The 72,089-nt window shown below is 42.8% G+C and overlaps 1 protein-coding gene across 1 annotated transcript; it reads right to left on the reverse strand.

Annotated features, from left to right (window-relative positions):
* Positions 1 to 20,067: 20,067 nt before the first annotated feature.
* EGLN3 (egl-9 family hypoxia inducible factor 3) lies at positions 20,068 to 47,881 on the reverse strand. The gene is made up of 5 exons (XM_029239297.1): positions 47,222 to 47,881; positions 25,587 to 25,706; positions 23,853 to 23,989; positions 22,007 to 22,080; positions 20,068 to 21,136 (listed from the first exon to the last, which is right to left on the reverse strand). Exons 1-5 carry the CDS (start codon positions 47,576 to 47,578, stop codon positions 21,105 to 21,107), a joined length of 720 nt encoding a protein of 239 aa, XP_029095130.1. The 5' UTR covers positions 47,579 to 47,881; the 3' UTR covers positions 20,068 to 21,104.
* Between the last annotated feature and the right edge of the window lie 24,208 nt (positions 47,882 to 72,089).

A 72,089-nucleotide genomic window follows, 5' to 3' on the forward strand; every position in this document is an offset into this window, starting at 1 on the left:
AAAGCTGGTAGGAAATAGGAAGTACAGATGTGAGATCAAGGGTATTCAGTTGGGGTCCCCAAGGAAGAAGAGAGTGGGATAAACATATTTGAAGAGATGGTGGCTGAGAATTTACCAAACCAATCCAGATTCAAGAAGTTCAATGAACTCCAATCGGAATAAGTAAAAATAAGTCCACACTTACACACATCATAGTAAAACTGCTGATAACCAAAGACAAGGAAGATAACCCTTAAATGAAGTCCAAGAAAAAGCAACAGATTTTCTTAAAAGGAGTGTCAAACTAACAGTAAGAAGAGAGAAAACAATAGAATGGTCTTTCCTCTTTGTATGTTGAAGATTGCTGTTAAGCTAGAATTCCATTTCCAGTTGAAATATTTCTAGAATGAAGGTGAAATAAAGACACTTTGAGAAAACAAAAACAGAATTTATCACCTAAATAAAGGAAAATCTAACAGATGCTCTTTAGGTAGCAAATATGACCCAAAGTGAAGATCAGAGATGTGAGAAGGATTTGTGAATTCATCTAAATAAACACTGAATGCATAAACTAGGTTGTGTGGGTTTTACATATAGAAAGGTCATTGCATTTTCCAGAGGACAGTAGTTACCAATTAACTTTAAACATTGATACGTGTTGTAACTTTTAGGATAAGATCTAAAAGGGATTTAAAAAAAGAATGTATAATGTCTAATCTCGTAGAGGAAAAATGTAATTATAAAATAATTTAAGAGATGCATGAAAGAAAAGAGTGTAACAAGATAGGGTAAGAACAAAGCACAAAATAAGATGTCAGATTTAAGCCCAAATAAACCAATTAAATTCATATTTTAATCGATTTGAAATGTAAGAATAAAGAAAATCCCTATGAGTTGACATAGGGTGATTTTTCAGGATATATTCTTAAGTGAAAAAGCAAGATGCGAAACTTATGCCACATTTTGTGTGAGAAAAAAATAAGAATACACACATTTATTATTACAAAATTAAACAGAAAGGACAAATGAGAAATAAAATCAGTGGCCTACAAGGGTGTGGAGGTTGGTATCCACAGGGTGGGAGGGATAGAGAAGGGAATGAGACTTTTAAGCAGACCTTTTAATAGAATTTTGACTTTTGAACCATGTTAATCTTTTATATATTCAAAAAATAAATTGAAACAAGAAATGAGGAAAACTCTAACATTGAAGGCAGATAGAAACAAAACCATATCACACTGATACGTAATTACCCAGAAGGAAAAAAAAATAATTTCTGACCACAGTACTCTGACAGTACACACCCAATGTAATATAGTTCAGTCTTAGAACAAAAAGAAATCTTAAACGTCAGTTTGTTGTTGATGAATCAATTATGAAATATTTTTAGTTTACTGCATGACTGAGTAAATATACTGTTGGGAACGCAGGTTCTCATTGTGGGAGGAGAGAAGTACAAACAGCCAGTGTGGGCAGGACAGAAGAAACCCTGTGGTGCTAGGATGAAAATGGAGACATTGTCAGTATAAACTTGAGATTTCTCAAGCTCTTTCCACGGAAAGGGCCTGGAAGCAGTCACATCTCTGTACCAAGGAGCTCACCTAGCATCCAGATCTTAGTTTTGAATACTATTCCCCACTACAAAGGAACAGCAGGATGTCTTGGAGAAATGCCTGACTTCAGGACGGAGACAGGGAAAGTAAAAAGGAAGCCTGGAAGATCTGGTAGCAGAGAGTTAAAAAGTGCTCAAAACTTATGGGAACTATCAAAAACACACAGGATCCCGTGACTCAGAAACTTAAAGAAGCTCACAATGGCCAAATATGGGAGAATTTAAACTTCAAAACAAATGGTGACAGGAATAGATTATAATGCTGAATAAAAATAATTCATAAATCCACACTGGTTCTAAAATCCCTTTCCTTTAAAAAGGATGGGGCGAGAGGAGCGAAGGGAAAGTTTTCCTTAGAGCAGGTACCAACTAACAGGTGTAGGAGGAATAAGAGAAATAGAAAATCATTATTTTACATTAGTAGAAATCACCAGTGGATGATAAAATATGGGGTAAGAGATTGTTAGGGAGCAGACTGTGGAGAAATTTGACAGACACCCACTTTAACCAAGTGTTCAAACTTAGTATTGTAATAATGGAACTGTGTCATGCACCCCTCACACACCACACTGAGGAAAACACGGCATGGGGCACCCCTAACAAAAAAAATGTTTACCTGGGCCTGATTGTGAGGAGAGGAAGAGTCAGACAGATGCAAATATGCAGAAGAATGTCCTGCAAAATAACTGAGGTGGATCCTTTAAAAAGGAGAAAAGAGAGAAGAAAAGGAAAAGGAAAGAGAAAAAAAAAGAAAAAACCCAAAAGGCTGGGGACCTGTTCTACCTACAGAGAAAACTAAGTGTGGTTCATGACCCTTAACTGGGTCCTGGATGGAAGAAAAATTGTTAAATACTTCAGTGAGACACCTGGGCATATCTGAATGTGGACTGTATATTAAATGATAATATTGCATTAATGTTAAAGTTTAGAGAGGATAATTATACTGTGGTAGGAGAATGTCCCTGTTCTTAAGAGATAAAGGCTCAACTCTCATCCAGTTAGAAGTACATGTGTGTGTGTATATATATATATATATATATATATATATATATATATATATACATACATGTAAAAATGAATGATATACATATGCATTTGTATATACACATATTCACAGAGTGTAGCAAAGTGTTAATAATTGGTGAATCGAATTGATGTTTATTATTCTTGTGAGTTTTCTGTAGACTTGAACTTTTTAAAAATAAAGGTTGGGGAAATTTTAACTAAGATTTATTTATCTAAAAGACAAATATTGTTATACTAGGTAAAGGGAGAAAATCCAACTAGTATATGCGGTGTAAAGCTACATTTAAACCTAAAGATACTAAAAGATTGAAAATAAAGGAGATTAAATAAAGAAAACTCAGGTGGCTCTATAAATATCAGATAAAGCCAATTTTAAACAAAAAGCATTACCAGAAAAAAAGAGTTGTCTCATAATGATTTTTCAAAAAGTTCAATTCACAAAGAAGTGATTTAAAAATCCCTAAAACGTTTACATTGAATGAGGTCTTCAATATATAAACCAAAATTGATACAACTACAAGAAGAAATAGAAAAATCTACATTCATAGTGAAAGACTTTAACCTAAATCTCTGTAATTGATAGACTAAGGGGCCAAAGTAGAATTCAAACGAGAGAGGAAAAAAATCCAGACATGCGAGGACCCAAAGTTTAGCAGCCACAAACACCTTCTGAAATACTAAAGGATATCTCTTGCTAAAGAAAAAAAAAAAAAGAATCCAAAAGGAAGACATGGAGTACAAAAAACAATGGCAATCAAGAAAGCAATTAAACAGATTGGTTCAAGATGGCAGACTAGAAGGATGTGCTCCCACTTCCTCTTGCAAGAGCACCAGAATCACAACTAACTGCTGAACAATCATTGACAGGAAGACACTGGAATTCACCAAAAAGGATACCCCACATCCAAAGACAAAGGAGAAGCCACAATGAGATGGTAGGAGGGGCGCAATCACAATAAAATCAAATCCCATAACCACTGGGTGGGTGACTCACGAACTGGAGAACACTTCTACCACAGAAGTCCACCCACTGGAGTGAAGGTTCTGAGCCCCACGTCAGGCTTCCCAACCTGGAAGTCCGGCAATGGGAGGAGGAATTCCTAGAGAATCAGACTTTGAAGGCTAGCGGGATTTGACTGTGGGACTTCAACAGGATTGGGGGAAACAGAGACTCCACTCTTGGAGGGCACACACCAAGTAGTGTGTGCATCAGGACCCAGGAAAAGGAGCAGTGACCTCAGGGAAGACTGAACCAGACCGACCTGTTAGTGTTGGAGGGTATCCTGCAGAGGCACGGGGTGGCTGTGTCTCACTGTGAGGACAAGGACACTGGAAGCAGAACTTCTGGGAAGTACTCCTTGGCGTGAGCCCTCCCAGAGTCGGCCATTGGCCCCACCAAAGAGCCCGGGTAGGCTCCAGTGTTGGGTCATCTCAGGCCAAACAACCAACAGGGAGGGAACCCAGCCCCACCCATCAGCAGACAAGTGGATTAAAGTCTTACTGAGCTCTGCCCACCAGAGCAACACCCAGCTCTACCCACCACCAGTCCCTCACATCAGGAAACTTGCTCAACCCTCTTAGACAGCCTCATCCACCAGACGGCAGACAGCAGAAGCAAGAAGAACTATAATCCTGCAGCCCGTGGAACAAAAACCACATTCACAGAAAGACAGACAAGATGAAAAGGCAGAGGGTTATGTACCAGATGAAGGAACAAGATAAAACCCCAGAAAAACAACCAAATGAAGTGGAGATATGCAACCTTCCAGAAAAAGAATTCAGAATAATGATAGTGAAGATGATCCAGGACCTCAGAAAAAGAATGGAGGCAAAGATCGAGAAGATGCAAGAAATGTTTAACAAAGACCTAGAAGAATGAAAGAACAAACAAACAGAGATGCAATACAATAACTGAAATGAAAAATACACCAGAAAGAATCAATAGCAGAATAACTGAGGCAGAAGAATGGATAAGTGACCTGGAGGACAGAATGGTGGAATTCACTGCTGCAGAACAGAATAAAGAACAAAGAATGAAAAGAAATGAAGACAGCCAAAGAGACCTCTGCGACAACATTAAATGCAACAACATTTGCATTATAGGGGTCCCAGAAGGAAAAGAGAGAGAGAAAGGACCTGAGAAGATATTTGAAGAGATCATAGTCGAAAACTTCCCTAACATGGGAAAGGAAATAGCCACCCAAGTCCAGGAAGCAGAGAGTCCCAGGCAGGATAAGCCCAAGGAGAAACATGCCGAGACACACAGTAATCAAACTGGTAAAAATTAAAGACAAAGAAGAATTATTGAACGCAGCAAGGGAAAAAAGACAACATACAAGGGAACTCCCATAAGGTTAACAGCTGATTTCTCAACACAAACTCTACAAGCCTACCTCAAGAAACAAGAAAAATCTCAAATAAACAATCTAAAGTTACACCTAAAGGAACTAGGAAAAGAAGAACAAACAAAACCCAAAGCTGGCAGAAGGAAAGAAATCATAAAGATCAGAGCAGAAATAAATGAAATAGAAACAAAGGAAACAATAGCAAAGATCAACAAAACTAAAAGCTGGTTCTTTGAGAAGATAAACAAAATTGATAAACCATTACCCAGACTCATCAAGAAAAAGAGGGAGAGAACTCAATAAAATTAGAAATGAAAAAGGAGAGGTTACAACGGACAGCGCAGAAATACAAAGCATCCCAAGAGACTACTACAAGCAACTCTATGCCAATAAAATGGACAACCTGGAAGAAATGGACAAATTCTTAGAAAGGTATAACCTTCCAAGACTGAACCAGGAAGAAATAGAAAATATGAACAGACCAGTCACAAGTAATGAAACTGAAACTGTGATTAAAAATCTTCCAACAAATAAAAGTCTAGGACCAGATGGCTTCACAGGGGAATTCTATCAAACATGTAGAGAAGTGCTGACACCCATCCTTCTCAAACACCTCCAAGAATTGCAGAGGAAGGAACACTCCCAAACTCATTCTATGAGGCCACCATCACCCTGATACCAAAACCAGACAAAAATACTACAGAAAAAGAAAATTACAGACCAATATCACTGATGAATAGAGATGCAAAAATCCTCAACAAAATACTAGCAAACAGAATCCAACAACACGTTAAAAGGATCATACACCATGATCAAGTGGGATTTATCCCAGGGATGCAAGGATTCTTCAATATATGCAAATCAATCAGTATGATACACCATATTAACAAACTGAAGAAAATCCATATGATCATCTCAATAGATGCAGAAAAAGCTTTTGACAAAATTCAACACCCATTTATGATAAAAACTCTCCAGAAAGTGGGCAAAGAGGGAACGTACCTCAACATAATAAAGGTCATATACGACAAACCCATAGCAAATATCATTCTGAATTGTGAAAAACTGAAAGCATTTCCTCTAAGATCAGGAACAAGACAAGGATGTCCACTCTCACCACAATTATTCAACATAGTTTTGGAAGTCCTAGGCACGGCAGTCAGAGAGGAAAAAAAATAAAAGGAATACAAATTGGAAAAGAAGAAGCAAAACTGTCACTCTTTGCAGATGACATGATACTATACATAGAGAGTCCTAAAGATGCCACCAGAAAACTACTAGAGCTAAGCAATGAATTTGGTAAAGTTGCAGGATACAAAATTAATGCACAGAAATCTCTTGCATTCCTATACACTAATGATGAAAAATCTGAAAGTGAAATTAAGGAAACACTCCCATTTACCACTGCAACAAAAAGAATAAAACCTAGGAATTAACCTACCTAGGGAGAGAAAAGACCTGTATGCAGAAAACCGTAAGACACTGATGAAAGAAATTAAAGATGATACAAATAGATAGAGAGATATACCATGTTCTTGGATTGGAAGAATCAACATTGTGAAAATGACTATACTACCCAAAGCAATCTACACATTCAATGAAATCCCTATTAAATTACCAATGCCATTTTTTTACAGAACTAGAACAAAAAGTCTTAAAATTTGTATGGAGAAACTAAAGACCCCAAATAGCCAAAGCAGTCTTGAGGGAAAAAAACGAAGCTGGAGGAATCAGACTCCCTGACTTCAGACGATACTACAAAGCCACAGTAATCAAGACATTATGGTACTGGCACAAAAACAGAGATATAGATCAATGGAACAGGATAGAAAGCCCAGAGATAAACCCACACACATATTGTCAACTAATCTATGACAAAGCAGGTAAGAATACACGATGGAGAAGAGACAGCCTCTTCAGTAAGTGGTGCTGGGAAAACTGAACAGCTACATGAAAAATAATGAAATTAGAACACTAACACCATACATAAAAATAAACTGAAAATGGATTAGACACCTAAATATAAGACCGGAGACTATAATAAAACTCTTGAGGAACACATAGGAAGAGCACTCTTTGACATAAATCACAGCAAGATCTTTTTTAATCCACCTCCTAGAGTAATGGAAATAAAAACAAAAATAAACAAATGGGACCTAATGAAACTTAAAAGCTTTTGCAAAGCAAAGGAAACTACAAACAAGATGAAAAGACAACCCTCAGAATGAGAGAAAATATTTGCAAACGAATCAACGGACAAAGGATTAATCTCCAAAATATATAAACAGCTCATGCAGCTCAATATCAAAAAAACAAACAACCCAATCCTAAAATGCGCAGAAGACCTTAGACATTTCTCCAAAGAAGACATACAGATGGCCAAGAAGCACATGAAAAGCTGCTCAACATCACTAGTTATTAGAGAAATGCAAATCAAAACTACAATGAGGTATCACCTCACACCAGTTAGAATGGGCATCATCAGAAAATCTACAAACAACAAATGCTGGAGAGGGTGTGCAGGAAAGGGAAGCCTCTTGCACTGTTGGTGGGAATGTAAGTTGATACAGCCACTATGGAGAACAGTATGGAGGTTCCTTAAAAAACTAAAAATAGAATTACCATATGACCCAGCAACCCCATTACTGGGCATATACCCAGAGAAAACCATAATTCAAAAGGACACATGCACCCCAATGTTCATTGCAGCACTATTTACCATAGCCAGGTCATGGAAGCAACCTAAATGCACATCGACAGACGAATGGATAAAGAAGATATGGTATATATATATACAATGGAATATTACTCAGCCATAAAAAAGAATGAAATTGGGTCATTTGTAGAGGCGTGGATGGAGCTAGAGAGTGTCACTGAAGTAAGTCAGAAAAACAAATATTGTATATTAATGCATATATGTGGAACCTAGAAAAATGGTACAGGTGAACCAGTTTGCAGGGCAGAAATTGAGACACAGATGTAGAGAACAAATGTATGGACACCAAGGGGGAAAAGCGGCAGGGGGCGTTGTGGTGGGGTGGTGCTGGGATGAATTGGGAGACTGGGATTGACATATATACACTAATATGTATAAAATGGATAACTAATAAGAACCTGCTGTATAAAAAAATAAAATAAAATTCAAAAAAAATCAATTAAACAAAAATGAAAAAGAAATTCTCCAGAAACTCTTTATTACAGGGAAAAATAATAACCCTAGAAATATTATGAGATTATCTTAATATGAGAGATAGATGGAATAGAGGAAGGAGGAAGCGAAAGCATGCAAACATTATCTTGGGCAAGAGGAAGCTATAGATTCGGGTTACCTCTAGAACGTAGAAAAATATTTATATACACATCAAAAATTTAAGGTTAGCTAGTAGAAAAACACTTTAGTTTCTAAACCACCAGAGTAAAAAACAAGAACAAAAGCAAACAAGAAATTGATCAAAAACAGGAAAGGAACAAAACAAACAAAAAACAAGAAGCATGGTAAAACAACGCGTCAATCCAACACATGACAGTAACAGATGCCTTGCATGAGGGGAAGCAAAGCTATGGCTCTGAGCTATTTACAAGAGATACTCCTAAAATAAAATGACAGCAAAAGATTGAACATAAAGGGATGAAAAAAACATATCAGAAAATGCTAACTAAAAGAAAATGTGTAGCATTGTATTAATCTGACAAAATAGCGTACAAGGAAACAATTGCTAAGAGACAACAGTGAGGGATGTTTTTATTTTTAAAAAATTACAATCCACAGAAATCATAAGAGTGACAAAGAGCTGTCCATTATCCCCAGAATTTCAAAGTACATAAAGCAAAAAGCCTTGTAAAAATATAAGAAGAGGAAAATCCATAACCACAGTAGGTCTAACACCCTTAAAATCCACTCCTATATATTCTGCAGGTTTCTCCTGATAGATTAGCAAAGGCTTACAGTGTGTGTAGTGTGTAAGTTGTTTCTTCCCAGGTGTTAGTACATCCCTATCCCTGGAGCATGCAGAGGATTGACCCTAGTTACAGGGCTAATGGCAACAAGGGCTGGTTTTGGTGCGTCTTGAGGAGAACAAGCATCCCCTTTCAAAGCATCTGCCCCAGATGAGGCTAGCATGGGGTTTTCGAGCAAAGGAAGGCTAGTCTCTTCAGATACCAAGAGGGCAAGATAGTTCCACTGGCAAAGGAATCCTGGGGTGACTTGGGGTTTCAAGATTGTTATTTTATCAGAATCTAACAAGATGTTTCTCTTCCAAGTTTCAGAATCCCATTCTTTCCTAGTCATTGCCCTAAACTTTAACATAAGAAACTTGGCATCACTGTGAATTTAGCAATCATAATTCAACAACCCACACAATTAAATTTTCTGTAACATTTCAGCGATTATCGGCCCTGTGGCTCTAAGAAATAATCCTCGTAAGGGCTTAAGAGAAGCTCTGTGACATTCTATAGTCAGACCATGACTTGAGCTGAGAGTTAAAGGACCTGACCTTGTCATTTTCTCTCCGTAAATACTCTAGTGCCCTCAGGACAATCCACCCCACATCGCTGTTATCATGACTGCCATTAACAGTCAGTCCAGCAGCTGCTTGGGATTCCAAGGCATTTGCTTCCACTGAGATTTTATCATAAGGAATCACAGGTGGTAGCTTGATTAACTGTGGTGCCGCTACAGTACCAGCATCCCATTTCCCACTGGCAAGGAGCTGAGCACTGCACTTAAGCTCAGGCAAATCCCCAAATACTATTCGTGTGTGTGGTTGGAGTGGGGAGGGGGACATCTATCTACCGGGACCACTTCCGCTATCAATCCTTTTTTTTTTTGCGGTACGCGGGCCTCTCACTGCTGTGGCCTCTCCCGTTGCGGAGCACAGGCTCCGGACGCGCAGGCTCAGCGGCCATGGCTCACGGGCCCAGCCGCTCCGTGGCATATGGGATCCTCCCGGACCGGGGCATGAACCCGTGTCCCCTGCATCGGCAGGCGGACTCTCAACCCCTGCGCCACCAGGGAAGCCCCCGCTATCAATTCCCTGATAGTCAGGGTCCAGACAGAGACAGAAACTACACAGGAATTTGAACATTTGCAACCATATGGGGATGGTTAATATAAAGAACTATTTACAGAGAGTACACACTAATAAAGCAAGAATACCCTAGGACTGAGGGAGAATAGCCAAGGAAAGAACAAACTTTCCTAGGCTGAGATTCAGATCTCCTTCCAGAGACAAGGCTGCAGCCCACTGCAAGGTGGAGAAGCTCTAGATGCCCGGGGCCAAAGCTGGTCCAGAATGAGGCTGGCGGTCAGGTGTCACAGGCAGAGCACACGGGCTGGGGACCAGCATTACAACTTGTTAGAGGGCGAGCACCACTCAGTGTCCTACACTTAACGATGGCAACCATGGGGCACACTGCAAACTGGGAGGCACTCCTTTCCTCCTACAATGTCCCTCCAGCACCCTCTACTGACAAATTTAGCACTGTTCCGGATGGCAGAGAGTCTGGCTCCATTATCAAGGCAATGAAGGGTGGGATGGAGCTGAGAGGTAGTAAATTGGTAACCATCTAACTTACTTGCTGTCCGTTGCACCTCCTTTTCCTTCAACCAGTCCCACAGCTGCGGGGGCTCTTTACCTGGCACAGTGCCCTGAACCCTCATTCCCAAAGGGGCTGACAGCATTCCCTGCCCATCTGTGCTTTTTTCACCCCAAAAGCAACACCATTGACCCAAGAATGTCAAACCGGAGTGGCTCACCTTTGTAGCTAGAGACTCCTTCCCCGATCTCAGAGCCATACATTTTCCGAGCTTGGAAACACTACAGCAAGAACTAGTCGTGGGTCCAGACCTTGGGCGAGTGTATAACCACACTCCCTACCCTGTGGGCAGTGGATACTGAGTCTGGCTCAAGCGTGGTGACAGTGGTTTTGCAGGAAAGAAAGGCAGAACTGGCGATGAGCGGGGAGAAAGCCAAGCTTCTGAGGGAGGATGAGCTGCCCTTTAAGGGTGCCTCCAAGCCCGAGCTTGGCTGTTTGTTTAGAAAACGATCAGCAGCTGTGAAGGAACTCAGCCCTTATGGGTGGTTAAAGGTCACGAACGCTGCTCCTTCAAGAGATGGCGGGCGTGGCTAACGCAGCCTCCAAATACCTGTTTATGGCTCCCTCACCTGCACGCACACTAATGAGGGCAGGAGAAGCACCTGGCTGAGGTTCAGGGCAAACAGTACTGGGACCCACAGTAAACAGAGTCTTTTTTTTTAAAGACTCAGCTAGACGTTATCTAATAGGAAAAGAAATGGCCGTGCTGTGGTTATTCTCCGTGAGGATGAAACTTCAGAATACTTTGACTTTCATTTGTCTAGGTCACCCCCCCAAGACCAGGCTCCTCTGTGGCTTTAGAGATACGAGCTAACTTGTCCAGCTCGAAGTGCTCAGGCAGGGGCAGCCGTTACTCACCCACCGCTTGCCTCTTACGAAGGAGTCAAGTGAAACAGGAGGCAGAGCCCCCCCTTGGGGGACGTTGTAAAATGAGGAGAAGTGCCTCCAGCTGCTGCCACCCAGCAGACGCTACACCCGCCCCCCTCCTCCACGCTCCCCGAGCCCGGCCTCTCCTCTGTGGCCTGACTGAACCCTGGCTCCTGCAGCCCTGGCTCTCAGAGCCTGGGTGGCAAACGGCGAATCTGCTTCACAAGTGACTGCACATGTGAAGACGCCAATCAACAGCCTACCACCATTTTGGTATATTTTTAGTAAAACATAGCTTTCACCTTTTAAATGTCAGCTGGAATTAATTGACTTGTTTTTCACAGAACCCGAAAGAGCCCACATTGGCTCTGTGTGACCTGGAGGGGCCTGCCCTGCTCAGGGCCCTTCTGAGAGAAACAGCCCTAAGCAGCCCATCCCCTCCATCCATAACCCTAGTGAACACCTCCCCCAGGGCAGTCAGTCCAGATTTCTGGTCTGGCCCTAAAAGATGAGCTTTGCAAATCATACTCTTTCCTTGGGAATTGGAAAACTGAAAGCAGCTGGAAAGTTCCGTAAGTGGAGAGTCACATAGCAGGAAAGTTGTATAACTAGGGTGTCAGGAAACTCTTCAGCTGAGAAAGAGTGGAAGAGAGAGAGTTTCCTCACTCCTGACTGCTCTCATGGCTCCCGCGCTAGTCCAGTAAGCCTTGCCCTGTTTGTGGGCTGTTCTTGGACGCTCACGACATTCCCTCTGGAATCCAGACCCCACCAGAGCACTTCCTGGAGGATGAGCATGGGGGCCCTCATTTAGCAGCAGACCTTGGAACAAAATCCCGGCCTCCAGACCAAACTCGTGAGGCTGCCCTCAAAAGCAGGGGTGGCCCTGAAAATTCTTGACAGTTGTGTGGCCGAGGTCCCACTCGTCAGAAGGGAGGTCTGCCCCTTCAGACACCAGCAGGTGTGTGCCGGTTGCCAGCCGAAGTCAGGCGAGTCAAGGGAGTTGGAGGGAGGCCATTGAGAATGGCTTCACGCCCTTCCCTAAATGAAATCATGTCTTAAACGCTCACTGTAAATTATCAGGGTGGCACAGTCTTCAAATTGCTCCCATCCAGGCTTGGCTCGGCAAGCCTCACTCCCTGTTCGATGGGGCCAGAGAGGAGTGGAGTGGGGCCCTTATGGGGCCCTTAGGAAAGACAAGGGAATCGCCCCTGGTCTGGCATGCAAACCAAATCCGCAGGTGGAGCTAAAAAAGTCACTTCAAATTTTGGTTGCTCTGCATATGCACATAAGTTAGCATGAGTAAGGTTGTGGCCATCAGAAAAGGGAGAAAATCTCTCTCTGAAGCTATTGGGGGAGATTTTGTAGGTCCCTGTAAATAAAGAAATAACAGTGCTGGTGGCCATGGTAAAAAGCACAAGCACACAGCCTCCCGGTAGAGGAGGAGGGCAACTCACTCCTTCAAATGGCCCTTGGGGAACACTCAGGCTTTCTCAGTGATGTCCAAACATTTTTACACACCCCCAGCGAAATTCATAAAAATAAGTACCCCCTGCATATTTGAAAGCTGATATCTGGTTTTCATCTTAAGCTTAAACAGTTGCAAAGAATACAACTTCCAGTAAAGATTGACATTTTAACATACAACTGTTCCGTTACTCTCTTAAATGTAAAAATAAAACTAGACCATGAGAGAATGACTGGAAGGTGAGGTAGAGGAACACTAAGAGTGGAGACCCTCTTTAGGGAACCGGGATCTAAATGACCCATCATCATCCACACAAAACCGTGGGAGCAGACCACTCTAGGCAGAAGGAACAAGTGCAAAGGCCCTGAGGCAGAGACAAACTTGACTTGTCTGCAAAACAGAAAAATGCTAGTGTAGTGAGAGATAGGCTGTGAGGGGGAGGTGGGGCTGGATCATGTAGAACTCCGGATACTATTGTGTTGATCTCTTCGTTTTGCCTCTCCACACTCCCTACTGCTATGGCCCTGTCCTGAGCCACAAAAGCCTGACCTGACCTGTGTCTCTGTCAGTGGGCAGTTGACTGGTGACTTCTAGATGTGCTTAGCCAAGAGTGCACTCCAGCAGTTCTGACGAGGGAAAAACAAGAGGGTGGGATGTTTACTACCCCGGCTCCCTTCTTGCAGGGTCCCATGGGCCGGCTGGGTTCCTTCAGCAAAGGTCCCAGCTCCTGTCAGGGAGCCTCTCTGTTTCTGGTTACTGTTTCCTTCCCTTTCCTTCCTGCAAGCCTTGGTGCCTGGGGTGGTTACCACCTGCTTTGGAACGTTGAGTACTGCGCTGTCTCTCATGGTTTCCCTACCTGCTCCGCACCTTGGTGAAAAGTCCTTTTATTTAACTCTCCTCCAATGACCCTAATTTGTAGGTGTCATCCATATCTTCCTGGGACCCTGGCTGGTATTCCATGATTAAGTGGTCACATTTTATTAGTAGCATTCTTCAGTCCTTTGGTAATTGTCTTTCATCCTGTGAAGCTACATCACAGACCTTTTGGGGCTTTTGTTAGCTTTTGTTTCCAAGCGCCTATTACAGTGTTATAGGAAAAGCACAGTGACCGTATACATAATGCACAACAGAGCCAAGAGATACTTGAGAGACAACTGTTCCATGGAGAACAAAATGCAGTAGGAGGCCATGAAGTTCAAGTCTGGAACGGCATTCCCATGCACAACCCTCTCTGGGGAACGCAAACTCCACTGCCCTCCCCAGGTTCAAAACTTCCACTTCCCCCTAGTGTTAGTTGGAAAACTTTTAGCCATAACCATATTTAGTCATATCTGGGGAGGGGGGGGTCAAAAGTCAAAAAGAAGAAAAAGAATGTATATATGCTTACGTAGCTAAGGTCACAGTTACTGCTAACACACTTGTCTGGGAAAGCCTCAGTCAGAGGGCTCAGGACAAAAAAACAAACCAAGCCAAATAAGACCTTTCCCTTCAATTGGGTGGACACTAGCTGCTTTCATTCATCTCAATCCAAGAATCACCCTGTCAAGTCATGGCTTTATCACACTGTGGAAGCCTTAGGTGGCTGCAAGGCCACTGCCGATGGGAGACTCCACGCTAATCACTGCAAGTCACAGCTGTCCTGTTTTTTTTTTCTTTTTTATAAATTTATTTATTATTTATTTTTGGCTGCGTTGGGTCTCCGTTGCTCCGCGCGGGCTTTCTCTAGTTGCGGCGAGCGGGGGCTACTCTTCGTTGTGGTGCACGGGCTTCTCATCGCGGTGGCCTCTCCTGTTGCGGAGCACAGGCTCTAGGCTCACAGGCCCCAGCAGTTGTGGTACACGGGCTCTAGGCGCCCGGGCTTCAGTAGTTGTGGCACGTGGGCTTCAGTAGTTGTGACACGCAAGCTCAGTAGTTGTGGCTCGCGGGCTCTAGAGAGCAGGCTCAGTAGTTGTGGCGCACGGGCTTAGCTGCTCCACGGCATGTGGGATCCTCCCAGACCAGGACTCAAACCCGTGTCCCCTGCACTGGCAGGCAGATTCTTACCACTGCACCACCAGGGAAGCCCTGTCTTGTTTTTAAAGCATGTTTCCTTCATCAAGATCATATTAATTTACTGACAAAAGGAAATCTACAGACAGACAGCCCAGAGAGGAAGCAGGAGGTAAAAGTGGATTGTCCAGTTGAAAACAGAACCCTGTGCCGAGGAAAAGTTTCCCTGACATTGGTAGCTAAGCCAAAAAACTTTGGTGCAATACATTGTACCCAGACATTTTGCTCCCACCTTCTGAGAAAGCCAGAAAAGGCCAAGAAGTGCAGGGGGCCCACGAAAATAAGAAGCAAAGAAGAAAGGATGTAGAGGTTGGTTAAAAATAAAATTTATCAGATGAGAATTAAGTCCTGAGAATGTTATCTCTTCCCACAGGAGGATGGAAAAAAAAATCTGCATGTCAAGGAGAACATAGGCCACAGGATGAATAAGCATAAAAATAGGAGGAAATGACCAAGCAAACGTGCCAATCCTGCAGGAGGAGGGCTCTTCAGGAGGTGCTGACCTTCCAGGACAGGCATCACCCTCCAGCGATACAGAAGAAACTGGCCGAGGGGCTGATTCTGGTGGAGAGAGACATTTTTTTCCCCTCTATACCTTTTTCAAACTGTTTGCTTTCCGTCCCCACCCGCATGTGCATTTGTTACCTTTTCAGAAAAATAATAGGTCTTTGGAAAACACTCTAGGGGAATTCCTACTTCTCAGCATTTTTCTGGCAGGTAACCCTGTCCCAGTGAATTTTTCAAAATCCAGAGAGTTATAGCAAATGCTTAAACTGGGTTGAGGATGAAGGAAGCTGGCAGCAAGCAGCCAGCCCTTGGCCGCTAGGAACCCACCCCCAACCAAACCCCCACCCCACCCTCAATAGCTTATCTTGAGATCTGCCATGAATTCGGGCTGCTCCCAAAGCTCTCTTCAAAACAGGCCTACCACACCCAGACCCCATTCCCATTTAACTGCCATTACAAATGATAAATGAAGTCCCAAATCTTCTACCTTATGACGGATCCGCCTGCATCCGTCATAAAGGATATGCCGTTTTTCCTTCAAGAAATAGGCACAAGACAAAGACTACCTGTTGAATGAATTTTTAATGACCCAATGTAAACAATGAATTTTGTTCCACAACTGATCTTAAATCTGTATGCAAAATTGTGACAATAAAACACAACAGCCATTCCCTATCTGAGATGTTTCTCTAACCTTAAAAAAAGAATCGCAGAACCGTCTTATAAAATTTCTGAAAAATCTCAGCACTTCGGAGCACGAGCAGCAACTTCTTCCAAAAAAGCTGACTTTTCTAAGTACTAAGTTTATCAAAGGTCAAACAAACAAGAATTCAAGAAAGAAATCTGGGCTTCCCTGGTGGCGCAGTGGTTGAGAGTCCGCCTGCCAATGCAGGGGACACGGGTTCGCGCCCCGGTCTAGGAAGATCCCACATGCCGCGGAGCGGCTGGGCCCGTGAGCCATGGCCGCTGAGCCTGCGCGTCCGGAGCCTGTGCTCCGCAACGGGAGAGGCCACAACAGTGAGGGGCCCGCGTACCGCAAAAAAAAAACAACAACAAAAAAGAAAGAAATCTGGTGCTTTTTCAACATTCATAGTCTTTCAGAGTATTTAAATAAGCAAAAGAGCTGTGTGTTTAAAGAAATTAAAATGACATCCTTCAACAAGCCACCCTAAAATGATTAGATAAGAGACTGTCCAAGTGCTTTGGAGAATTAAAAATGTTTCTAAATCTCCACTCAATGTCACTTAGAGGTGATGACAAGAATTCCCTAAGATGACAGAGCCTTGCCTAGCCTCCTCTCTTGGTTTCCATGTATCAGACGGAGAATTGTCAGTAATAGAACCACACGGACATCTCAGCCTTAAGCCCAAACTGGAAAGTTAGGTGTATTAAAAAGAAAAAAGTTTTCTTTCCTCCCCTCAGAGGGCATCAACACTGGGACATGAGGGCAGCAGCTTGGACGCTGTCCAAATGTCCCCATGCACTGTGGACTGCTGGGAGGCCTCCAAACCACACCCAGGAAGTCCCAATTTGTTTTTCTTCCAGATGGTCCACAATGCTTAACTCTGCTCTATGGGGAATGACACGCTCCATACAGCTCATGCCCAGGGTTAGCTGGGAGGCCAATGTTGCCCATACTTCCTCCACGATCCTGGGAGGCACGCAGCAAAGATCCCATTGCAAAGACAAGGGAGTATTCAACTATGACATTGATGTTTTCTGCTCATGTGGTTTCTACTGAATAACTGACATTCCTTTAGGATACTGGGCACGAGACCCTTGTTGATAACCCAAACCTCATGTAAAGACATCAGGCGGCAAGCACTTAAAGATTCCCCTCTTCCAACTCGACTCATTCCTGCTTTTGTCTGGCATCTCCTCTGCAGGAAGGAGACAGCAAAGACAGCAAATACTGAGGAGCTGGAAGTCTTGAGTGTGCTACTCCTTCACCATGTAACGTCTGACAAGCCATCTAATTGCTCTGAGTCCGTTTCCTCATCTGAAAAGAGGAAGAGCTGTCTCAGAGCTGCAAAGAATAAACATGTGAGGGCACGTAGCACAAGCCTGGCATAGAGCTATTCTCTGAGTACGCAGAGTCATCCTACCGACTGCACTACATCAGGACACGAACCTCTGACCTTGGCCTTGCAAATGTAAAGAGAAGATAAGCCACAGTAAGTCCAGGATCTCAAAGGATCTAACCTATCAACAAGGAAAGATAGCAACATATTAAAAAATCACTTTTGGATGGGAGTAGAGTCGATCTGAAGCCAGACTGGGTCTTAAACATAAACCAGCATATATTAGCCAAGAGTTCAACTATAACCAGCTTCATCTTGAAAAGAACTATTTATTTCCATTCTGTTTTGACAATAGTCTCTAACCACCTGGCTAACCAGTATTCTTTTCATGCCATTCAAAAGAGTCAAGACTGAAGCTAAGTCAATTTTGTATTACTTTTATTTAAAATAACTTTACCAAGTACATTCCTTGGGCTTGTCCTCACAGTTGATCAAATATAAAGGTACCTGACATGTCCAAACCCCTATTTTATATAAACTGCTGACCCAGCATGGCATTTCCCATCACTGCTTCCTAAATCACAGGAAATTTCAAGACCGTAGGGCCAAAAGAAATTAGGATGACCCAGCCTCTAAAAAACCTGAATTATTTAAAGAAGAAAATCCAAATCATATCTGAATGGATAATTCATGATCCAGACAGCCCAGCATTTAATTGGTATTAACTACTCTACTGAAGACCTATTTAATGCACTTAGGTAACACTTTTTATTTCCATGAAATTGGATCTTTGGTTCAAAATTTAATCTCCTGCCAAGGACTCTGCACTATGTAGGTGACGTAACACTGAGGTAGGCTCTTAACATGTCATTGCCAGGAATATAAAAGAAATTGATCCGATTATTTGCTAAATAATGTTTCTTCATCAGGGCTAAGTCGTCCCCTAAGTGTGCTGTCACAGAGAGAAGCAAAAAGCAGTCACTATTAGTTGTATTTTTCAGGACTCAAATTCAGCCATGAAAAGAATCAGTGCATTAAAAATTGATTTGATATATAGTTTATTAGGTTATAGGACCTTTGTCTGGAAGGAATAAGCAAGGCCTACGAGGTCTGATCTTCTGGCAAGTCAAAATATTGACTAAAATGAAAGATACAAGACATACTATTGGAACAACATGATATTCCTTCAGAATATCATCACTATCATTCTCATGACATTAGTAATCATGAAAAAAACTTAGCTACCATTTTAGGGAATATAAAATCCCTAATAAATAACCTTCTTCCATTCTCTCTTGCTGAAGCGTTTTGAAATTGTTCTGAAGGAGGAATGTAGTCTGTCCTATATGAAGCTACTCTTATGTTACTCCCACGGTCCCTGGACACAGAGGGCAGAATCCTCTTGGTTCAATCTTCAGATTCATTGTGGCCAATGACCTCTTCAAAGAGGCAAACAGATAGGAGAGGACACTGTGACCAAAGCTTTCCAGCTTTCTTAGCCTAAATTTACAGGTCAACAATAAGAGAAAGACGTATGTGCAAAACTTCTAGCGAGCCCTTTCTGCCCAAGATGGAGGAAATGAATCAAACCATTAAAACGCGACGACAGGGGCTTCCCTGGTGGCGCAGCGGTTGGGAGTCCGCCTGCCAATGCAGGGGACACGGGTTCGAGCCCTGGTCCAGGAAGATCCTATATGCCGCAAAGCAACTAAGCCTGTGCGCCACAACTACTGAGCCTGTGCCCTAGAGCCCGTGAGCCACAAATACTGAGCCCATGTGCCACAACTACTGAAGCCCGGGTGCCTAGAGCCCGTGCTCCGCAACAAGAGAAGCCACTGCAATGAGAAGCCCTCGCACTGCAAAAAAGAGCAGCCCCCGCCTGCCCCCACTAGAGAAAAGCCCGCGCGCAGCAACAGAGACCTAACGCAGCCAAAACAAAATAAATAAAATAAATAAATTAAAAAACAAACAAATGCTACAGCAGGAGAGTGAGTTTATTCAACAAGTATTTACTGAGCCCTTACTATGCGCCAGGCACTATTTTAGGTGCTGGGAATACATTCCATTTATTAAAAACATACAAAAATCCCTGTCTTCATTGTGCTTACACTCTAGAGGAAGGATACCAGACAATGAACATAATAAATAAGTAAATTACACAGTAAGTTAGGAGGTGATGAGTACTACAGAAAAAAAAACAGAGCAGTCGTGAGAATGAAGACAAGTCTTATCTGGAAATTTTCCAAACCAGACACACACACACAAAAATATGCTTCTTTCCTGGAAAGTCTATGTATCTGTCAGTGACCAAAGAAAATATTTCTGGCCCCTTAACGTTCATGGGATTTTCAAACAAGAAATTACAGGGATTTAAAAAATATGAAAATGGAGCTGAAAACTAAGAAAAGTAACTTGCATAAAACAGGAGCTCAATGGAGAGTTCTTGAGGCAGCGGAATCTGTGCTTACTGTAGGAGCAGAGCTTCCCACAGTTCTAGCAAATTCCATGATTCTGGCCACACTGCCAACCACAGTGGATCTGAAGAGTCAAATCTGTTGAAAAGAGGCTACTAGGGTCAGAAAATGTGGAAGAACTCAAGCAGCTTTTCAGGATTTTTTGTTTTATTTCCATTTCCTTTTTAAAATACAGTGCCCTAGTTTTTGTGATTTTCTTATTTTGTTAAAGAAGAAGGGTGAGCTCATTAGAAAGGAAAACTGAAAAACAGGAATGCCCACATTTCCGACTCCATCTCCAATCTTAAATCATTCAAGATGAACACGTTTATTGTATATCAGTAGACCCAGGTCTTTTGACGCCATTATCAGAGGTTGTTGGCTCTAAACTAGCAGGAAGATTTTTTCCCCTTTGATTTAAATTCAGATTTCATTTCAACAAAGCAACCAGAACAATGAATGAATTAGGTTCTCTAAGTCAGAAGTGAAAATAGAAAATAAATGGTGTTGTCATCTTTGATCAGAAAGTCATATTTTCAGCAAAATGGGGCAGAGGCAGCAAGTCCAGTTTGCAGGACCAGGAAAAAGGAGTGTCCACCCACAGGATATTTAGAAATTGATGACTATGACAGCAGCCCTTTCTAGAGGTAATAACGTCATTAGGTTGTGATAATCCTCCAGAAACCCCAACAGCCCTGGATTAAAAACATCTGGAAATTGTTCAGATGACACAAATTCCTGTTTCCTGCTGTTAAGGCTTCAGTGATGCCTCTCTGTGGCATCTGTCACCGTCTAACTTCTTTGCAAACCTCCTCCTTTCAAATCAGGAGGTGTACATAAAGTGCAAGTAAGATTCAGTCCCTCGCCTGTGCTTCCAGGTTCTTGCTTTGATACCCAGGATTACCAAATCTGACAATTAAACCGCTGGCCAGCTAGGTCGTCTGCAGGTATTTCTGGAGTTAGCAAATGAGTTCATCTGGCAAAGAGAGTGTCTGAAGGTAGATGGAGTCTTGGCAAGAAAACACAAAGTACCGTATGCAAGACAGGGATGTGAATGATGCAAGCAATAGGGGGGTTCTCATCACCGAGTCACTAAAGAAGTGGCCTTCTTTGGGTCTCAACTCTTAAAAGCGAATTCAGGAACTGTTACTAAAATGAATCAGGCCAGCGGATTTCAGATCAGGGTCAGTCCTCAGTGAGGGCAGGTTCAGTTTTCCCTGGGTTGGGAAGAGAAAAGAAAATGAAGAGGGTAAGGAACCAGATCTGATGACTTTCATGTCACAAACGTCACCCCAAAAGCCTCCAGCAAACGCTCCCCATCTTACAGAACAAAGTTGAGCAGAGTGCCTCCTGACAGGGCTTAGCAAAATGTGTTTTCTTTGGGATTTGCTAGGTAGACAGTCCAAATGGATCATGGGTTAGGCAATGTTACATACATCTTTAAGATTTCTTAGATTAATTTTTCTTGATTAATATGCCCATAAGCACTGTGACTCTTCAAGAAAGAGATACAGTATGTAACATTTCCCACATTTGGGGACCAGGAATTTTACCTTCCCGCAAACTAACTTGGCTTTCAATACAATGTATTTTCGGAAACGCTGCCTTACAATACTGGTTGGAGGGGACAGGAATGACCTTATGTCATATTCAGTTTATATTACATGAGCCCAGTTTTTTTAATGAGAGTCACAGTCCCGTACCAATATAAGAAATTAACCATCGTTGTTGGGATCCACTGTATTTCCTTTGCAATGTGCCAAAATCATGGGCAAAATTTAACGTTATGTTTGACGGACAAACATTAATGTTCAAAAGTTAACTATTTCCCATCTATTATAAACTGTCACACAATCAGTGGACAGTCACAGGGGACGTCCTTTGCATTTTTTCTGATTTTTCCAGAAGAGCTAAGGCCAGGGTTTCAGAATTAAGTCCACCAGGCTGTCATCATATATATATATATGCAGTCCTGCATATATATACGGCTGAGACTGAACAGAGTATATTAGAATATACATAAAAATCTCGCATAAAAGTCAAGGATTGACTTGGTCAAAAGTCACAGAAAATTATCAAACACATACTAGTTAAATTCCTGAATTTCTTTTTGGCTTCTGCCCTTTCTTCGGCATCAAAGTACCAAACAGTCATGGCATATCTGTGAAAGATAAGTAGATATTAGAAAAGAGGTTTAAAAATACTACCAAAAATAAATACTATAAATTTCACATAACAGTCATTTGTAAAGCCAACACTTAAAATTTTTCCTATTATCAGAGGTCCATCCCAAGTTTAATTTAAAATAAACTTCTCTGGTTTCATGTCTATTTAAATGTAATAAAACATTTAAGGAATTCCATGTATGCTCCAGGCATTATCCTGGGCGATGGGAATTCAAATGGTCATGTGAATACATCAGCCTCTTTCTCAAGGAGCTCAGGCTCTAGCAGGCAGGAAAGGCAATTTGACAAATAATGTAACAGGTTAAGATGATCTACACAGAAAGGGCTAGAAGGGAGTCATTCTGCTAAAGACTGAGAGACCTAAGTTGATGGGGAGAGCACAAAGGAGTGAAGCTTTGAAGAATAACTTATCAAATGACAGGACACTTAAAACTCCTGGCTTTTTTCTTTAGTTTTGGACATTGAGGCAAAGATGCAATACTAATGGCCTCAAGCTTTCTACTGCGTCCCATCTATGGGACAGACTATAATAGGAGTAATTTCATGCATGAGTTTTCAAAAAGTTTCATTTTATTATTATTATTAGTTAATGGAATTTCTATAGCACTTGACTTTTTCCAAAGGCTTCCCATCAACATGTGCTAATGTTTCCCCTGTGACCCTGGTCATAAAGGAACTTGGGAAGAACGAGGGAATTCTGTACAAATGACAGGGTCCAATTATTGTACAACATTAAACAAGCCACAAGCAGGCTTTGCTGGTAGAATCAGTTACCTGCTCACCCGGGGCACATCCCAATTTGATATTTCATACGCAACTCTATGTGGGGCTCAGATCTGTGATTTCTGGAAGGGGACACATAAACCTTAAGCTCTTAACACCTGTGATTTTGATGTAATCAGTCTTGTTAAGGTTTAGTCATTATCTTTCTACCCAACCTCTCTCCTCCCTGTGCCCAACTGCTATTCTCAATTCAGGCTGCACCCCACAGAGCTCCAATACCACCTGGTTTACAGCTTTGGCCATAAAACAAAAGCAAATGAGAGGTGGAATCTGAAATTAAGATTATATCAAGGGTTTTCAGATGAATATTAAACAATACCAGATTGTTCAGTTACTCTGAAAATCTCCCCATGCATGATCTAAAGAAAGAAGTCTGAAAACTCCAAGTGTTGGGACATGATGGGTACAGTAAGCCCAATCTAATTTTAAGCTCAGGAAAGGGTGAAAAGGAAAAGAAATCAGAACAAATTCCTCTTTCGTTTTTTTTTTTCTTTTAAATTTGTATCGGAGTAGAGTTGATTTACAATGTTGTGTTACAAATTCCTCTTTCTCTTCTCGAGGTTCTTTCTCTGCTTGCAACTGGCAACTTGTAAACTCATCCAGAGCTAACCAGACAGAATTCCTGTTATGGGGCAGCCAACATTCGCTAGGGGTGGTTCAACATTAGGTTTTTTTTTTAAAGGGGGGTAGGGGGAAGAAAGGAGAGAAGAGAAAAATGCTCTGGGAAATTTGGAATCCAAGATGCTCACCTAATGGAAAACAATTTGTTAATAGTTCAAATTGATGTTAGGTTTGTGTACTAAAGAACCCCAAATTTCTCCTTTAATTTTGTTGACTGCAAACAGGTTTGCTCTCAGCTTTGCGGGGTGGTTGGTCCCTCATCTGCATAGAACACAAGTTTAGAGAATTCTCTGGGCGTTTGTACACGAAGCTTCTCAAGAGGAATCGTGGCCCTGGCTGTTACCTGGTTGCATAGGAAGGCTGGACTTCATGTGGGTTCCTGCGGTCTGACCAGAAGAACAAGAGTCTGTCAAAAATGGGCTCCACATCCGCTATGAACGATTTCCCTTCTGGAAATATCCGCAGGACCCCACCATGTAGCTGAGGGCCACAAAGAAGGGAGATTATTTCCTCACACATAGTTCATTATCAATGATATTTCAGCCTCATCTAGAAACAAAGCCATCTTCCAACCACCACTCCAAGCGTATGTTACTCCCAAATTTTTACTTCAGCCTCATCCTTTGTATTAAATGTTATTTCAGATTTGGCTAGACATATCTCCTTATTCACTTCCCACCAAATGAAGCCTTCCCACCCTCATAATCACGGAGTCCATGGATACAACATGGAGTACTACGAGGTCAAATCATACAGAATTGCCAATATTCGACTGTTTCTGACCTATAACCCCCTCCCGCCCCTCCCCCCAGCAATTTCATATAGTTCAGTCTAATATTAACAGCTCCCTAGGATAGGGACCACACAATAACCTCTCCTTCAATTAGAATTTACAGCTTTCTTTTGAGCTCCCCTATCTCCTATCCGATTTCATCAGTTGAAAGTTACATGCTCTTTTTTCTGAACTCTCAGACGACCTTATCTTTCATGACATATATCACTCTCTTCCTTGAATTACCTTTTTTTACATGTACACCCAAGCTGTCCTACTAGAATAACCATGTCAAGGTAGAATTCAGACCTCACAGGTCGACGTTTCCTCACAGCACAATGCCCGGCACTAGCAGGCACTCAACTATTTTTTGAATGATTTCATACTTTGTGATTTATCATCACTGACCTGACAACTTTACCCTCTTGCCTATAACACTACCTTTCAAGATTTTAAAGGACAACTAAGGGATATATTTCAGTCACGTTACCAATAGGGAGCTGACACAAACCTTGTCACTAATTCACTGGTTTCCCAGGTTTAGTTTTTCTGACCCCAGATAAAATATCCTTGCTTTATGACAGCAAGTATCTGGCCTAATGAATAGCGAAAGGAGATGCAGAAGGTTCAAAAGCCAAATAAGCCTGAAAAGTTCTCCAACTTCTCACACTCCTAAATCATCCCTAGCTTTCAGAAAGCATACATATTCCAGACAAATGTTTGTCAGTGTGGAACCAGACTTCATATCTCTATCTATATATATGTTCAAAAATATAAAAATAAGCCGTAAAACCTTTGGCATTCACAAACCATAGTAAACCATGGCAAGAGGCCACCAGGGAGACATTTTACTCCAAGAGGGAGGACTGTGTGGGAAACCTCACTTGGGGATAGTTTAATATCCTACAGTTCTATTTTTGTGAAATTCTCTCAGTGTTGCTCCTGGCAGGGAAAAGTATGTATCTTATTCTACATTGAGAATCAAGAATCCTATCAGCTCTGGATTAGACTAAAGAAATTGATCCCCATTCCTAAAATTATAAATTATTTTCTCTTCATCAACCATCAAATTATAACCTATAACCTAATAATGGCCCTACCCACCTACTCCCATCAAATTAACTTCTTATCTATTATTTTCATCTCATCCACTTTAGTACTAACACCGTAAGAGGAAAAAAGAAAAAATATGAAATAGAAAGGATTCATCAGTGGGGATTATGAACTGCAAACTTTCCTCTAAGGCATCTGAATTCTTTTCCTATAGTTCCTAACCCCTCACTCTACTCCCATTATTCCAAGTACCTTGGCATCCCAGTTCTTGTTCAGATAGTAGATGCAGGTGATGCAGCGGCCGTCACCGCTGGGGTTGTCCACATGTCGAACATAACCTGTTCCATTTCCTGGGTAGCAAGCCACCATCGCCTATGGAGAAATCCCAGGGAAGCTGGTTAACAAAGCTGAACCAATCTTCTCCCACCAGTGAACAGCTGAGTAACACGGTCTCCTTGGGTGCCACATGACTTAGGTGACTGTTGGCTTCTTAACTTCACGTACAGTACGTGAATTTGGACTCTTCAGCGTATATGATTAACGGCCAAGTTATACCTTATGGCTCAGCCCAGTGGAAAGTAGTTCAACAATATTCCCACAATTCTAGCACATTTTGGACAGTATCTATGGTTGTCATTAGGATGCCCCGCCTTTCTTCAATCTTTCTTTTTGAAAAAGCAGGTTCTGGGTTCCCACCCTAGAGCCACAAAATCATAATCACTAGGTTTGGAGTTTAGGGATTATGCATTATTGACAAGTGCCCCTGAATCACCGAATCAATGGCTAAAGATACTTGCATTTACAAGGAGACAGGAACCAATGACGAAGGAGAAAAAGGTTAGGCTTGTTCAATAAAATGCTTAGGATAGAAAGAAGAGGGGAGGGTCAATGGAAGCTGTGCCCCGACTTGTCAGCATAGATGACAGTCAGATCCAGTTCGTAGAAAAAGCCACAGACACATCTTAATGCATTTTTCAATGCTTGTCTTCTTCCTCCTGACAATTATCAAATTAAATGATAACCTGAAATTCTCTTCCTTTTGCCCAAGTGCTACCTGTATCAGTCAGGTGGAGAAATAAAGCAGGAAGCCAAACTAAAAATCCTACTAACAATTACTATTAGGGAATTACTACGAAGAGGGTAACAAATCTCTAATTGTTCCCTGGAAAATTTATAGCAAAGAGTAGAAAAAATTAGACAAAGTGTAAAAAGCCAGTTCTTTTCACAGGACACTGCCTTATTTCTAAAATATCTTTGTAGGGATGAGATACATGCAGGGAAGATATTGTCAACACAAGATGAGAAAAAGGATATTTTTTCTGTTTTGTTTGCTGATGTATTCTTAGTGTCTAGAACAGTTCCTGACGCACAGAAGGTATCTGATTAAATTTGATTTTTTTCTTGGAGGGGAGGGGAGTACCGTGGGGCTTGTGGGATCTTAATTCCCCAACCAGGGATTGAACCCAGGCCCTCAGCAGCGACAGCGCGGAGTCCTAACCACTGGACCGCCAGGGAGTTCCCTTTTTGTGTTTTGTTTTGTTTTAAAATTTGATAAATGAATGAATAGCAAACAGCTCTTTCCTCTAAACAGTAAGTTTACTTTCTGCCTAGATCAACAGAGATTTTTGTCATCTTAAAGCATATCTTCAAACATACATGTAGCGATCCAGTTCACATTTTCCTTCATAAATGGCAAGACTGTTTCACTGGTAAAATAACCAGTCAGGTAGAGCCCAAACTAATAACACTAGTGGCTCAATGAATCAGCTTCAAAACCATGGGTGCCAAGTCACTCCCAGTGGTAACACGAAGACATGAGCTAGGCATGTACTTGAAAGGCTTCTTGCATACTAGAACAAAAATAAGGCTGAATAGTAACTTGGCTTTACAGGGATCTTAAGGCTTAAATCACCATATCTCTCAAGCGTTATATCCCTATGCGGCTAGCAATCCCCATATCCTGCCTTTGAATGTCTAAAATGTCAATGCAATGTCATCTTAGAGCTGAAGTTAGGCTGTGAGCTTGAATATCTTTCAGAGGTGGAATTCCGAGGCTACTCCAATCGAGATTTAACAGATGTTGGTACCACCAAGCAAAGGATGGCTTGGGGAAAGGTGATGGGTAGCAGACAGAAATGATGAGTCTAGCTGGGGAAGAAGAGATAAATGAAGTCGCCTATAATGACTGGGGAATTACCCATCCCTGGAAGCAGCTATTAGGATTATAAGAGCCACCACTGAGCCAATAATGAAAGTCACTTAAGCCACAAACAATTATAGGCTGAATTCCCTACCAACTCAGCCTCTCCCCACTGTGAAGCTCTGAAAAGAAGAAAAAGTACTCCATCAATGCTACATAATCGGGCAGAAACAGAGACACAGATGTAGAGAACAAACGTATGGGCACCAAGGGGGGAAAGTGGCGGGGGGAGGTGGTGGTGGTGGGATGAATTGGGAGACTGGGATTGACATGTATACACTAAAATGCATAAAATAGATAACTAATAAGAACCTGCTGTATAAAAAATAAATAAAATACAGTTCAAACAAAATGCTACATAATCTTATATTCTTAAACAGCTTTACTCTAAGGAAAAGGTCAGTGGTCTGGATGTCTGCCATCTAATTTACTCTGCAACTAATCACGTGATCCCAGGCTTGGTTTTTTTCCTGTAAAAAATGGCTTGGGTTACCCAGCCTCTGAGGTCCAAGAAGATCTCAGACTCTATCTAAGCATCAACCCCAGAAGCAGCAACAGAGTTCTTCAAGGCATTAGGAAGTGCTCTTAACTGCCTCAGGACTCAACTTAGATTAAATACTGATAAAAAGAGATACAAACTCAAAAAAGTACATCCTTTTGTATGTACTGCTGCATCTATAAAACCCACCCATAGAGGAGGAGCTAGCACATTCCAGGGGACTTATCATTAGGACAAAACTCCTAAGTGTCAGCAAAGTATCAGACTGCTTAAGGGAGAGAAATATGGAGAATTTTTCTGGCCAGAGTGAATCTTCACCTTCTCTCCTGGCTCCTGAAACCATAGTATCTAGTTCAAAACAATGCAAGTAAATCATTGTGAGCCTCAGTGGGCCTGTTGAAACTACACAGGCCAATTTTATCAGTGTTTTCTGGACAAGAGCCACAGGAGATGGGTCTTGGCTTGGGCACATTCCCAGTATCTGTTGGGTTTTGACACAATCTAAAACCAGGAGGCTAAGGATGCGCTGAGAAGCAAGGCTCACCTCAATAACATCATGCGTTTCTATGCCAAATCATGCACGGGCCAGAAACAAACCCCGGAAACTGATCAGTTAGTTCTACAGAGCTGCTATACACACCTCATCAAGCCAGGAAGGGATTTAGAGTGTACAGAGGAGGAGAACGCTCCAGGACAATAAGAACATCACCAGAGTACTTCAATGATCACGTGACAAATACGCTGCGCAATAACACCGACACCCATCAGGAGGAAGTCTCACTTATCGCCGACTTTTTATTTGCCAGACCTTGCGGACTACATTAATATTTGAAATTTATACAAGTTTAATAACATGTTAGTGTGACCTGCAATAGCACATACAATTTAGTCCTATACTTCTATTCTTGGATGGGCAGATAAATCCACATGTCCCCTTATGTATTCACCATCCCTTCCTATGGCCCCATCGTGGACACCCCCCACCCCCTGCACCATGCCCAGAGGCTTCTCCATAGCTGTGTAGCAAAAGGAAATGAGTGGAGAGGGGTGAACCCCTCCCAGGCTCCCAAACTGGCTCTAGACCAGAGATACGTGCTCTGGATACCTAGGCGGCCACGTTCAGGCAGTAAATGTGTAAGGATTCTTTGAAAATGTACACAGACCTATAGAACTTTTTTTTTTTTTTTTGCAGTACGCGGGCCTCTCACTGTTGGGGCCTCTCCCGTTGCGGAGCACAGGCTCCGGACGCGCAGGCTCAGTGGCCATGGCTCACGGGCCCAGCTGCTCCGTGGCCTGTGGGATCTTCCCAGACCGGGGCACGAACCCGTGTCCCCTGCATCGGCAGGCGGACTCTCAACCACTGCGCCACCAAGGAAGCCCCAGACATATAGAACTTTGACAGCCAAACCCAAGTAACAAAATCTGCTTCCCAAATGCCACAGGTGGAAAAGAAAACAGTTTCTGTTAAGGGGTATTACTGAGTTGGCTTCATAAAAAGCCATATCTCATCAATCCCAAAGGTAAAGTTGAAAAAGGGAAGTCCAGGATTTCCATCTCAGTGCCTAAACAGAATGTTCTTTTTTTTTTTAGAATGTTCTTAATTGAAACCAGTTTGATCGCATATATACACCATTTCAAAAAACTGGCATCATTGACCTCCACTGTCCATTCATGGGTGGGAAGGGGACACATCTGTCCCATCCCAGCCTCCACTCAGATTCACCACTTCTCTAAAAACAGTCAACAACATAGATGTTTCATAGAAACGTATTTTACATCACTCATGACTTCAGCGTCAGTCACTAGTATGACTTGATCTTAAAAAAGAGAGTGGCGTTTTACATAAAGTTTAACTCAGCAAATTAAAATAGTAATCAAGTCTTATTTTACTTACCAAATTTGCAATAAATATGAACCCATTTTTAAAAATTTGTCAAGAATAGCATAACTTCAAAGCTGCCAGGTTGAGTGACCTTTAAACTGGTATTTTGGTCCACGGCCAAATGCTAGGCCCCTCTAACTGTGAAGCAGAAATACCAGCCAATCTTGGTAAGGATTTGTTTTGAATTACAAACGGTCCCTAGCAAAGCATATTTTAATAAAATGTAACCTAAACACAGAATAACCTGTACTTAACCTCTTCACACCTCAGTTTTCTCATCTGAAAAATGGGTTTATGAGGATGGACGGTGATAATCCATGTAAAACAGTGCAAGGCCTGGCACACACTAAGTGCTGCTTAATGTCAGCTATTTTTAAAACTGATGATGTGCATGTTTTTGTCTTCCCCTCTACTGGGGCTTCAGAATGTCTCCCCTTCAGGGATCCGATCCTACCTAAGTGCTTTGTAGCTTCGAACCCAGGGCTGGCAAACTCATATAGCCTGTGGCACTTGCAAGTAACATAAAAAATTGAAGCCAACCAGGTATATATGTGTCAAAACTCTAGAGTGTGTACTATGCTAACTACAACTAGGGAATTTTCTAACCTTGGCAATGAGGGGCCGGTGTTACAAAATCTTCAGATTTTAGGGCAGTAGCAGGGAACCGAACTGGATTTGTATGTAAACTCTCCTGTATATTTTTTATCCCGATTGTTAAATCAGGGCCACAAAAAAACATATCAGGCTGGATTTTGAGATCACTGTCTGAGGCTCTCCTAAGAGATCAAGCTACTCTGTGTTACTTCCTGAGCTACAAGGAGGCACCTTCCCCATTTCTCTTTACCAGGCTCAGATGTATCCTTCATCCTTCAGTGCCATCCACATTGCACAGGCCTCTGCCAAACCTCTCTCCCCTCAAGTCCTTCCCCCATGTCCACTCTGGATATGGCAATGGGGGCCCAGGATCCCTCCTCTCTTTACCATAAGACACTAACCACATAGAGTATTAGATGTGTAAAGACTTGAGAAGAAATACACAAGGCCATGCACTTTGTTTAGCTTGGAAAAACAGCTAAGCAAATGTAAAAGCTGAAGTTTTCTGGTCAGAAATGGGTCCAGTTTATATTACCTAAATCGGACAAAAATCATATGATATCACTTACATGTGGAATCTTAAAAAATGATACAAATGAACTTATTTACCAAACAGAGATAGACACATAGACATAGAAAACAAACTTATGGTTACCAAAGGGGAAGGGGTGGGGGATAAATTAGGAGTTTAGGATTAAAATATACACACGACTATATATAAAATAGATAACCAACAAGCACGCACTGCATAGCACAGGGAACTCTACTCAATATCTTGTAAGAACCTATAATGGAAAAGAATCTAAAAAAGAATATGTGTGTGTGTGTGTGTGTGTGTGTGTAAGGGAATCACTTTGCTGTACACCTGAAACTAACATAATATTGTAAATCAACTATATTTCAATAAAAATTAAAAAATATATATATATATTACCTAAATCACTTAAATTCCTACAATATTTACAACGCATCTTTACAACATAGTTGCAACTATGCAAAGCTTTCTTCAACAGTTTCAAGAAAATGTCACTAAACAAGAGTTCACCTTGCGGCCAGCCTCTTAGAAAAAAGCAAGCTCTCAGTGTGATGACGAACAGCTCATAAGCAGAAAAAGTACTTTACAGTCTTTATATTCATTCTCACGTCATCTAGATTGGCATAAAGAAATTAGCTGGAAATAATGTAGGCACTTTAAGGAAATAAGTGTGCAAACTGTCACTAGTTATCTTGGCATCTTGCTTGTTATCTGTCTTGTTAGTTAAGAGCAAGCCTAGCTAGTTCCTTCCTCCTAGTGCCCTAGTTAAAGACTGATGTAACAAAATGAGGGAGAAATGGGAAATATGCTTTTGGTGGGCAATAGCAAGAGCTGTGTCCAGCTACCATGTTCCCCTTCCCAAAGTTTCAGCAACTGACCACACAATTCAGAAGATTCAGAACATCAGACAGTTAATATCCATCAGGTAAGTAATCTTGAAAACGAACCCCAAGTTTTTCACTAAAATGTCTTCTACTGTTCTGTTTCTATCCTGGGAACTTCTGCCTTCCTCGTGTGCCCTAAATCCACACTAAAAATTCCTCTCCCTGAACCCACGTACCCAGAACTCTGCTACATATAACCTCACCTCCAATTTAGAGCAATAATCATTATGCCCCCATACCTGAACTTTGCTGAAATGCAGGAGCTTCAGTAATTCTGAAAATGAAAAATCAGAAGTTATTGATATAAGCAAATCTCAGTTGCTCTGGTGAAGTAGGCCTGCTGTTCCTCCTGACCAGGCAAGAGCATCCTGCCTAGAAGGGCAGGGAATTTACCATATTCACCTGAAAACCTGTCCTCGGGGAGACCTTTTGCATCAATGCCCCTCTTTACTATGAACTTGATCCTAACTTTGGGATCATTCAACCAACTATCAACAACTATCAAGACTCTGAAACCTTCTACTCAGTTCTCTTAGCTCCTTGAGATTCTTACATTAAAGAGCTGGGCTCCCACAACCACTCTCAGAAATATGCATAGATGCACACACACACACACACACACATGCATGCATAAGGTCACAAAGTATTCACGGGCTTGTAAGGTCTAACTGAACGAGATCAAGATTCTATTTCAGGGGATCCTGTACTTCGTGCATGAGCCTGAGTAAATCACCCTGAACTTGAATGAATCACCCTTCCCCAGAAGCCACTGAAACTCTCAGAGGCCAGGAATTTAAGAGACTATTGTCACTCCTATTCGAATTCTGCTTAATTCCTCTCCTTGGAGGGGATTCAAGCAGAGTCCTGCAATTAAGCACAGCAAACAGGCCCCGGAACATCGACACAGCAATACAGGCTGTTTGGGTTTGGGAAGGCGGCCCTTCCCGCAGAGGCCTGGCTCCCGGCCAGCGGGGTGACGGCTGAGTGACAGGGCTACGTGCGCTGCGTGAGGGTGGCAGCCAGCCCACACCCGAGCACACAGCCCGCCAGCCCGCGGAGGGAACCGGCACGGGAAAGCCCTCCCCCATCACTACCCCAGTCACCAGAGAAATGTACTCAGTAAGGGCTTCCTTGCAATTATGAAATCCGCAAAAGTCAGCCAGGCCCTGGGCTGAGGACATTAACACAGGCATTTAACCGTATCCATTCCGCTGCCTTTCCCCAAATCGTTAACAACTGCCATTTCCGGAAGACCCATGAAGCCAGGGAGCATTTCAGGGTGGCAATTTACACATATTCTCTCATTTAATTTCCGGGTTAAGGGGAAGGTGAGCAGCGGTCACCTGCCCTGAGTCACCCTGCTTACAAGTCTTCGGTAGAAGTCATTAACCTGGAAGTTATCATATTGACCTAGAAGTTACCTTATTCCTATAGAAAAACAAATTCAAGAGTAATCCTTAAGGCAATATGGGGGTAGGGACGTTTAACTTCCTTTGATGTGAGAAACAGACTTATCAGTAAATAAAACTTTACATGTAGCTCTCTAAAGGCTTGAGCCGAATAGAAAAAAAGAATGTCTGTGACCACAGGATTGTCAGAGAATTAAATATGGTCGGCTTTAAATTCTCATCTGGAATGAATCCTAAAATACTTGAGGGAAGCCATGATAACTTAAATACAGTTGGTAAGACAAGATTTTATTGAGTAATATACGAAAATATATAGTTACCAATCAAAACATGTCAAGAAAAATGCCTTGAAGCAACGTTCTTAAGAGAAACCAGGAAACACTTTACTTGCAATTCCCAGTCGCTCTGAGGAGTCTTAACGTGGGACAAGGTAACTATGTTGGAAAAAGAAAAAGTTAAAGAACTTTCTAGGAAACCAGATCTTATATTCACATTTGGATTTCAGAACTTAGAAAAATATATCTGATGAATGAAAGGAATGACACACAGCAAGTCAGAACTAGAACTCATGAAACTCGGGAGGCACATTTATTTACTGAACAAACATGTGTACGTGCCTGACACTGTTCTATGTGCCTCCCAAATATTACCTCATTCAATATTCATAACAGCTCCATGAGGCAGGAACCATTATTATCTCCATTTTACAAATTAGGAAACCGAGGCACGAGGAGTTTAGGTAACCAGCCTTTTCAAAGCCAGTTAGTCTTGCTGCAGACAGTGAGCTCACGCTTTACTGGTGCAGCTTATCCTTTGTCTAACATTAACCGGTTCACCTCTTTTTTGAGAGAACTAAGATCTTCGGTTCTTCTTGAAGTATTTGACTTCTTCTCACCCTCACCTATCACCCTTGCCATAATGATAGAAAATCACAAAATGCAAAAAGAAAGAAAGAAAAATAGAGTGTCCTTGGTGTTGAGTCTGTGAACTAAAAGCTCCAGGGCAGTCAAGGGGCTAGGGGGTAGGGTGCAGGTGGGGTTGTATTTCAACAAAAGAGGAGAGCAAAGGAAACTGACTCAGTCCTGCAGCGAAACACTAGTTGTCCAAGTTGCCTTTGATTGGTTATTCCCACTGCAGGACAAACTCAAGCCAACTCTAAGCTCTGTAGCCCCATATCTGACTGGGATGCAGTTGGTCAGCGATCAGTCTTCTCCCCAGGCTGCTCTTCCCCTTACCTCGGGGTCTGTGGAAGGAAGTCAGCCTCTCCAGGACCTTTCCTTTTAGTTCAGGTGAACACCAGCCAAGGTTTTCAGACTTTTTCAAAGTCAGAAAGCAAATGACCAATTAAGAAAAAACTTTAAAGGAAATACAAAAGTGTATTTCCCTTGGGAAGGCACCTGGTAAACTCCAAGGAATCCCAGGGATGAGACAAATTTTCCTTACTCAGGTGCAAAGCTTATACAGGAGACTCTTAACTCCACTACTACCACATTAATTAGAATTCACTGAGTACAGAACTTTCTAATATCAAGTGAATTTGAATACGCTGGATACAGACCCACTATGGCTTACAGGAGGGGTGATATCTAGAGGACCACTCAGACACATTGAAAAGTAAAAGGCTCTTCTGAGAGAAATGTATAAAATACTTCGGGGAGCAGCAAGGGGGCTAGAAATAAAGGAGTTGCCTGGCTCTGAGTCTAGGGGGCAGCGATGGTGAATATAATTGTACCTATGTCCCTTCAAGATGGGGCTCCAAGAGAAGCCCCATTTTACAAACGTGGAAACTGGGAGAGACAAAAAGTGACTTAACGGGACGTTATAGAACTAAGCATGGTCTTCCCACTGCTAAACACTGCTTCTAAAATATCAGGAAAAAGTTGTTCACTGAAAACAGGTGCAATTATTTCTAGAGTGACCACGAATGAAATTGTCTTCCTTCAAGATAACACAACAAAGGATCCTCAGATGATTATCATGGCTTATCAAATAGAGGCTCAAACGATATTAACTGGGCAATCAAAGCCCTCCATGCAGAAGTAGGAAAAGGCAAGTGCCAGCTACTCTCCAATCTCTACCTAGTAAAACCTTTGATTACAGTCAAGCTGGATTTGTTTTTCGGCTTTCCTTCCCCAAAGAGTCCCACACCTCAGCCATCTTACCCTAGAGGGTCAGAAACAACCCTAGGCCTGTGTGTGGTGTTCAGTGAGCGCATAATAGATACTCAATACTGACAGAAGCATCTGCTCTTTTCCAGTTTGTTCTCACCCCAAATCACTACGATGCTTTCTTGTTCTCCCTGGTGCCTTGAGCTTGCACTCCTTGCCAGGCTGTAGGATACAGGGGAGCAATACTGCGCAGATATTAACAAAGATTGTTCCCCTCCATTCAACGCAACAGGAGAGAATCAGTTCCAAATTATACTCCAATTCTGGTTCTGGAAAATTAACTTTTTTTTTTTTTTTTTTTGCGGTACGCGGGCCTCTCACTGTTGTGGCCTCTCTCGTTGTGGAGCACAGGCTCCGGACGCGCAGGCTCAGCGGCCATGGCTCACGGGCCCAGCCGCTCCACGGCATGTGGGATCTTCCTAGACCGGGGCGCGAACCCGTGTCCCCTGCATCGGCAGGCGGACTCTCAACCACTGCGCCAGCAGGGAAGCCCCTGGAAAATTAACTTTTATTGGAAAAAATAATAGAAAAATTGTGTGTGTTGTGTGTGCGTGTGTGTGTGTACTTAACATGTTAATGTGTTTTTCTCAAAAATTTCCCAAATGAAACAAAAACACTTGCATGTTTTAGTTTTAGCGATCAATAAGCTCAGATCTGATCAACTGATCGAACGCTGATTTTCTCACTGATAGAGAAACTCTAGGAAGATAGAGCACCATCCCCATTTAGCCTCCTCATATTCATTTTATTCTGTGGTTCTCAAACTTCAGCCTGTATGAGAATTGCCTGGAGGACTTGTGAGCTTCTGATTCACTAGGTTTGGGGAGAAGCTCAAGAACATGCATTTACAGCATGTTCCCAGATGCTGCTGCTGCTGCTGTGGCAAAGCAAGAGTCTTTGTGCAATGCCTCACCCTAAATAATAAAAGGTCAAGGGGAATTAGAATTAGTCACCTGCACTAGTTGGAGAACAGGCGGTGGTGGGTAAAGCAGGAAGTGAGAGGAATTCCTATAGGGCAGTTTCTGGCACAGCCTCTGCATCGTGATTCCTGAAACTGGCAGGACACATTCCAAGTGCAACTCTGTAGCATTGTTGAGGATTACTGTCCTGTCAGCGCTGGGGTGTGTGACTGTGGATAGAGTCGGATCTCTTCTTCAGGAATCCAATCAGAGGCACTGAAAGCACCTATTTGCCCTCTCAAATAAAATTATAGTCTCAATTTTCATTGAATTCCTTATCATATGGAGGTAGATTTATATTATTGGACCCATGTTACAGATGACAGTGAGGCTCAGAGAACTGACTTGCCAAAGATCACAGTGAGACAAAATAAAATGTAAAATGTCCACCCCAGTGCCTAATAAGGTACTGACCAAATTAAGTTCAAATACAAAAATAAAAATCGACCTTGTTCCTAAAGAAGTGGAGATTAAGGTCCTGAGATGCGGCCTGCCAGGGTCTGAGCAAGGACCAGAAGCTAGGGTCCTAGCCTCGTGGTCCCGGGCTTCTCTGAGGCAGACCTCTAAGTATGAGCTGCCAGGATCTGATGTGACCTGGTACTTTCTAGGGCCAAGCATAGAGTATCAGAACTAAGAAAAAAAAACCTTACAAAGCCAAAGTCCCTCCTTTGAGATGGTCCCTCACAGCCTGTTAATGTAATAAAATAGTTAAACCCTTTAGCATCAAATTAGGGAAGAAGTTGTAAAACCTTTCTTTCTCTTTTTTCTTTTTTGGTCTAACAAAATATTTATAGCACGAATGGATAAAGAAGTTGTGGTACATATACACAATGGAATGTGGTACATATATACTCAGCCATAAAAAGGAACGAAATTGAGTCATCTGTTGAGACGTGGATGGATCTAGACACTGTCATACTGAGTGAAGTAAGTCAGAAAGAGAAAAACAAATATCGTATATTAACGCATGTATGTGGAACCTAGAAAAATGGTACAGATGAACCAATTCGCAGGGCAGAAGTTGAGACACAGATGTAGAGAACAAATGTATGGACACCAAGCGGGGGAAACCGCGGTGGGGTGGGGATGGTGGTGTGCTGAATTGGGAGACTGGGATTGACATGTGTACACTGATGTCTATAAAATTGATGACTAATAAGAACCTGCAGTATAAAAAACCAGACAAACAAACAAAATAAACCAACAAATACTAAACTTTCTTTAGGTTATTTGTATGGAAATACGTTAATATAAATGTTTCAGACATTACATGAAATTTCTAAAATATATATATATATTTATAGCTATTTTTTTGACACCCTGACATCCTTAAAATCGAAGTTCCTTTTAAAGATGAAATTAAGTCAACAGTAAAGGGCTACTGGAGGCACTAAAAATATATATCAAGCTTAATAGTCTCTGCCTTCAAAGAATTTATAGGTACATGAGGGGCAGGCAGGGTAAGCAGCAAAGAAATAAATCTACTGGGGTGGCCCGGGTTGAGCCACCCACAGAGTTCTAGGAAGCAGAAGGGAACTTCACGGAGAAGGCAGGAGGATGGATTTTTGAGGAGAAGACAATGGGGAAGCTTGGTTTGCCCGGCAAATCCGTTTCTAGCACTTCAGGGATCTGGAGGGAAGGAAGGCTGTCAGTGGGAGATTAAATGTAGAAAGGTCAGATGGGGTCAGACGTGGAGGGTCTTAAATGGCACGCTAAATTCACAGCATATACGGTGGACAATGGGGAGAGAGCACGGTTGGGTGTGTTTTTGCTTTTGTTTTTCTAAGCATGGAGACTGCTTGATTAGCGTTGGGTTTTATACTGCTTAACACCGGCAAAGCTCATTGAAATGGATCACAAGGAGAACAAGAACCAAGGGCAGGTGATTTCTTTCTTTTTTTTTTTTTTTGCGGTACGCGGGCCTCTTACTGCTGTGGCCTCTCCCGTTGCGGAGCACAGGCTCCGGACGCGCAGGTTCAGCAGCCATGGCTCATGGACCCAGCCGCTCCGCGGCATGTGGGAATCTTCCCGGACCGGGGCACGAACCCGTGTCCCCTGCATCGGCAGGCGGACTCTCAACCACTGCGCCACCAGGGAAGCCCAGGGCAGGTGATTTCTGATTAAAGTAGGTATCTTTAAAATACTTCCCTCCTCAAGGATTTCTACTGTGAAAGAGAAACAAAATTTAGTTTTTTAAAAAAAGACAAAACTTAAAGTTCCACAGGGAGCCTAAAAAAAACCCTCAAAAAGCCAAAACAGCACAAAATAGCCAGATTTTGAGCAATAATATTGCACGTTCCTGAATAAACCTTCAACGTTTAAAACAGTTTTGTTTACCTACTCCAAACAATCAAATTAAACTGCAAAACAATATAAATAGGAAAGAAGCCATCCAAAAAAAAAAAAAAAGACTCACTGCCAACTTTGTGTGGGGTATTGAGATTTCTAAGTAATAGTCCCTCAGGTTTGACTAGACAGATAAGTAGAACTGGGAGGGGATGTGGAGGGAGGGGCACAGGCAGGATCTGTGATCTATTTGTCTGGAGAACACAGAGCAAGCTCCCCCCAAATGTTCAGACTGTTTAAAACAGTGTCTCTTTACTTCCAAGCAATGTTCAGAAAGAAGAGTATTATCCTGAATACTTCAAAACAACTTCAAGTTGCCCTAAGAGAACCAAAACTAGATGTCATTGCCACCTGGAATTGTGTTTTTCCATTTGTCTTCTTCCCACTGGCAAATAATCAAGACTACTATCATATTCTTTGAATCTCTGTATTTTGGAATTATTTTTATATGGTGATATTATTTTGGCTTCATTTTGGAAACAAAAATAAAAGTTAATATGAGATAGGTACATTTACTCCAGAGCTTGAGAAACAGTGATCATTGCATCTCCTAAAGAATAAAAAATTGGTTTGAATAAAAATAGAACTACCATATGACCCAGCAATTCCACTCCTGGGTATATGTCCAAAGAAAATGAAAACACTACTTTGAAAAGATACATGAACCTCAACGTTCATAGCAGCATTCTTTACAACAGCCAATATACGGAAGCAAGTGTCCATCCACAGATGAATGGATAAAGAAGATGTGGTATATATACAACAGAATACTACTCGGCCATAACAATGAACGAAATTTTGCCATTTGCAGTAACATGGATGGACTTGGAGGGCATTATGCTAAGTGAGATAAGTCAGATGGAAAAAGACAAATACCATATGAATCACTTGTATGTGAAATCTAAAAAATACAACAAATGGACAAATATAACAAAACAAAAGCAGGCTCACAGATACAGAGAACAAACTAGTGGTCACCAGCGGGGAGGGAGGCAGGGCCAAAATGGGAGTGGGGGAGTAGGAGGTACAAACTACTGGGTGTAAGACAGGTTCAAGGACATATTGTACAACACGGGGAATATAGCCAATATTTCGTAGTAACTGTAAATGGAAGGTAACCTTTAAAAATTGTATAACAATAAAGGGCTTCCCTGGTGGTGCAGTGGTTGAGAGTCCGCCTGCCGATGCAGGGGACACGGGTTCGTGCCCCGGTCCGGGAAGATCCCACATGCCGTGGAGCGGCTGGGCCCGTGAGCCATGGCCACTGAGCCTGCACGTCCGGAGACTGTGCTCCGCAACGGGAGAGGCCACAACAGTAAGAGGCCCGTGTACCGCAAAAAAAAAAAAAAAAAAAAAAGTATAAAAATAAAATTGGTTTGATTTAAGGAGGTATTAACATTGTACTGAACACGGAGGACACTCAGTAAGTAGGAACCAAATGAAACCAACACAAGATGTGAAAGCCTGCATTACACAGCTGCAAACCCATGGGTCTGTAAGGCTGGGACTGGGCAGAGGCAGGGGGTAAAAAATATGACACTCAGTCACTACCAGCTCACCAAAAACAAGAATAGGGACTCACCTATAAATCAATATCAAAAGAAGATACAAAATTAAGGTAAGAGCCATATTGGTTTAAGATTGAAATAATCGAGGGAAACAGGGTACAAATTTCTATGTATAAAGAACCAAGCTAACTAATCTTGCCTGGCAAACAGACACATAGTTCTGAATCTGAGCCAAAGCAACGGCTCCTGGCAATCTGCCAAAGCCAAATTCCTTGGCCTGGCATCATAAAATGATTTGTCTGTCGAATTTACAATTCCAGTGTCTCTGGATTCAGCTACCCACTGGGCACCCCTGGCAGTTGCCCAGCAGAATACATCTGAACTATCATTACTGTCAGAACATGGGCATTTGACTAACACTGGAGAAAAATGACACTCATTTCTTAGAGCAATATTAGTTAACAGCTACAAAGTGCTGCTACAAAGGAATTATCAAGTCTGTAGCTATAATAATTAACAAAGAGTTAATAACCTTCTCCGTAGTGCTAACCTGCAAGCCGCTCCTTGGTGTTCAGTAGACATGGGTCAAACTGTCATTTAATTTACTGGAGGCCACAAAGGTGAGTCAAAATCAGAGGTCTTGCCGAACTGAGCAAACATGGTCCAAAGGCGAGATGCCCTCTGAACTTTATCCTTAAGTGCTAGGATGCTTCTCAGATGAGCCCTGCTTATCATGGGTTAAACTCTACCCCCAGTTTTAAGCTCATCAGAGAAGTCTCCCAGACACGGTGCATTTTCAGTACAGAGTTGTAACATGCAACTCCAAGACTGCTTGTTATTTATAAAATCTGAAAATTTTCTAGCCAGAGTTGGGAAACAGGGAAGAATTTACAAATTTTGCTTGAGCTGAGTAAGGTCAGAAAGGGAAATAATTCATGATACCCACAAGTCGAATGCACAGATTGGCTACTTAATTCCCACCTAAGGATGGGTGCTAATCAATTTTAAGTCAGAATTATATTTAAAAATTATAAACCACTGGCTATCTGAATTTTAACACCTATTTTCCACATAAATAATTCTGAAAACGGTGAACATATTCTAATTTCTTCAAAAAAAGAGCCAGATGGACAAATGAGATAAGCAACTGTTTTAAGATATTCCTGGTAAATTAAAGACCATGATTGATTTTAAGAAGCTACATACATCCTAGCCCTAGTTTTCTTTAGCTTAAAGTAGTTAATAAAGTAGAGCAACTTTTCTCTTTTCCTTAAAAAAAAAAATTCCCAAATAAGACACTGATGCAGCTGACTTAACCTACCGACTGTGTCTCCCAGTCCACCTGACTTATGAAGCAACCCCAGCCAAGGTAGCCCCTTCTCTATTAAAGCACTTTGCTCAAGCCCAAGACCTACTCCAATCTCTCCTCAAGGGCCTATGCAAGACCACATTTCTCCAAATACAAAAACCACCTGATTGCTGAATGATTGAGGAACTGGACAAATGTAATTTCTGATACCTCCCTAGCTCCCAAAACCTTTATTATTAAAGTCCTAATAGTTTTGGTCACTTATTTTAGTCACTTCATGTTAAGTAAACAGAGAAATTGGACAAAGCCCAAAGAAGAGAAACAAAAATGACTTATCAGTGTAAAACTGGTCTGTTTAACCAGAAAAAGAGAAAACAGAGTTGGTGACAACCATTTCACGCCACTCAACTTTCAGCTTACTTCTTTAGGTGCTTTTATCATCCCTTTCCACCTCCTTTCTCCCATCCACGTACAGATCTACCGCAGTGCAAGGCATTTAATGATTTGTGAATGAATAAATTAAATTGATACCCCCGATTTCCCGCTTCACTGCAAGCAGACAAGGTCGTGGTGGAGTGGCCAGTGGCCCAAAATTGAACAAAAGAAATTGTAAAGGAAACACACATATGCACCTTCTTTTCTTTGTTCCCAAGTGTCATTCAACAAAATAGACAAAGAACACTATGAAAACTCACCCTATGGAGAAACTTGCTTCACTGTCACTAAGGCTGTATTCTATAAATTATTTCCTTCCTCCAAGAGCTAAAATACAAAACCTTTTATTAAGAATTCTCACATCCTTATAGAAAGATGTTCCAGTGCTTCAAACTCAGTGCCTCCTCCCCCTAAAATACCTTATTTTTTTTAATTAATTAATTTATTTTTGGCTGCGCTGGGTCTTCATTGCTGTGCGCGGGCTTTCTCTAGTTGCAGCGAGCGGGGGCTATGCTTTGTTGCGGTGCGCAGGCTTCTCATTACGGTGGCTTCTCTTGTTGCAGAGCACAGGCTCTAGAGCGCGCGGGCTTCAGTAGATGCGGCGCGTGGGCTTAGTTGCTACGCGGCATGTGGGATCTTCCCGGATCAGAGCTCGAACCCGTGTCGCCTGCATTGGCAGGCGGATTCTTAACCACTGCGCCACCAGGGAAGTCCTAAAATACCTTATTCACAGATAAATTTTTAAGACTTTAATTGCAGAGACACCATGTATGATGCCTAGTCCCCAAACCCCATGCTCTGAGAACTGCACCTCTCATGGGCCCTGGCAACTGTATTTGTGATGTATGATTCCACACGCCCTCCCAAACCATCCCCACCCAAGGTTGACAGGTCCTCTTTCAGGGGGGATGAAAACAGGGATTCTAGAATGTTAGTCAAGTCTCTGTTGAACTCAAACTGAGGCTGAGATGGCCACTGTGGGGTAGCCATCTTGAGCTGTGCGCTCAAAAGCTGGACAGAAGGTAGAGAGGGCTAGAAATAAAGAGTACAAGCAGAGAAGCAAAGATGGGGGCCACAGAGCACCAGAGAAAAGAACTAACACACCAGCTCTCCTGGACGTTAAGGACTTTCTAGTTCCTGGTTCATGGCTTCAGGCTTCTGTGAACCCCACTTGCATTTCCTGCACTTGGGTCCTGAGAGAGATCCTGATCTTTGAAATTCATTACCCCAGGTTTGTCTAAAGTAGTTCACAACCATGCTAAGCTCCATCGAGTCATGAATATTCCTGATATCACAGGAGAAGGAAGGGCCAAAACTGTTCTTGTTCTAGCAGCAAAGGAATAAATCCACCATTTGTAACATATTTTCTGTTATCTACAACGTACTGCTGTTTCATCATTTCTCTGTACAGTTTCCAGGGGAGGACTGACCTGTTGATTCATAATACAACCCCCATAACCCAATCATCCACAGCTACTCCAGTTGGGGATCCTAACAACCAAGCTGGTTAACAAATGCTTTTCCTGCAAATAACAGTAGGAAAACATTAGCACAGCATTCCATTCTCTTCTTCAAATGTACTTAACTGACCCACTTCAATGTTTAGGTTTTGTCTTTTTTCTTTTTTAAGCTTGAGAATAATCAAGTGTGCGCTAGAGGATCCTACAGTTCAAAAGTACACGTGAATGTAAGCTCTAGGGGGCAGGGCCCGATGCCTGTCCACCTTTGTATCCCCACCCCTGCACGGTACCCCATGCTGAGTGAACATTTGCGGAGGGAAGGAAAGGAGGGTAAGTAGGAGCCTAAGAGTCAACAACACAAACTCTGGGCTCAGACAGACCTGGGTTAGACTCCCAAATCTCCCCTTAGAATTTACGAAGGCTCAGAATTCTGCTAAGAATTTTATGTACACTGTCTTATTTCATGCTCCTTCCCCAGCCAAAGCTTTAAGGTATTCTCTCTCATTTCACCTTTGGTGAAAACTGTGCAACTTACCTGTGGCCACAAGGTTAGTCACCCCAAGTCCAAGACCCTAACCCCTATGATAAACTGCATTTACTGCTGACTTCGTGTCCTTGGACAAATGATTTAATTACTCAATTTGCCGAAGATTATGGTTCTGAAGACTGTCAGACAGTGTCTGAAAAGTGCTTAGCACAGTACCAGGCGGAGCCAACGGCTCATTAAAAGGTAGTTATTATTATTAGAGTTACTAACTTCTGCTGCAAGCAGAGGCACTCTGGGTTCTATAAATTACACATTCTCTGGAAAACAGCCATGTCCAAGATGTAGGCAGCCAAAGCAAAAGGAGCAAATTAGGGCCAATATTTATCTTGGATATGATCTAAGTTCTCCAATAGGGAGTAACAGATAAGAAATCTTTTCATAGCCTGAAAGCAATGATTGTGCTTGAAGTTAGGGGGCACCATACTGCTGTATATCATAGAAACATCTGCCCCAGAGTCCTCAGCACCCTTGGATTTTTCTCCAACAAAGCAGAGGTAGATAAATTCTGATCAGTTAACACCTTTTGTGGCAGGGAGGGGAACACTTTAATATTTCTTTCCATACCCTTCCACAATTTCAATTTTAGGTCCACTATATTCCTATTCTATTTCCAATGCCTCTGCAATTGTTTCATTGAGATAAAGAGCATTATGACCTTCTTCAATGACCTTTAAAAGTTCAGGGAAAAAAAGTATTTCATTAGGATTAACAAGCATAACACCAAGAAATGTAAAGTACCTAAAAAAAAACTGGTCGAAAATATGTAAATGTATATATTGGCAATTGTTGAAAATGGGTGATAGGAGCTCATTATACTAGCCTCTCTACATTTATATATGTTTGAAAGTTTCCATAATAAGAAGTTACAAATAAATGTTTAAAATAAATGTACAAATTCCACCTTTTAATGATTTAGTTTTTACTGAATACCTGCTTCGAGGATGGAGCAGGAAACTGGGTCTGTATCACTACTCTGGGAAACAGCACAGAGTAAGGCACTCAGTTGAGGGAAGAGAAGTAAATAAGGTTAAATTAAGGTGGAACTAATATAAATCATATAAGAAATGGAATGTGTTTCTACAATGCTTTAATAATGAACTTCAAGTAAGAGACCCAGGGCTACAAGACATTACTAAGGAGACTTCTTTATACAAACAAACCAAACTTTTTTTTTTTTTTTTTGAGTACATATAATAATTGTTTGCTCAAGCCTGGTTTACATTTGGTTTTAGCTGGCCAAGGAATATCCCAATTTAGAGGTGATTTTTCTAAAGGGCAGAAATAAAGAACTTTGAGCCAAACCGCTAAAGGAAAGCTGGAAATCAAGGTACGGGCAGATGTCTCTTCAGTGGACAAAAGATGAATTTTCTCTTTTCAATTCACAGTCACCTTCTGAAAGGGTTAACTGAAAAGTTATTTGTTCTACCCAGATGATAATCCATAACTGAAAAATCATATCTAGAGATCTTTTAGTTTTCCTTACCCAGACGTACACAGTGTTTTTCATTCAATTTGTGGACTTAAATTCTAGCTTAAAACCCTACCATTGTCCGTTAAGTCAAAGCTAAAATAAGAACAAAAACCAAAAAAACTTAACTTTCAAATATGTTAGTGACCTCTATCAATGAATTCTGATCTCCCTCCCTCAGAGCAAATTCTGTTCCTAGAATGCTAGGGGTGAATTTCCTAACACCAAAATTTAAAAGAAACTCTAAAAAACTGGTAAGAAGCCACCTGCTGTTCTAGGTTGAAGCTCTGCACACCTCTTCAACACTGAGGACAGCTAGTCCCCTCCTGACACCACCCCAAAGGCACGGTCATTTACAAAACAAGTGCAAAAACAAAACTAATCAAGACAAATGGCTTTCTACTCCAACACCAAAATGATGCAACAAGAGTAAAGGAACACTTTACCATCAATCTTCTACAGAGTCCGGCTAACTGAATTTTCCCCTAATCACAGTAAAATTTAGGAAGCAGCATTTCCTTTTAAGATTTACTTTATTTGCACTCTATTAAAAACAGTGCTTTCAGATATTCTAACCATGTCCTCCTGGCTTGAAAGGTATACAGCAATCTCTTCTCTATTCCACTCGCCCAATCCAACCCCTTCATTTCTATACACTTCCAGTCTTTACCACTTGCCCTTTATTAAAAGTATTCCTCTTAGTTTATGGGACAAATGAGACAACGATGGTATGTTTTATCACAAATTGAGGAATACTACACAGAGTAGTACATAGGTGAATGTTCACCCTCCTTCTCACGCTAGTATGTTTTGCCTCACTGTGTTAAAGTAAAACTTGTCTACAGTTCTGAGTGCCCCTTGACCAGTCCACAATAAAAGAGGTACAAAATCACTCTCAGAACTGCCCTGAAAAACGTGCTGGATTATCATTTGTAGAAAATACTGAGTAGCTCGACTATCCCAACGTACGTACATGCACAAACATCATGGTACTCCGCGTTCCCATATTTCTGCCAATCTACCTGTAAATGTTTCCAAGAAAAATTACCACCCAGGGAGTGACTGCTGGCCATCTGAACAAAAACATGGTTTCTTTCCAGAGGTACTTGACTACCCTCTTCTGATCACTTAACTGGTTGTTCTCAGTGGATTTCCCCAGCAATTGATAGTTAGGAAAGGGGGCTGGGGCTCAGCACCAGGAGAGAATTTTCAACTCAAGTGGATGATCAAATAACGTCCTGGGCGCAGAAAGCCAAGGGCAGCACTAGAAAGTGATGGTGATGAACCTTACTCCTTCACAGGTCAAACTCTTCCCACACCTGCCGAACTCCACAAGCCAAATGCCACACTGTGAAATCACACTGTCTCTAGCATTCACTAAAAGTGCTTTCGCTGGAATCCCCTCTGAACACAATGAAGGGCTGACGGGCAATATTAGGTGACTTGAAAGTAGACATTTAAGGTCATGAGTTCTCGTGTCTCGGACCATACATAATGTTTCTAATAACCTGTCCCAACGTGGGGCGGGGGAGTGGGAGGTGTAGGGGGAACCAGGCGGACTTCTTGCTTCTTGGTTAAAAACTAAAGTTGGCTTGCAGCCCTGCCAAGGCGACAGACCACGGACTACGAGCGTCCCCAGCCCCCGCGGGCTGCAGCAGCGGCCGGGCACCCGCGCGCGTCCTACCTTGGACCTTTCCTTGACGTAGTATTTGCCCAGCCGGCTCCCGCAATACAGGACCAGCCTGTCGATGAGGGACAAGAGGAAGCTGATGGCCTCGCAGCCTTCCTCGTTGCCCCCGATCCACGTGATCTGGTCGCCCCGCAGGTGCCGCTTGGAGACGCCGGCGCGGGGCCCGGCCAGCTGGCCGTCCCGCAGGGCCCCGTTGCAGTGCAGCTGCTTGACTCGCTCCAGGACACAGTCACCCACCACCTCGCCCAGGAAGTTGTCCAGGTAGCAGAAGCCGACCTCGTGCAGACAGGGCACGATGTACTCCAGGGCGATCTTCTCCAGATCCAGCCTCATGATATGTCCTAGGGGCATCTCGCCCGCAGAGCCGAGCTCGGGGACCCCCAGCGTGCACCCGGAGAGAGAGCGACCTGCGAGTGCCTCAGCCGAGGCGCAGGGAGAGTGGCCCGGAGTTCAGCTACCTGCGGCGGCCACGGTCCCCGAGCCACCGCGGCACCAGGGAGAGGGGAAAGTTGCTCGCAACTCTGGGGAGCAGGGATCCCGTTCAGGGACCAGCGGGAGTTGTGCGGGGCTCCACGACTCAGCGCCGGACTGGCCCAGCGAGGCGTCGGAGGGCCCCTTTTGGAAACGCGGAGCCACCACTGGCGCGGCGGCGGCCCCAGGCGGGGAGAGGCTGAGGTCCAGCCCCTGAGCAGGCCGACTCCGCGCGTCACGGGCCCCGCCCAGGCTCCGCCCCAGGACCGCCTCCGGGACAGCCCTTCCCCCCCCGGCCCGTCACCCCGCAGGGTTTACCCCTTGCCCAAGGAGCCCGGCGAGCCCGGCGCCAGCCTCCCTTGTTTGTGACCAGGAGAGGGGCTGGAGAACGGACGGCATTTTTAGAATGCCATCGATTTGCATATTGTTTTGCATAAAATCCCATAACAAACTTGAAAACCTGGATCCCAACTCCGAAAATGCAAATGGATTAACAGCACAGTTTACTGCCACATTCTAGGCTGGTCACCTCCCAGGCTTTTGAATAAAATAATAAACCCAGGAACAAACAAATATTTTAGCAATGATCTCGTTTTAGCTTTACCTGGAACCTTATTCCCCTTTCCTCTGCGGTTTGACCCAGGTCGGGAGGTGCAAAGACACTGAGAGACTGGGAGGAATCCAATTTTAAATAAAATTAACAAGCATCTCCCTGACCCCTACTATGTTCAAGGCCCCATGAGCTCAATGAAGGGGGGTGCGTACAATGAAGAAATACTGGGTCGTATCTCACTGAATCCTAAAAATACTGTATTTTTCTTTGCTGAATGTTTTCATCCACTTATCTTTCAAGTTTCCTACTAAAATATGATGTTCTGAAGGTCTGCCTTCAAAATTCACCACATTCTCATGTAACAGCTAACACAGGTATGTCCCACAAGACTTTTTACTTATCCAAAGGTAAGCCGATTGCTTAATGAATTTTTTTTTATTCCCTTTCCTACCGAACACCAGAGAACAGACTCCGGAGAAAAAGATTCATAAATTGCGTGCAAAGCCATTTCTACATTTTTAATTTTCCATCAGTTTGCACTTGGGCTCTTCATGTAGGCTGAACAAAAGAATGTGCAGCTCTCACATTAAGTTGTAAGTTACAATGCATTAGGTCTTATATAAAGTTGAACAACAAAAAAATGGGTGAGCTGTTTCTGTGTCTTAGTTTAAATAAACTGAGTAAAAGATAAAAGTACAATTAACATTTGTGAAGAAGGAGAAGGAGGAGAATGTACGGGTTTTTCAGGTATCATTTTGTACACAATCCCCTACAGCGTTTACACGTTTATTCTCCTGCCCATAGCCCTCTCTTTTCTTCATCTGAGAGGAGAAATATGAAAGGAGAAATGGAGTGAAGTCTGGGTCAAGAACAAAGAGCAGAACAGGAAAGGCACGCTGCTGCTACTGATGGAAAGAAGCAGACAGAGGCGCGTGGTCATCAAGTAAGAACCTGAAGAAGTGGTCCATGGGAAACTTGGTGAAACTCCTAGTTATACAGGGAAGAGGACCTCTGCCGAGATGGCGATAGTGGGCACCCTTGGTATGACCTTTCGGCAGGAGGTGCACCAACTGGGGTAACGGCTTGATTGGTCAGCATCGAGGAGCTGCCATCTAAATTCCCACAGCAGCTCCTGGATGACAGAAGCCCATCATCCTTGGACCCCCAGCACGTAGCACATAGTAAGTGCCTAATAAATAGGTACCAGGAACCTGGTGTCTGACCCTGAGCCATGGCAACCTCCACGTGGGATTGGGGCATGTCTGGGCTTGTAGGAAGCCTGCCCAAGGGTCTATTTGCATGAAAGGAGGTGGGGCGAGCCTCCCCAGAGAGAAGTCAGTGGGAGAGTGTCAGGCAGAGCATCCTGGCTCACTGGCTCAGAGCAACCTCAGGGGCCAGTGAAGGGGGCAGTCAGGCATTCTGTAGGATACTTGTCTCCTGGCTTTGCCTCCCTATCCAGCCATGGTGGATGTTCAGGGACTGGGGACTGGGTTCGAAACCTGGGGACTGTTCGTTTGCTGCAAGGAGTAAAATGGAGCTGCAATACCAAAAGAGAGGAAGGCCCTTCCCCGACTTGTGCTGGAACCCTGCATAGCCACAATACCTTGCCCCATCCAGTGATCTCCTTCAGGGGCAGGAGAAGAGCCGTCCGAGGCCGCCTGAATGTGGGCCCTGGTAGGCAGTGGTTTGTGTTTTTTGCAGCTTCGGGGTTTGTTGTAGACCTCAGAAGTAGATATCCTTGAATTTAAAAGGGGGGAAATGACAGACTTGATAGCTGGCTGAAAATTTTCTGAAGGGTCTTTGGAAACACGCCTGACACTCCTAGGAATAATTAGGGGATTTACAGAGGACCAGAAATCCGCAGTAGAAGGTGGAGGAGGTAGTGGTCAATAAAATACACAAAATCACATCCCCACCTCCCAGAATGAACATGTGGACCCAGGACTTAAAATCCCGGGACTGGTAAATTTGGCTCGCTATTCAAATAATATTTCCATAATTTTAGAATAAAGTTACAACTAGTTTAGGTGTAACCAGAGCAATAGTCTATGAGCAAGTTTTAGTGACTGCAATCTTTAAATTGTTCTAGATTACTCTGGTTGCAAAGCATGGGCAGCTTAGAAAGGTATTCTAAGTAAGAACCATCCCTTAGAAGAACCAGGGACTGGTTCTTGCCTACTTGGCAAGGGCACCTAGTAATCAATCAAGGGCCTCCTAATCAACTCGGGGCTGCCAGCACTGCATTTGGCAGAGCAGCCTTAGATACAGTGACTGGCAAAAAGCACAGTGTGTGATTACACCGAGGGGTGCAGACAGACTGGAGCCACGCACGGGCTCAGAGGAGTCTGAGCATCAGAGTGGCAAACGCCAAGATAATGGTTCAAGTGCATTTGTTCTAGTTATTTGCCCGTTAATTTGCATCATTATCACAATAAATATTAAAATACTTTTCCTGTTAATAACTAAAATTAATTTCCCTGTAATTTAATTTCAATAAATTGTCTTCCAGTGTATATCTGCAGTACAGACGCAGTCATTTTTATTTTTCAAGCATGTGGATGAGAGAGGGTAAAAGAAGGAAGCTGAATTTCTTTGCCTTGGAATTTGAATCGGAAGGGATCCTGGTGGTCCAACTTCATTTTCCTACTGATGAGGAAACCAGGGCCCAGACGGGCTGGCCATTAGGTAACTTCCCTAAGAAAGGAATCTCTGGTGAGTGGAAGGGGCAGCCTGGAATGCTTTTGTGTTCTCAACCACAACAAGAGGGCATTCAGCTCTTGTCCTGTTTATGTATGTATGGGGGTTTTTGTGTTTTTGTTTTGGATGAGGTAAAATTCACCAAAAATAGTGTGCCATTCAGTGGCATTTAGTCCATTCACAATATTGTGTAACCACCGCCTCTCCCCAGTTCCGCAACATTTTCACCAAAGAAAGCCCTGTATCCGGTAAGCAGTCACTCCCCACTTCCCCAGCCCCTGGCAACCACCAATCTGCTTTCAGTATCTATGGATTCACCTTTTCTGGATATTCCCTATAAGTGGAGTCATAGGATATGTAACCTTGTATGTCTGGCTTATTTCACTTAGTATAATGTTTTCCAGGTCCATTCATGTTGTACCATTTCTTTTTATGGCTAATATTCCATTGCATGGATATATGACATTTATCTGTCCATCATAAGGTGATGGACATTTGGGTTGTTTCCACCTTTTGGTTATTGTGAGGAATGCTGTTATGAGCATGTATGTGTAAGTACCTGAGTGCCTGCTTTCAGTTCTCTTGGGTATATACCTAGGAGTGGAATTGCTGGGTCATATAGTAATTTTACATTTAATTTTTTGAGGAACTGCCACACTGTTTTACACAGCAGCTGCACCATTTTACATTTTTACTGGTAATTTGGGAGAGTTCCATCACATCACATCCTTTTTTATTTCCGATGAAAACCATCGACATTTCTTTCACCCCTTCAACATCTTTCTGTGCCAGAGTTTCCCTCCCTCCAAGCTGGCATCTGAGTATTCTTTTCTGTGTTTTTGCCGTGCCATATTATCAAGAGGTTTATCATTACATTGAATGGCTTTAATGTGGGCAAGGATGATCTTATTTTTTGATTTATCAAACACTTTTTTTTAACACCATATATTCCAGGCACTGTGCTAAAAGTATTACAAACACTATTTCTATGAATTCTTCTAACACCACCAAGGAATTATTATTTTCACTATTGTGAAGATGACAAAAATGAGGAGTAGAGAGGCTAAGGAACTTGTCCAAGTTCACACAGTGAGAGAGTAGGACAATGCTGGACAAAATCTAAGAGATTCCAAATGAGATAAGATTGGGGGTGGGGTGGGGATCATTTTGAGCCACTTGCTTGACATAGCAACGTTTTTGCCCTTAAGTACTCTTTTTTATTATAACCCTTAATTATAGCACGTTCACCTGCAATGACAATTTTAACTCTTGGTTTCCTTACTGATACTTAGTGTAGAAGGACAATAAGCAAAATTTACCACGAATTATTTAGTTGACTACATTGGTAGGAACCTTCCAAGCTACAAATTAGGATTTGCTCCTTGCTCCGTTCCAATTATGGCGCAGTGTTTCCAGGAATCCCACATAAATTCAGTGATGTACAGTCTGTTGAGAGTAGTAGTCAGTAATGAGCCACACCTCAAGCCACCGGATTGGATTGCGAGACTCACCCCTCAGGACACAAGATGTCCATTTCATTTAAATGGAGCTGGTGAAACAAGAGGAGAGTGCCTGAGGGAACTTATGCTTGAGCTCACTGCTATGAATTGGGTTGAGAGAGAGATGCATGGGATTATGTCCCATTCCCTGTGGGGTCCAGCCATCCTACTCCTTTCCAAGTCTAAGGGGATGGCAAAGAATGTGATTTGATTGCTTCTTAATTATTTCTAAGCATATGACCAAGTTTAAGCCTCTCTCAATTGCTCTTTGGTAATTCTGCTGTGTGCAGGTTCTAGGAAGTATGACATATCAGGAATATTCATTAGTATTTTCCAATTCAACTTTTGTTTAAGCTGAAAACGTCTAAAAAGCATTCTCTCTGGCTAAAAACATGGCACCGATCATAAAAATACAGCAGTGTCAAATTTAGATTAATATGGAATATTTTAAAGAACTTTTTTTGCTTAATTTTATAAAGCTTTTTCCAAAGGTGTTTTCATTCATTAGAGTTTCACATCTTAATATGCTGTATTTAAAATAACCTTATTTTAGAATAGTTTTAGATTTACAGGAAAGTTGTGAAGATTTATACATAGTCCCCACATGCCGCATACCCAGTTTCCCCTACTGACATCAGATATTAGTACGGTTACATTTGTCACAATTTATGAACCAATATTGTGACATTATTGTTAACTAAAGTCCTTATCGTGTTCAGATTTCTTTTGTTTTTACTGAATGGCCTTTTTTTCCCCCTAGGATCCTGTTGGAATTGTACAGTAGTTGAAATTAGTTCAAAGCGTTTTCAGGAAAGTATATACCAGGCCTGTCTTTTCAGCCCTTTAGCACCTACAGAAACTTCCAGGTTCCCCAGGGTAGGAAGGAATGGATACCTACAGCACGTGCTTTCTTCCCATCTTAGCTTGGCCCACTGCTAAGCCTGTTGCTGTGGCTGAGGCTTGGTGGCACAGTTGGGAGGCCTCTCTGTACAGCTAGGCGTCTAGGGGTTCAGGTGGCGGATCCCCCGCCCTGTTCTGGCCTGTCGGTGGGAGGAGGGAATGTTAAAAGGCTCGGGGTCCTGGGGTTCACCGTTCTAAAAGACCTCGATTTTGTTCTCGTATTTATCTCCTCCCAAGCTCCAGAGAGGAGCCTGATTGATCTCAGGCCGTGGGTCTCAAACATTAGTTATCCATCAGAATCACATGGCAAGCTTGTTAAAACACAAACTTCTGGGTCCCACCCCTGGAGTTTCTGAGTCCATAGTCCTGGGTGAGGCCCGAGAATCTACATCTCTGACAGGGTCCTGGGAGCTGTTTCTGCTGGTCGAGACTGGGGCCGGGGGCGGTGGGGGGGTGTCACACTTGGAGGTCCACTTTTCTAAGCCAATCAGTTCATGGCATTACCCTGGTGACTGTTAGTCTAGGGGTGGGCAGGTGACCTAAACCACCCTAAACCAGTGGTTCTCTGCCCTGGCTGTACATGAAAATCAGCTGGGAGCTTCTAAAAATGACCTCCAGCTGGGCCCTACCCCAGACTAATATTTCTAGAAAAAAGGCCTAGGTATTGCAGTTAAAAAAATAAAATAGCAAATAAATAATATATCATCATCATCAATTAATAATGAAATAATAAAGTACAAATGAAATAATCACAATAAATAAATAAATGATACAGCACTCCTGGTGACTTCAATGTGCAGCAGTACTGGGAACCACTGGTCTGCTTGAAAAGAATTTGTTTTGAAGGGAAGGGTCTAATTTTCTTGCTGAACATGGAGAAGGGCAGGCAGCCCTGTGGCCTCTGGCAGCCATCTAGTCACCATGAAGGGAGCCAGTCTCAGGAGGAAGGCAGAACAGAGTGTGGCAAGAACTTGGGACCTTGGTGACATCACTGAGCGGCTCATCTTACTATTCCGGTAGCCTGTCCTACCTCTGGACTTCCAGTTATGTGAGATAATGCATTCCCTCATTTTTAAAGCCAATTTAAGTCACGGTTTTCTGCTACTAGTTGTCAAAAGGATTCTAACAGATAACACCACAGAAATGGTCACCCTGTAGCCATAATAATTAGCACCCACTCTTTTTTTTTTTTTTTTTTAATGCGGTACGCGGGCCTCTCACTGCCGTGGCCTCTCCCGTTGCGGAGCACAGGCTCCGGACGCGCAGGCCCAGTGGCCATGGCTCACGGGCCCAGCCGCTCCGCGGCACGTGGGACCCTCCCGAACCGGGGCACGAACCCGCGTCCCCCGCATCGGCAGGCGGACTCCCAACCAGTGCGCCACCAGGGAAGCCCTAGCACCCACTCTTAAAGCCACCTTGTCTCCGTGTCACCCCTTCTGCACACTTCAGAGGACCAGCTTCCTCAAGAAGTCTGACTCTATGGAGACCAGGCAGATGTGCAGCAGGAGAGTTCTAGTGTATTCTGTAGCTATAGCTCCTCTCCACTTCCAGCTCTGAAATTCTACTGTTTTCTTCTTCCCCAAAAAAGGAAATGAACAGTATAAAGAAAGACCTGACATTCTACCTTATATTTAAAAGAATTATTTTCTCTTTCTACCTAAGCAAATAATCTCCTAATAATCAAATTAGAGTTTACGACTGTATTCTTCATGAACCGTTTTCTTAAACTGCAAATTTGTTTTCAGGCAAAAATTCCTTTTTTACATTTATAATCGGAAAATGTTTATGGAACATAAATATTCAACCCTGGGAGCTAGTTGTAACGAAGTAAATGTCCAGCAAATGTTTGATTGCAAAAATTTAGTGCAATGGGTTACAAAACTGAATGTAGAGTTAGAGTCCCTTTTTGAGAGAGACTGAGATCAAGATGTTATTAATGATTGTTTTTGGGTAGGTGGGCATATGGAAGTTTTTACGTTGTATTGTTTTCCTTATTTATTTATTTATTTATTTATTTATTTATTTAATGGCTGCACTGGGTCTTCGTTGCTGTGTGCGGTCTTTAGTTGCAGAGAGCGGGGGTTACTCTTCATTGCGGTGTGTGGGCTTCTCATTGCAGTGACTTCTCTTGTTGCGGAGCACGGGCTCTAGGCACATGGGCTTCAGTAGCTGTGGCACGTGGGCTCAGTAGTTGTGGCTCACGGGCTTTACAGTGCAGGCTCAGTAGTTGCGGCACACGCGCTTACTTTCTCCGCGGCATGTGGGATCTTCCTTGACCAGGGCTCGAACCCATGTCCCCTGCGGTGGCAGGTGGATTCTTAACCACTGCGCCACCAGAGAAGTTCCTCCTGTATTTTCTAATGGGCACATATTGCTTTTGTTAAAAAAAAAAAAAGAAATATAATATATATTTTTTATAAAATATAGATTGTTTTTCCTACTTAAAACAAACCTTTAGTTCTTCCATGTGCTGGCCGTTGGCTTGCTCATGCTAAGTACAGGCCCTGCCATTCTGTGTGCTGCTCTGTTGGAGGTGGCTGGGATCCTGTGAACTGCATCTCCCAGACTCCCTTGCCAGCAGGCCGAGTTAAATGCTGCCAGTACGAAGCACTGGTGGCAAACTGGATAAAATGAGGGAGGGAGAGACACCCCCCTTTAAAACAAGCTTCTGACAGTGGCTGTGGCAGTGGCCTTCAGCAGCTCCAGCAACAGCATCCACGGTTGGGGCAGTGGCTGGTGCCAACAGCATCGGCAGCTTCCCGCGGTGTCAGATGCCAGGTACTCCTGGGCTCTGAAAACATCAGCACTTCTCTATTTTATCTCCAGCCTTAGGAGTGGTCCAAGACTTCTTGAAGATATTTATCTCTAGGTCACTGCATCCTCTCCTTTTGGTTCCTCCAACCTATCCCACACTTCTGTAACTGATTCCTTAGGTTAAATTCCCTCCACTTGAAATACCTGGAATGATTTCTGTTCTCCCAGCTGGACACTGACTGATATGCCTACTCTCAGTTCCTACGTTGGACTCACCAACAACGCCTCTCAATTCGACTGCCAAGTTGTACCTCCAACTTCTCCTCCTTCCCAGTCTCACTGCCACAACCACTCCAGACTGCCATCATCTCCCGAGTGGATTACTGCAACAGCCTTCTCTCGGGGCTCCCCACTTTTACACTTGCCCCACATCTATCTGTTCTCTACATGGAAGCCAGAGCAATCTTCCTTACACTTAAATAAGCTGGCATCACTCTGCTTTGTGAAACCCCTGCACTTAAAATCCAAACTCATTACCGTGGCTCAGGAAGCCCCAGTGACGAGTTCATTGTGCCTCATCTTCTTTACCCACCGTGATCCAGTCACACCCCTTTTTTTTGTTGTTCTTGAAATAAGCCAAGCTTTCTTTCCTACTTTAGTAACGCTGGATAATGTGGTATTTTCACCTTGCAATACACTTTTCCCTACCCTCCATAAAGGCAGCTTCTCATCATTTCCTCCATGTTACTTCTTCCATAAGGCCTTTCTTATCACCCGAACAAGAGGAGGCATCGCCCATCTCAGCTCCCTGTTTATTTCCTTTTTAGTGCCTATCAAAACTTGACTTTTTTTTGGTTTGAATCTGTTTTACATCTATTCCTCCCAGGAGTCTGAAGGCAGAATGGGTTCACCACAGCAATCCTAGTGCCCAAAACAATGCCTGACACAAGTCAGATGTTCACCATACACTCAATATTTAACTGTTATATATGCACTGCATATTTAACTGTTTCTATATTCATGCACAGAACTCAAGGAAATCTGGTTTTCTCAATAAAATTTTTATTGTTGGATGTTTAAATTATGTTTCCCTAGAGAATAAGCCAAAAGTTCATTAAAATCTAAGAAGCAGAAAGTAAAAAGCAAACATTTTGGAAAAACAGACCAAATGGATAAATGATAAAGAACTGAAAAATCTTCCCATGATATAGTAGCAAAATGTTCTACCAAATCTCATTTGGTCCAAATTCTTCTGTTGACAGATTGGCTTTTGCCTAAATTGATTTAAGTCCATTAGCTAAAGCTGATTCGGTTATCCAAGCTGGGTTCCAAGTCACTTTTAAGGTTCTATGATGGACAAGCAGAGAATTTCAACTAGGATCAGACCTCATACGTAAAACGCTTTGAGCTCTTTCATTCAGTCACTGAGTCAGTCAACAAATATTTTCTTGCATGCCTTCCACGTGCCAGACACTGTACTCGGTGTAGGATGCAGAGTAAACAAGGCAGACAGGATGCCTGGGCTTCTGAGGCCCACATGCGAAAGGGGAACAGACAGTCAACAAGGAAGCACATAAAAAAGCACTATAGGGGCTTCCCTGGTGGCGCAGTGGTTGGGAATCCGCCTGCCAATGCAGGGGACACGGGTTCGAGCCCTAGTCCGGGAAGATCCCACATGCCGCGGAGCACCCAAGCCCATGTGCCACAACTACTGAGCCTGCGCTCTAGAGCCCACAAGCCACAACTACCGAACCCGTGCTCCTAGAGCCCGTGCTCCACAAGAAGAGAAGCCATCATAGTGAGAAGCCCGCACACTGCAGCAAGGAGTAGCCCCCGCTCGCCACAATCAGAGAAAAGCCCGTGCACAGCAGCAAAGACCCAACGCAGGCAAAAATAATAAATAAATAAAATAAAATAAATTAATTAAAGGAAAAAAAGCACAATAATCGCAGAGAGTGATTATGTGCTGTGAGAAAACACAACAGCAGAACGCAATAGGTGGTGAAGGGGCACCAGCAAGTCACTGGTTGGAGAAACCTTCCCTGAGAAGGCAACACTTGACCTGAGGCCACAGTGACCAAAAGGAGGCAGCAGGGGCACACTGAGACTTTAGAGGCTTTAAACACGACAAGATTAGGGTGGCCTCCCTCCTTCCCAGCCCCCCCCCCCCCCCCCCCCCGGCAACTAAAAATATAAAAAGCCAATCAAGGCTTAAAGTAAGTGCAAAGAATGTCAATGAAGTTCTGCTTCCCTCACCCCTATAAGAACTACTTGAATACTTTGGGGGAAATATCTAAAATCAAATTCATTCCAAAATATTTTCTCATTTTTAGAGCTCTTTCTTCGCTGATTTTCCAAATATACATTTAATCTGTTTACTGAGTCAGCTAGCACTTGGAGCCATCTATGCAAAAATCTGAGAAAGAGGATTCCAGGAAGAGGATGAGCAAATGCAGACTCTGACCTGAGAACTTGGTGCATGCAGCCTGGGGGCCAAATATGATTTTCATGGAACATGGCCATGCCAGTTCTTTTTTTTTTTTGCTGTACGCGGGCCTCTCACTGTTGTGGCCTCTCCCGTTGCGGACACAGGCTCCAGACGCGCAGGCCCAGCGGCCATGGCTCACGGGCCCAGCCGCTCCACGGCACGTGGGATCCTCCCGGACTGGGGCACAAACCCGTGTCCCCTGAATCGGCAGGTGGACCCCCAACCACTGCGCCACCAGGGAAGCCCCATGCCAGTTCTTTATGTGTTTCTGTGGCTGCTTTCACAGCCTTGAGAGTGACCATCTCCTTTAACTTTGTTTCACTGGATAACTGGCTTGCTTCACTCTAGCGCAGCCCATCTTTTGGGGGACAACAGCACAGCAGACACCATAATGGACAAAGCCTGAAATACTTACTTTGTGGTCCATTCCAGAACATCTTTGCTGATCCCTGGGCTTTGTTTATTCATTTATGTTCATAAAATGATATCAAGTGCTGTTAGAGAATTTTCAGCTGTGGAGGGAGCATGGTTTCATTTTCCTTTTCATTTGAGGATTCTGGGCTTTCACTGCTGTGGCCAGGGTTCAATCCCTGGTCGGGGAACTGAGATCCCACAAGCCTCGCAGTACAGCCAAAATAAAAAGATGGCTTTGGCAGCTGTGTGGAGAATGTGAGGGGAGGGTGGGCACAGGAAAGAGCAGGTAGAGCCTTTGGAGATCGTTGTGGGGAGACACTGGGGCTCTGACTTGAGAGGGAGAGGTAAGCATCACGTCTCCTAAAGGGCCAACCCTTCAGCAAATACAACAACATGAGCCTATTTTTCTCTTGAAAGGACTCTCATCCTTCAGCAGAGTGTCCACCACTTTTCAGTAAAAAAAAAAAAAGATGCCTTTTCAGACTTCCTGTCCAATCGATCATCTTGAGAGGCCTTTGATGTACTTCTGCCCAGTTGCAGGTCTTCGCAGGAACCTCTGGAACACTGGTGTCCCATTTTGTTCCCAGACATCAGGAAAGTGCCCCAGGGCCTCTGCCAGCTGTCCAGGCCATAAGGAACGCACTGTGGAGGCTGCTGTCTTTTGCCAGTTTCTCCAGGTGACAAGCTGGTGAGCTCCCTAGGAGGCTAAAGTCAGAGTTCTGGTGCCGGGTCCCCTCTGTGGTCCTCATCACAGGCCCAGAATCTTCGGGGGCTTTGCTGATACACCTTCCTGGCTTCCTTGCTCAAGAGCCTGAGGCTTTACCCAAAGCAGACCTGCGTCTCTCCCGTGTGATGCACGCAGCAGGGCCCGTCTTCTCTTCTCTAACCTGAGAGTTCTGAGTCAGCCGCAGGGCTACATCTGCTTTCTTCTGGGTGTTGGCTCCTACCAAGAAGGGAAGTGGAGGGTGACGGAGGGTGGAGTTTCTGACAAAACTTCCTTGATTGATGGAGAGTGGATGGCTTCTTCCATATCTCTTTTGTTCACTCTCAATACAACTGTATTCAAGGTTCAATTCACTTTAAAAAAAAAATAAATTGCTTTCCTCAAATCACTGTAGATTTGAATTAGAATCTTCCATGTGGGGACTGCCCAGAGTGCCTTCATTTTATAAGGCTCAAGGCAAATCAGGTGAAGACAGAGGCTGAGATATACCTCATAATCATATTAATAATGAAAAAGCTTTACAGAATGTTTTTAGCTGTTTTTAGTCATTAGAAGGATGGATGGAAGGAGGGGGGGAGGGAGGAAGAGAGGGGGAGGGGAGGGGAGGAGGACATTTAGGAAAGTGAAAGGAATCACGTCCTACTAAACAGAGTGGAGCTATTTCTGAGTCTGCCCTCTATTTTTCAGAGTTCTCTGCCTCCTTCACTTTAAAAAAAAACTATAGTTATCTATATATAACCACACATATATATGTATATACAACTACACATATCCATGTATATACTTCACTGCTTGATTTATGTAACTGGAGTCTTTCCTGCCAGCCTGGTTTACTCTCTACCTTCCTCAAAATTTCTCCAAACTTCCCAAGCAGCAGCACGTGTTTCTCTGACAACTGGCAAAAAGGAGACAAACAGAAAGTAGATAGCCATGTGATTTTTAGAAGATGAGAACTGTTTAGAGGCGTCTTGCCTCCAGAACTGACAGACTTCGAGGATGATCTGGGAATTTCGGGTGATATATTGCCATCTTATCGTTAAACACGAGGTGAATAGTAGCTGTGTTTCAAATCAGAGGTCAGAAGAGCCCGGGAAAGGAAGCCACTCTGGAGTTAGGATGGCTGGTCCCAACATCCTAGGGTCACCTCAAGGGCCGAGTGAACTAGGCTGACGAAGGCAGGGAGGTCGATGAGATGGATGGAGGCCACCTGAACGTTAGCTGCATAGGTCAGTCTTCATCTGACACTGCAAGTGGCTCTGAAGCCTTAAGGAGAAGTTAGGGGGACCTCCCTGGCGGTTCAGTGGTCAACACAGCGCTTCTGTGTTTCTCTGGTGGCACAGTGGTTAAGAATCCGCCTGCCAACGCAGGGGACACAGGTTCGAGCCCTGGTCCGCGAAGATCCCACATGCCGCGGGCAACTAAGCCCGTGCGCCACAACTACTGAACCTGTGCTCTAGAGCCCGTGAGCTACAACTACTGAGCCCGTGTGCCACAACTACTGAAGCCCATGCGCCTAGAGCCCGTGCTCCGCAACAAGAGAAGTCACTGCAACGAGAAGCCTGAGAAGTCACTGCAATGAGAAGCCCGCGCACTGCAACAAAGAGTAGACCCCGCTCGCCGCAACTAGAGAAAGCCCACAAGCAGTGATGACCCAATATAATAAATAATATTTATTTATTATAAATAAATGGGGCACGGGTTCGATCTCTGGTCAGGGAACTAAGATCCTGCATGCTGCATGGCTCAGCCAAAAAATAAGTATTTTTTTTTAATTTTAAAAAATTAAAAGGAGAAGTTAGGACATGGGAAGGGCTGTACAACACTGGGGACTTGCGGTTGAACACAGAGTAGTAGTAAATGTCAAAGGGGTGGAGCATATCAGAATCACCTGGGAAACTTCTTTTTTCATTGAAGTATAGTTGATTTACAACGTTGTGTTAGTTTTAGGTGTACGGCAAAGTGATTCAGATATATATATATATATATATATTCTTTTACAGATTCTTTGCATTGTATGTTATTATAAGATATTGAATATTGTTCCCTGTGCTATCCAGCAGATCCTTGTTGTTTATCTATTTTATATATAGTAGACACCTGTGGAACTTTTTCACACTCTGATCCATCCCCACCCACCCCTATATCCCTCCATATCCTCCTCCCCCTCCCAGCACTGTGGAGCAAACCTCTGCCATTGACAGGAATGTGTCTGTTTCCCCACTGTGTTGCAGGGGAATATCCCGGTTTTGTAGGGCCTGAAGCTGATACAATTTTAGAGGCTCTCTTTAAAATAAACAAAACAAGGGCTTCCCTGGTGGCGCAGTGGTTGAGAGTCCGCCTGCCGATGCAGGGGATGCGGGTTTGTGCCCCAGTCCGGGAAGATCCCACATGCCACGGAGCGGCTGGGCCCGTGAGCCATGGCCGCTGAGCCTGCGCGTCCGAAGCCTGTGCTCCGCAACGGGAAAGGCCACAACAGTGAGAGGCCGGCGTACCACAAAAAAAAAAAAAAAAAAAAAGCAAATAAAAAATGCCTGCAAGCCACTACAAAATACACTCAATGCACCTTAGTGCCACCCATCTGCCGTATTCTTGTTAATAACTGCGTACTATTTTACTGTATGAATGCACTGTAATTTACTTATCCATTCCCCAGTTGATTGATCCACGTATTGTTTCCAGCCTCTTGCTATTACATGCAACACTGCCATGAGTACCTTTGTACCCATATCAATTTCCACACTCGGGAGCATAACTGTAGGGCAAATTTCTAGGAGTAAAAATCACTGGATGAAAGGGTTTGTGCATTGGTAACTTAAATATTATCAAATCACCCTCTATAAAAATTGTTCCAGTTTACACTCTTACCAGCAGGATATGAGGGTTACTGTTGCCATAACCTTGCTGATACAATATTATCTTTGCCAATCTGATAGATAAAAAAAGTATCTCTCTTTTCGTTATTTTTACCATAGGTGAGTTTGAGTACTTCTATAAATGTTTGAGCAGCATATGTCGGTTGTTTGTTTCGTGAACTGTTCATATCCTTTGCCCATTTTTTTCATATTAGACCAATAGCCCAACTGGTGTTTATCTTACTGAACTGTAGAAAGCCTTTCTGTTTTAAAGGCCATGTAATAACAAATTAGCCATGTAATACCTAATATGCAAATATTTTCCCAGATTTTTTTATTGGCTTTTGACTTAGCTTATAGGTGCTGTGTCATCAGGGTTTTGGGGTTTTTTTTTAAATGTCATCAAATTTAGCCTCCCAGAGGGGGCTATTTTAGCTATGCTGGTAGGGAAGGCTCCTCTAGAGAGGTGGCACTTGAGCTGAAGCCTAAATTTCATGCAGAGAGCAGGAGACAGAGCTCTGGTCAGAAGGCTCTCAGGCAGGAACGCGCTTGGTGTGTTAGAAATGAAAGGAGCCAGAAATGAAAGGAGCCCCAGCAAACATAGCGCCGAAGGAGGAAACGGCACACGATAAAGTGGGAGAACTAGACGGGGCCCAGATGGTGAAGGCTGTGAAGCCCAGGGAAGGAAGTGTGGCTTGGCTTTAGGAACAAGAGGGGAACCAAAACCAATGAAAACAGTGATAGGGAGGCAATGTTAGGTTCTACATTATTAGATGAACATTCTAATAATTATCACTGTCCACCGTGGAATGGGCTCCAAGAGTATTTATGGGTGAGTTTCCTGTCCCTGGAATTTTTCAGGCAGAAGTGTAACACACCTGGGTGCAAACACTGTAGAGGAAACTCAGCATTATATGGGAGTTCGACTAGGAGACATTCACTGTACAGACCCCTGCTTTTCACTTTTCTCACGGCTTCTCTCCTTTTCTGTTCTTAAATCCTTCCTTTCCTTTCCTTTTCTTTCCCTCCCTCCCTCCCCTCCTTCCTTCCTTTCTTTCTCCTTTCCTTCCTTTCTTTTCTTTCTCTTTCTTCTTTTCCTTCCTTCCTCCTTTCTTTCTTTCCATTATCTTCTCCCATGTGATAGTACTGCCAATGGTTTATTCTTGGCTCCACTGATAGCATTAAAAGCCACAGTGACATACTGTTTACATGGAAATCACTTTCTATTTCCAGCGGTACCTGTTTATAGCTATGCTGTGCACGTACTTGGCACTGGAACCCTCTTTGACCCAGGAGTCTCTGAGGACAAGAACCACATCTTTTCCCCCCTGTGTTGTATCCGGGTGCAGAGACATGGACCCACTAGGTGCTCAGTAAACAGGTGATGTTAACATGCCTTCACAGGCTGTGTCTGCAAAATGGCTAAGTGCAGATGGTAGAGTTTCCTCTTTTTTTTTTTAACATCTTTATTGGAATATAATTGCTTTACAATGGTGTGTTAGTTTCTGCTTTATAACAAAGTGAATCAGCTATACATACGTTCCCATATCTCTTCCCTCTTGCAACTCCCTCCCTCCCACCCTCCCCATCCCACCCCTCTAGGTGGTCACAAAGCACCGAGCTGATCTCCCTGTGCTATGCTTGAGATCTAGGAACAGGGAGGGCAGAGCCTGGCCTGAGGAGTCAGAGCATGAAATGGATTTGAAAGCCTTCCCTATAGATGAGGTAAAGCCACAAATATGGATGGGATCACTAAGTCAGAATGTCGGGGAGTAGGTGTAGAGGGACAAGGAAAGAGAGAAGACACCCCTGAGATTCCTAGCCTAGGAACATCCCCAAAGCTTGAGGCAGACAATGTCACGTGACACCGGATTTGGAGAGGGGCCAGGGTAGGAGGTGACACTGAGATGAGAAGGAAAAAAAAGAAAAGGAGGGTGAATTAGGCTGTTCTCAGAACCTGGCACCAGAACTGAAGCAACCCAGTGGGGGACTTGGGGGGAAGAGGGCTTAGAGGCATTTATACTGAGCCAGTGCCTTCGCTAGGAAGGCCAGAAACGTCTAAGGCCTGTACATATTTTGCTTCATTTAATTTCACGGCAGCTCTGCAAATTACAAATTATCATCCTTGTTTTACAGCTGTGGAAACTGAGGCTCAGAAAAGTGACTTCCCCAAAGTCACATGGTTGGTGAGTGATGGCATAGGGATTTATACCCAGTATGATTCCAAGGCCTCACTCCTTCCACGCCATCAATAAAGAAGTGAGCGTCCCCTGCTACAGCAAGACATTGGCTGGGCAGCCCAAGAAGAGACCAGGAGGTCTCCAGGTGAGGGTAGGATGTGCCCTCAGCCAGGTGAACTGGGCTGGCAGATATGCTCTGCTCTTGGCAGAAGGAAAAGAAAAACGCACCTACTACCGTGTTCTCAGCTTCTCTCTAGAGCCAGGTCAGCAACATGTTTGTTCTAGAGCCATGTTTTATCCAAATGACATCTTAATGTTTCCTCAAAGGAAGACATCAATGTGCTTAGTTTAGAGGCACTGATTTCTTCCCAATTTCTTATTTCCCTGGGGACACATTCTCTCAACACATCTCTCATCCACACAGAGCAACCAGGCAAATTTGGAATTGGGATCCTACACAGAGGAAAAACACCCAATAGGAAAATAAACCCTAAAATCCTTTTTTTTTACCCACCATGGATTTAGTTGGAGATGGGGGTTGTCCTGCTTTAAACACATTGCAGAACAATTAGATACACAAGCATAAAGCATCCTAAATTTTTAATGATTTGCTCAGTTTACATTATAAAATCTAGTCTAGCCTGGTCATAAGACAATCATCTCACATATAAAATTACCTAGAATTTAGTTCATGTTTTGAGTTGCCCCAATATTTTTTAGTTCTCCACTATTATTATTTGTCCTTTGACACTGATTATAAAAATAGAGGGTAAATTGTTCACTGAACCCGGGTTTGTGTAACCTTGGCGGTGCAGGTCCTTTCTATGAGCCTTGATACTTGGTTAGGAAATGTGTGATCTCATACAAGCAGGTTTCCTCAAGACAAACCACTCTTGAAAACAAGATAGAAGTTCTTGTCTTTAATTCCTATTTTAGACATGTTATAAACATGCAAATTTATTTCCCAGTTGATTCAATCTGCCATCTCTAAATCTTTAGGGAGAATTACAGAAATGGAGATAAAATCTTGGTAATTTATTCAATTTTATCACTTCTACTGATCCCATAAAAAGACTCCATCTGTCAAATTATCCTTTCTTTAAAAAAAAAATCCTTTTATAATTTTCTTTATATGGGTATGTTGAAAACGAGTAGTTTAAGTATCTGTGTCATGAAAACTATTGACGTTCCAATAAAATCTGTTCTTTCTAAATTATCTGTTCTTTAGCCTCTTTTGAGAGGAAGCTTCATCTTCTATCATTTGTTTATAATTTGCTTGTGCAGCTTGGGATTTATTTCTTTGGGTGAATATATTATGGCATGTTTGGGAAGCATAGAATAAAATATTCTTATGTTAATATATTCTGTGATTTGGATGCCAATCTATAATCAGCACATCTTTCTTTTTAAAATTTCTGCTGCCTTGGTTTTACTGAAAGCACAAATAGTGGGCATAAAAGGAAGAGAAAGCTAGCTGAATTCCATCTTTTATCATATACTTTATATCTCGTTTTTGTAATCATAGGCTGTATGAATACCAATGTACCCGAGCGTCGGAGCTCCGTTAGAGAAACACCTCAACCACCACCAGGAGGTTTCTGATTTCTAATCTCAATTAAGCCCTCCTTGTACTAATCTTTGGTCAGCTCGCTCATCCTCTCAATGACAATTCCAGAGCTTCACTTTTCTCTTAAGGCCCCACCTACGACTGTGAGACAAAATACAGAATGCCCAGTTAAATTGGAATTTTAGATAAACAATGAATAAAATTGAGGGTGAGTATGTCCCATGCAATATTTAACATGTCCTCTATTTTTACTTACTAAATCTGATGACCCTACCCCTAACCTCTCTTGCTCTCTCTCATAACCAACTTTGTCTCACAGTAAAATCTGAAGTCATTAGCAGGAACTCCCTCAACTGCCTGTCATCTCCTCTTCAGATTTACCTACCTTAAGACACATCCTCACCTGGCTCTCTCCCACCCCAGTGACTAGCCTGTTCAAGACCAGCCCCCTTCCCCAGCCATCTCCTGTGTGAGAGGTCCCGACACAAAAGAGCTGAGCCAGTGGCTGTCCTGCAGGATAAAGGCATGCTACAGAGCCCAGGACTGGATGCCTGTGTTTAGTGGAGGAGAAGCAGGATTGAAATGTTTGGAGCCAGAAGCTGGGCTAGCTGAATTTTACAGCTCATATAGGAAAGAAACCTGATGGTTTTCCTAGATCTGACAACAATCTTAAACACTCACATGGCATCATCAATAATTTCTGTGATGCTGAAAAAAAACTTTCTGAACTATCAATTTTTGAAAGTTTAAACAACTATACTAAAGGAAAGATTGAATTACCTTTCTATGTATTCTATGGAAAATGATTATTACAAAATCATTGTCGTATGAAGGGGTGATTAAAATGTATGAAGTCAAAAAATGAGGGAAAAGTGTTCTAGACGTATTTAAAGGAATTAATTTTTTAAATTATGTGACTTTCTAGATTTTGTGGTATTTAACTTTCAAAAATTTATAATTACTGTCATTTCTTGTCTCATTCCAAATAAATATTTACCTTGTAACTTATTTTGTATTTATAATTTCATATGTTATACAAAATTTATAATTTTGTAAAAATGTTCCCCACTATCGTGTGGACTTCAAGATCCCATCCAAACCTGGATCTGTCCCCGTGTGGCGGAGCCCCGGACTCGATAACCGAGTCATCATTAGTCAAGGTGAAAAATTCACAGAGCCCACAGGTGGGAAGGGGAGCAGACAGAGGATCTGGAAAACCCCTTGAGAGAAACAAGCAGCAAACCTCATAAATTCCAGAAAGGAAGAGCAAGCAGAAAGTGCCTTTGGGGCTTCCCTGGTGGCGCAGTGGTTGAGAGTCCGCCTGCCGATGCAGGGGGCACGGGTTCGTGCCCCGGTCCGAGAGGATCCCACATGCCGCGGAGCGGCTGGGCCCGTGAGCCATGGCCGCTGAGCCTGCGCGTCCGGAGCCTGTGCTCCGCAACGGGAGAGGCCACAGCGGTGAGAGGCCCGCGTACCGCAAAAATAAATAAATAAATAAATAAAAGAAAATGCCTTTGGCAGTTCTTGACACATCCCTGGAGTTCTTCTCCCTAACAAGTCAGGGTCGGTTTGGGAGAAATGGCTCCTCTTCCTTGGCTCAGCCCTCATGTCATAGTCTTCAGGATTCCTTCCCTCCTTATGCCACCCAGCTAAAACTTCATTGCCCGGTCTTGTCTATTCCCGTGTTTCTAATCAACCCCTAGAATCTAATGGCTGTTAACTCTCTAGGACTCTCCTCTCCTAAGCTTCATATTCACAGGAAACTCTTCTGAGAATGTTCCCAGCTCACAGTGGCCCCTTGAGCTGCCATTTTGTGCCCTGTGTTCCTGCCTCCCGGCCACAGTCCGTTGGGTCAGGGCAGTCATCTGAGCCAGCCTGGGCCAGTCAGCATCTCCTTTTCTATCAATTTGGAATTGGGGGAGAGATGGCAAAAGAGCCATTGACTTTCCTTCTTCAGAAAGCTGGATTGTAAAGGGTGTGGTTGAGCTTTGGGGCAATCCTCTCCCACAGCAGAGTCAGGAAAGACCAGCGTGCAGGGAAAGAGAGAATGAGCTGACGTTTAAGGAGAAGCAGAGAGCATACCCCATGCAAATGGTCGCCCAGCTGTGCAGGTCTTTGTGTCAGAACCTCCCCGAGACCCCATGGACAAGACACCTCTGTATTCCCATAACAAATTTCCCATTTTAGCTTCAGAGCGTGAACTGATTTCTGATACTTGTAACCAGAAAGCTATTTCTTTTTTGCTTTTTTTTTTTTGGCCGCACTGCACGGCTTGTAGGATCTTAGTTCCCCAACCAGGGATCGAACCTGCGCCCTTGGCGGCGAAAGCGCTGACTCCTAACCACTGCACCACCAGGTAATTCCCCAGAAAGCTACTTCTAACTGTTATATATAGCCTCTGGGTCATACCACAAACTCAGATTAATCAACCCAAATGCATTAACAAAGAGAATTCTCTTTTCCAAACAGAGGAAATCCTGCTATTAGAAGTCATTTGAGGACATTTGAGAATTTTTTTCTAGGTAGAATTTTTGGAGCTCACTTCAATTTGATTAGAGAAAACTTTATTGTTAAATATCATATTGGTTTCATTACAGTCATTTGGATCACAGTCCAGCTGGTTTTTGTTTTTGTTTTTGTTTTTTTGGCTGTGTTGGGTCTTCCTTGCTGCACACAGCTTTCTCTAATTGCAGCGAGCAGGGGCTACTCTTCATTGCGGTGCGCGGGCTTCTCTTGCTACGGAGCACGGGCTCTAGGCACGTGGGCTTCAGTAGTTGTGGCTCACAGGCTCTAGAGCACAGGCTCAGTAGTTGTGGTGCACAGGCTTAGTTGCTCCGCCACATGTGGGCTCTTCCCGGACCAGGGCTCGAACCCATGTCCCCTGCATTGGCAGGCGGATTCTTAACCACTGCACCACCAGGGAAGCCCCTCCAGCTGTTTTTTTATGGACACATAACTTTGTGTAAATTGGATTTCCCTACAGGAGATTGAGCTTATTCCAACTTTTCCTAGAGTGGCAAAATGAGCTGCAAACTGATAAAAATTACCCTTATGAGGGTTACCAATAATAATTACAGAGAATATTTTTAACATGGCATAATATATTGGAGTATATGCAAAAACGCCTTTATTTGAATTTTTAAAGAGCTGCCATTACCTCACGATGCAACAACATGCTATTGTTTTGATAACCATCATTTTCTAAAATGACTGCACAAGTGCATCTTAAAGAACTTAAGAATGTGCAGCAAAATAGATTCCCGCAAGTGTAAAACGTGTGGTAAAGTGGTTAATTTCAAAAATTTTCAGGAAAGAGAAACATTCAAAACTTTTGTTACAAGATATCCGTGCTAGAATACTTACTGCAGCATTGTCTAAAAATTGGAAACAACCTCAACATCCAGCAATAGGATGTTGGTTAGGTAAGTTACATGATTCTATGTAGCTATTAAAAAGGATGATGTAGGTTTATAACTGTAATAGAAGGGACAGATGCCAGTTAGATGGTACCACATCTCTGGTGTAAATGTCTCGGCCTGGAGGTCCCACTGTACCAAGTTTATAAACTGGCTGAAGATCCTTTCAGATGTTCCTGATTTTCCTGGCTCTTTGGTTCTCGGGCATCTGCCCCAATTACTATTTGTGTGAGCTTCCTGTCTATGTGGGAATGCTCCAAAGTTTAAATACATTTTTTTTGACTCTTGGTCAAAATTTAGAAGATGCTGTGAATATCATTTTGAACTTGTGTAAATATATGAAACAGAAAAAGAAAAGGAGGATTTTTTTTCCCAGTCCCATTTTTTAAAATTGAATTATAGTTGATTTACAATGTTGTGTTAGTTCCTGGTGTAAAGCAAACTGTCAATCCCACTTTTGTAACATAAGTATGAAAATAAATTCTGTGTGAATCTGAAACTTCAAATAATGTATGCCAAAATATAAAAGGCAGTGCTTTTCTTTGGGTGATGGAAATATGGGTAAACTATTTTAATTTCTCTATTTTTGTATTACGTCATTTTGGGGTTTTTTTGCTTTTGTTTTTTAACATCTTTATTGGAGTATAATTGCTTTACAATGGTGTGTTAGTTTCTGCTGTATAACAAAGTGAACCACTATACATATACACATATCCCCATATCCCCTCCCTCTTGCGTCTCCCTCCCACCCTCCCTATCCCACCCCTCTAGGTGGTCACAAAGCACCGAGCTGATCTCCCTGTGCTATGTGGCTGCTTCCCACTAGCTATCTATTTTACATTTGGTACTGTATATATGTCCATGCCACTCTCTCACTTTGTCACAGCTTACCCTTCCCCCTCCGCGTATCCTCAAGTCCATTCTCTACATCTCTGTCTTTATTCCTGTCCTGCTCCTAGGTTCTTCAAAACCAATTTTTTCTTTTAGATTCCATATGCATGGGTTAGCATACGGTATTTGTTTTTCTCCTTCTGACTTACTTCACTCTGTATGACACACTCTAGGTCCATCCACCTAACTACAAATAACTCAATTTCATTTCTTTTTATGGCTGAGTAATAATATTCCATTGTATATATGTGTCACATCTTCTTTATCCATTCATCTGTCAGTGGACACTTAAGTTGCTTCCATGTCCTGGCTATTGTAAATAGAGCTACAATGAACATTGTGGTATATGACTCTTTTTGAATTATGGTATATGACTCTTTTTGAATTTCTCTCAGGGTATATGCCCAGGAGTGGGATTGCTGGGTTGTATGGTAGTTCTATTTTTAGTTTTTTAAGGAACGTCCATACTGTTCTCCACAGTGGCTGTATCGATTTACATTCCCACCAACAGTGCAAGAGGGTTCCCTTTTCTCCACACCCTCTCCAGCATTATTGTTTGTAGATTTTTTGATGATGGCCATTCTGACTGGTGTGAGGTGATACCTCATTGTTGTTTTGATTTGCATTTCTCTAATGATTAGTGATGTTGAGCATCCTTTCATGTGTTTGTTGGCAATCTGTATGTCTTCTTTGAAGAAATGTCTATTTAGGTCTTCTGCCCAGTTTTGGATTAGGTTGTTTGTTTTTGATATTAAGCTGCATGAGCTGCTTGTAAATTTTGGAGAATAATCCTTTGTCAGTTGCTTCATTTACAAATATTTTCTTGCATTCTGAGGGTTGTCTTTTTGTCTTGTTTATGGTTTCCTTTGCTGTGCAAAAGCTTTTAAGTTTCATTAGGTCCCATTTATTTTTGTTTCTATTTCCATTTCTCTAGGAAGTGGGTCAAAAAAGATCTTTCTGTGATTTATGTCATAGAGTGTTCTGCCTATGTTTTCCTCTAAGAATTTGATAGTGTCTGGCCTTACATTTAGCTCTTTAATCCATTTTGAGTTTATTTTTGTGTATGGTGTTAGGGAGTGTTCTACTTTCATTCTTTTACATGTAGCTGTCTGGTTTTCCCAGCACCACTTATGGAAGAGGCTGTCTTTTCTCCATTGTATATTCTTGCCTCCTTTATCAAAGATAGGGTGACCATATGTTAGTGGGTTTATCTCTGGGCTTTCTATCCTGTTCCATTGATCTATATTTCTGTTTTTGTGCCAGTACCATACTGCCTTGATTACTGCAGCTTTGTAGCATAGTCTGAAGGCAGGGAGGCTGATTCCTCCAGCTCCATTTTCTTTCTCAAGATTGCTTTGGCTATTTGGGGTCTTTTGTGTTTCCATACAAATTGTGAAATATTTTGTTCTAGTTCTGTGATAAACGCCATTGGTAGTTTGATAGGGATTGCATTGAA

The sequence above is a fragment of the Monodon monoceros genome, unplaced genomic scaffold, assembly GCF_005190385.1.
Source record: "Monodon monoceros isolate NGI ecotype Baffin Bay Population unplaced genomic scaffold, NGI_Narwhal_1 Super_Scaffold_21, whole genome shotgun sequence".
NCBI lineage: Eukaryota > Metazoa > Chordata > Mammalia > Artiodactyla > Monodontidae > Monodon > Monodon monoceros.

Excerpts from the sequence above, each read along its gene's own strand:
- EGLN3 (XM_029239297.1), bottom strand. The coding sequence starts at position 47,578 with ATGCCCCTAGGACATATCATGAGGCTGGATCTGGAGAAGATCGCCCTG. Across the intron at positions 25,707-47,221 it reads ACGTCAAGGAAAGGTCCAAG|GCGATGGTGGCTTGCTACCC; the intron begins GTAGGACGCGCG and ends ATTTCTCCATAG. Across the intron at positions 22,081-23,852 it reads CAGCCTTCCTATGCAACCAG|ATATGCCATGACTGTTTGGT; the intron begins GTAACAGCCAGG and ends TATCTTTCACAG.